At 45.9% G+C, this 72,089-nt stretch overlaps 1 protein-coding gene and 1 long non-coding RNA gene across 2 annotated transcripts; one reads left to right on the forward strand and one right to left on the reverse strand.

The window, feature by feature from the left end:
* Positions 1-13,687: 13,687 nt before the first annotated feature.
* On the reverse strand, positions 13,688-16,942 carry LOC142497422 (uncharacterized). Its single transcript, XR_012802251.1, has 3 exons — positions 16,818-16,942; positions 15,727-15,782; positions 13,688-14,346 (listed from the first exon to the last, which is right to left on the reverse strand). It is a non-coding gene; the product is annotated as an uncharacterized LOC142497422 (long non-coding RNA).
* Positions 16,943-26,708: 9,766 nt separating this feature from the next.
* Positions 26,709-29,566, forward strand: LOC142498125 (vomeronasal type-2 receptor 26-like). The gene is made up of 3 exons (XM_075606632.1): positions 26,709-26,954; positions 27,816-27,939; positions 28,641-29,566. Exons 1-3 carry the CDS (start codon positions 26,709-26,711, stop codon positions 29,564-29,566), a joined length of 1,296 nt encoding a protein of 431 aa, XP_075462747.1.
* Positions 29,567-72,089: the final 42,523 nt, after the last annotated feature.

Raw genomic sequence — 72,089 nt, forward strand, 5'->3', positions numbered from 1 at the left:
TCAACAAATTATCCGGCCGCTCCTCCTTCTCTTACCGTGCCACACAAAACTGGAACAACCTACCAGAGTCTCTTACATCCACCAGCAGTCTAAGTTCTTTCAAATCTAAGGCTGTCACACATTATAATCTGGTCTGTAACTGTTTCATATGCCCATAATATAAATGATCTTTAACTGTGCATGCAATGTGTTTTATATAATGTATACCCTGCTCATTATGTAACTGGATTTGGAAACATGTATTATTTGTCTTAACTCTGTGCCCAAGATATTCTTGAAAACGAGAGGTAACTCTCAATGTATTATTTCCTGGTAAAATATTTTATAAATAGATAAATAAATTTATCAGCCCTCAGCCCCGTCTGGGAAGGACATGCACTTACCCCCCAACTACCGCCACCAACGGGTCTATTTAACTCCCCATTAAACTAGGCTGTACCGCCAGACTCACGATGACCCTCTCCACACCCTCCCGTAGCTCATTATGAAACATATTGGAACCAATTTCTGACAAGTGTACGCCGTCCGATCTAAATAAACAATGAATCCTGTAACTGAAGTCCGGGTGTTTAATGATCAATCCCCCGCATTGTGTTATAAAGTTCCCCACCATCTTTAATGCATGTTCGATTGACTGCACCTGGGACCCGTGTAGCCCTCCCCACTATCCTTTCGATTACTTCTGACCAAATAAATTGAATTCCCCCACTAGCGTCGCAGCCTGGTCGAAATTTGCATAAGTTACGCAACAGAAGTCCAGGTTGATGTCATTATTAATTGACAACCCTTCTGTGTAGAATAGGTGCTGAATTAACCTGAAGGCCCCACCTCTGTTTTGGAAATCAGGAGATTAGTAAAAAAAGGGGGGGGGAGAGCAAAGGTGCCTGCCATCTTCCCCAATTCGACTTCCTTTTCCACTTTTTCCCTAGCGACATTACCGTTTATCCTTACCGATTTCAAATTTTGTTCGCAATTTGATCCCGTTTCATACTCAAATGGAATCCTGAACCCCTCCTTAAACCCAGCCATAAGTAGTCGGGCTGCCACCCTATTCGGTACCTTGCCAGTCATGGTGCCATTGTCCCGACTGTCATCGGAGAAGTCGTCCTTATGGTCAACCTTTTCACCCTGTACCCTTAAATCCATGCTTGTCCTTCTCAAAACATTTTGTCCTTATATGCTGGCCCCCACACGAGAAGCAGGTGTGCCGGAAACGGTAGTTGTCATAATAACACTTGGACTCATTAAATGCCCAACATACGCCTGGCCGTTTACAGGTGTGGGTACATACACGGTGTGTGTGTATGGCAGCTAACTCGCCGTGCACTGTCTGTTGCTGTTCGCCCCGTGAAAGGGCGTAGCCCACCCTCTAGAAATATGCACTAAATTGAGGTCTACGTTCTTAACGTTCCATTATATTTTTCCCTGGTTAGCTTCCATACCCTGTCTGAATTCCTCATCATATTTCCACCAACCCATGCCCCCGTGTTGTCAGTATGCATTGCAAATGATGTCTTGGTACTTAAAAAGTGCTGAACACAAATGTGGTTCCTTTTCCCCCATTACGGCTGCCAGGATTCCGAAAGCTTTAAACCAGTTTAACCACGTCCTCTCTCTTCGTGTCTCCTTTTTTGGTTGACCTTGCCAACGTTTCCCTATAGCTTGGAAGCAATGATAAAATCTCCACGTATTCCGCCACCCAAATCTTATACTTTACTTCCTTCAGCAAATGTGTGCCCAATGACCTAGCAATGGTTGTGTATGTATCTTTGTATACCACATCAGACATCATCCTAACCTCCGGTGTTGTTGATGACAGGGATGCACAAGTGTTCACAACTAAGGTTTGGGTGGGCAAAGATGAAGATAGTGTCATTGCTGACGTGGATGTACCTGAATTCTCAACTAAGACTTGGCTGGACAATGATAGAGGCAGTGTTGTGACTGTTTCTGACGCTGTTGTCCCTTGAGTATTGCTTGCAACTCCCGTGTTTTCTATCTGTCGTGTAGTTAAAAGTGTCGCTAATGGTGTCAGCACATGCCTTACACCCCTTATTATTGATTCCAACATTTGTGACCCCACATCACCTGCTGACTCAGTTTCCCTGACCTCTGTTGCCAGGGTGGTGGCAAGTCTCTTGGAGGTTACGCTCCCCCCCTCCCTATGCCTGTATCGGACATTGTCTTCCGCTTACCCTTTGTCATTTTCTTGTTGGAATTTGCAATATTCCGGGCGACGTCGCGATCTGCCTTTCGGTCTCCGTCCCAGAAAACTCCTCCCCACCCTCTGACAGAAGGTCTCCCCCGGCATCCGGAGCATCTCTGAGCTGTTGATGACATACCACCAACGCTGGGTGGCGATGCGACTGCATCTCAGATGTTTCCAGCCCAACCAGAAATTACAGAATGAAGCCGAACACCCACCGGCTTGTCTGCGACAGCCGATGGCCTATGCGTTGACATGCCCCCTTTCAAAGCTAAAGCGTGTGTCATCCCCTGGCTCTGTCCGCCCTCATCACTTGATAAGGGCCACGTGTCTCGCACATGTTGTGGCGTAACCACCTTGTCCGCTCACTCTCCCTTGTCCGCCCATCCGGCTTTGTCGTCTCGCCTGGCCTGGCCTTGTCCGCTCCATTCATGAGTGTATATATCTGCTGCCTCTGCAAGTAGTTGAATAGTTCTATTTTCAAAGACCTTGCTGCTGGTAATATATGAGAGATGGTGGCTTGTGTTTATATTGCTATTGAAGATGAGCACTGTATGTACTGGATGTATGTATGTGTGATAATTGTTATTTTATTGTCGTGCGTGTGTAGTGATTATTGTGCCGTCGATAGAGATGGTCATGAATCCAGGGAAAATTGAATTGATCTTGAACAATGTAAAATTCCAACTGCAATAAACACAACATATTATGTTATCATTGGTCCACCATCTATCTCAAACCCCAACATATCAGAAAACCTCTGTAAAGCAATATCACCACCAGTTATGTTATTGCTGGCCTATATTGAAATGAAAACCCTTGCAGTAAACAACACTATTGTGTTTGCAGATAAAGGTTTAAAAAAAAAATTATTATATATATATATAGATGTAGCCAGGTCCCCCTTGACATGCTAGCCCCCCCTTGCGCACTCACCCCCTCCTTCTGGTATGCGAGCGCGCGTTGTTAGTTGTTGCTGAGTTGTTAGAGTGAGTTCCTGTTGCTGTGCTGCCTCTGTCAGTAAGAGGCACCTGGAGGTCTGCAACATTGTTGCGGTAGTCTGATGCAGAGCTGTGAGTCTGGCAGCACAAAGCAGACAGAGAAAAGCAGTTGGTGACTGGAGCATCTAGAGGAAGGAGGTAGGGTGCAGGGGTCTGTGACTCTCTGCACTAGGCCAGCAAATCCCCTAGGCCCCATATAGCCCTGAGTCATCTTAGCTGAGTATTGTAGGGACAGGCCCTAGGTTAGGGACCCTGCCCCATTATATATTTGCTAGGAGTGTATCACGGACATTGCTCGGATTGCTAAGAGGGAGCTGGACTATCTCCACGGAGGCCCAGCTAGCGTGACTGCGGCCTACTGGCAGCAGACAGACCCTAACTAAGGTAGAGACGGTGCGGAGCTGTACGGTGATATTATCCGCGCTGGAATTCACCCCACGCGTAGGAGGATATCCCGGTGGATCCAACCCCAGTGATATAGCGGCACCCGTGGCTGGAGCCCGGGCAGGTAACCCACAACTCACGTGCACCAACAAGGCCTATCACCAGACATAGTGGCTGCGCAGTCACACACACACATTGGTATATGACTTGGGAGTGCGAGACATTGGGTTGGGGTTACTGGACACAGGGTGGGATCACTCTTTGGGAGGTAGCGTCCGCCGTGACGCCTAGAGGTGGTAGCGTCCGCCGTGACGCCTAGAGGTGGTAGCGTCCGCCGTGACGCCTAGAGGTGGTAGCGTCCGCCGTGACGCCTAGAAGTGTTAGCGCCCGCCGTGGTGCAAATTAGCGTAAGCGTCCTGCATGGCGCAGTAAGTGTCTCCTCCAGGAAGGGACACAGGTTATGCAAACTGTTGTGGTTATATGTTGTGTTGCGGAATAAGTAAAGTCCCATATATATATATTTTGTGTGTGAGTATTGATTGTCCTGCGAGGAACTACTCCCCCTCTGGTGGGAGCCATCGCAGGTGGAGGCGCTGCATCGTTATACGTAAGTTGTCCACAGTAATATTACCCCAGGTTCCCCGTGGCGGAAGCTCAGCCCTCCTGTGAGCCAACAGGTTATGCACCACAATTAGTAACCATGTATGTTTCCTGCCCCCACACCGTGTGATCTGCGATTGGGTGGGTGAAACCCCGTTACATTTTGGAGGCGCTGCTGAGAGCTTAGACCTGGGGTGCCCTATTCATGGTAATTCCCTCCCGTCAAGAGGTCCACGCGTGGGCCACCACCGTCCGTGAACCACCTAGACACGTTGTTGCCGTAGGGAACGTCCCGGCGTTAGTAGCGGAAACTGACATCCGGAACTCTCTGAGCAAGCTCTTAGGGCAAGATAGAGTATGGTACCGTGGCAGGGTGTTCGACTCTACTTATGATTTGAGTGCCCTACTATTCACCGTCGGGCGGGACATAAGCCCTGAAGCGGCCCCGAATATTCTAGTAGCCCCCGAGTGCCCACCAGAAGGATACCCCCTTATATACTCGGACTTGCCAGTAATACGGGAAATGTTCTCGCTCAGAGCCCCTCCTCAAGATCCAGATGAACCGTCCACCAGTACCTGGACACCCTGTACCCCCGTATCCAGTACCCCAAACCAGGTTGACCGTCCCCAACCCAAAGTCTCCTTTACCCCAAGCGCCCTCCTGGAAGCCAGTAGTTGGGCTGATTGCCCCCCCTCTCCACCTGACACCGTACCCCACGAGGTAAACTCCCGGCCTATCAGGGAGAGAGCAACGAACGAAGGTTCCATAATGGGGGTGACGTTACCCCAATTCGTAGAAGCCCTCACTGTGGCCTCCCAATCTCAAAGCTACCGGAAGCTTAAGGCCTTCTCTGGAATACTTCCAATACCCCAGGGAGAGGAAGGGATAGACCTTTGGAGGGAGAATGCCGTAAAAGTAGTAGAGGAATGGTCGTGCACTGACACGGTTAAGCGGCAGCGCATCATGGAATGCCTCAGACCCCCTGCGTCTACTATGTTGACCATCCACAGGGACCAACACCCAGAGTTGACAGCATTGGAAATGGTGGCGTTTCTGTTAGAAGCATACGGGCTAGCTGAAGACGAAGGAGCGCTCTGGACAAAGTACTTCCATCTTTATCAGAAGGAAGGGGAAGACTTGTCGGCTTTTATCCACCGCCTACAGCTGGTCCTCGGGATCCTACTCAATCGTAAGCTGGTCTCCGCCTCGGGGATGGATGAAGCTCTCCATAAGCAGTATCTGCGGGGATCAAGCCCCACTCACCCCATAGCCAACATGCTCCGCAGCAAGATAATGGACGGGGGCCCCTACAAGTTCACCGAGTTGCTGCGGCAAGTGAAACTACAGGAGGCTCATGTTATGCTACACTCCACCGCTACACCTAAGAGCCCCTCTGCATCCAAAGGAAAGGGCTCTACGGAAAAGAAGGAAGAGTCTGCTGCCTTGTCCAAGGGGTACAAACCAAGACCCCCCGACCGACCACCTTCCCCGTCCACGAGTCGCCCGGAAAGCCGCCTGGTTGTATGCTATAACTGCGGTAAGAAGGGTCACGTACTCCGTAACTGCCCAGAAAAAGAAGGTCATCCTGAGGAACACCCTTCCGATAGAGGGAAATCAGCCAGATCAATGGTCTGCAGTGTACCGATGGCAGAAGCTGACCCCGAACTCCCTCATTCTGGAACCCCGGATGCCCCTTCTGACGCTGGCCCCAGTGATGACGCCTCACCCGGTGAAGCTTGCAGTCAAGTGGGCCCTGCGGCCATCGTGCCCGTGGTACTAGAAGGGATATACGCCTCGGCCCTATTGGACACAGGGTCACAAGTAACCATAATATATCGCAAGTTCTATGATCAGCACCTTCAACACTGTCCACTAAGGCCGGCCGAACATATGAAGGTTAGGGGGTTAAGTAATGAAGACTACCCCATCGATGGGATTGTAAGGGTCCAGCTGGACATACTCCAACTGAACACCGGCAAGAAGCACCCCATGCAGGTAGCGGCCATGGTATGCCCGGAGCCCCAAGACCATTGCAAGTACCCAATCATCTTGGGAACCAATGCGGACATAGTACAAGCTATAATCCGAGCCCACTTGAAAGAGACCAACGAGTTGCCGCTGGCCGATTCGCTCCTAGCCCCCATCTTACGAGAAGAGTGCCACCGGGTATATGCCTTGGAGCGTCATGGGGACCTCTACAATCGTCAACGAGGACTGACGACCATATTACCAGGGGGAGTGCAAAAGATGGCTGTCTGGTGTTGTTATCCCGACCGAGACAAGAGCGACCAACTGTTCTCGCTGGAGAGTGAGCCTGAAGAAGAAGAGGTTCAGCGAGGGTATAGAGTACTTCCCAAAGTGAGGGAATGGACGGCTAAGATCCCCATTCGAACCCACGTGTATGTGCAGAATCTCTCCCCCTTTCCGATGGAGTTTGATGTCGACCAGAAGTTGGGATGCATATACCCGGTCAGCCCGGTGGGAGCCACGCCTCAGGTGAAGGCGGCGGCCGCGCATGAGCGGGTAGTCGATCTGGACTTCAACTTCGGCGAGTCAACACTGTCCACAGAGTGGAAGGAACGGTTGACCACCCAGCTGCTGCAACGACGACATGTGTTCTCCACGAGCGAGATGGATGTGGGGTGCAGCCGCAGTGCCCAACATACCATTCGGATGAGTGATGCCACTCTGTTCCGGGAACGTTCTCGTCGCATCGCCCCTCGGGATGTGGACGATGTGAGGAATGCCATACAAGACATGGAAACCGCTGGGATTGTGACGGAATCACGAGGACCTTACGCGTCGCCCATAGTGGTGGTGCGGAAAAAGAACGGGTCCGTACGACTCTGTATCGACTATCGAACACTGAACAATCGCACGATCCCGGATCAATACAACCTTCCGCGCATCGAAGAGATCCTGAATGCGCTGAATGGAAGTCACTGGTTTAGCGTGCTCGATCTCCGATCAGGGTACTATCAGGTGCCCATGACTGCGGAAGACCAGGAGAAAACAGCTTTCGTCTGCCCCCTGGGATTCTATCAATTCACCCGTATGCCCCAAGGTATATGTGGGGCGCCTGCTACGTTCCAAAGGTTGATGGAAAAGACTATCGGGGACATGATTCCCCGGGAGTGTCTGGTGTACCTGGATGATATCATCGTCTTCGGAAGGACTCTGGAAGAGCACGAAGAGCGATTGTTTAAGGTGATCGACCGTCTGGGGAACGAAGGTTTGAAATTATCCCTAGACAAGTGCCGATTTTGCCATACCTCGTTGACCTACGTGGGGCACATAGTGTCCGCCAAAGGGATCGCCACCGACCCTGCCAAGGTAGAGGCCGTAGTGAACTGGCCTCGCCCAGAGAACGTCACAGAGCTGCGATCCTTCCTGGGGTTCTGTGGATATTACCGCCGCTTCGTGGAAGGGTACTCGAGCAAGGCTAAACCCCTGAACAATCTGTTGAAAATATACCCTTCAGAGACCGGGAAGAAGGCTGTATCGGCCCGCCAACCGTTCGGTGACAAATGAGTGTGAGCAGGCCTTCCTGAACTGAAGAAGTGTCTGACCGAAGCGCCCGTACTTGCTTATGCGGATCCTGAACAGCCATACGTCCTGCATGTGGATGCCAGTCTAAATGGACTAGGCGCCGTCCTGCACCAGAAGCACCCGGAGGGTCTGCGGCCTGTAGCTTACATCAGCCGCAGCTTGACACCCAGTGAGCAGAGATACCCCGTCCACAAGTTGGAGTTTCTGGCTCTCAAGTGGGATATCACCGAGAAGCTCCACGATTACCTGTACGGTGTCACCTTCGAGGTAAGGACGGATAACAATCCCCTCACGTACATCAATACGTCGGCCAAATTAGATGCAGCAGGCCACCGATGGCAGGCTGCCCTCAGTAACTACAGCTTCTCCTTGAAGTATAAGCCGGGACCATTGAATATTGGGGCGGACGCCCTCTCCCGAAGGCCAGGACTACTCGCTACCCCAGATGATGAGGAATGGGAAGAACTTCCCGGCCCCGGAGTGCGGGCTATGTGTAAAACTGCCGCCATAGTTAATGACCAAGTGGCCTTCTCCGAATTACGAGTGGCCGATTCCTTGGGATGCCAGTCGCAGGCTGTCCCCGCCGCCTACTGCGACCCAAAAGGGATGCACCTCACGCACGACAAGGTGTTCCGGTGGAAAGATCTGGTAGACTACCAAATACGAGATCCGGTTGCTAGTATCATCCGGCACGCCGTTGAAAAGAGGAACCCAGCCCTTCTGAAACGCGCGCCCAATGACTTGGTGGCCTTGCTCATGCGAGAATGGGACAAATTTGAAATAGACAATTGCTTGCTCTATCGGGTGGTGCAATACCACAACCACCCGGATAGGAGACAACTAGTCCTCCCTAAGAACTTACAATACCTGGTGTTGAAGTCCCTACATGATGATCATGGACATCTTGGTATAGACAAGACTTTTGGGTTAGTCAGAGATCGCTTTTTCTGGCCCAAGATGCGAGAAGCCGTTGAACACCACTGTCGCCGCTGTACTCGGTGTATTCAGCGCAAGACCCTGCCTACTCGAGCCGCCCCCATGGGTCATCTAAAAAGTTCTGGTCCTATGGACCTCGTGTGTATGGACTTTCTGTGTATTGTGCCTGATAGCCGGGGAATATGCAACGTGCTTGTCATCACCGACCATTACACTCGGTATGCTCAAGCCTTCCCTACTAAAGACCAGAAAGCCATCACCGTGGCGAAGATATTATGGGAAAAGTACTTTGTACATTATGGCCTTCCTAACCGCCTTCACTCTGACCAAGGAAGGGATTTCGAGAGTAAATTGATCAGGGAACTGCTCAAAATGCTGAACATTGCCAAATCCCGAACGACCCCGTATCACCCCGAAGGGGATGCGCTACCCGAGCGTTTTAATCGGACCTTACTAGATATGCTCGGAACACTACAGAGTGCTCAGAAATCGGAGTGGAGTCGACACGTGGAAGCCTTGGTGCATGCATATAATTGCACCAGACACGAGTCAACTGGGTTCTCCCCATACTTCCTCATGTTTGGGAGAGAGGCGAGGTTACCAGTGGATGTGCGTCTTAGAGTCTCAACGGATGGGGTACATAATGCTACCCACTTCAAATATGTGCAACGACTCAAAGACAGCTTGCAGCAGGCCTATCAACAAGCGGAAAAGTCCACCGCTAAGCTGAATGCGGGTAACAAACGGCGATATGATCATAAGGTCAAATATCGGGAACTCCGTCCTGGGGATGCGGTGTTGCTTCGCAATCTCGGGGTCCCGGGAAAACACAAATTGGCTGACCGATGGAGAGATGGAGTGTATGAAATTGAATCCCAGATGCCTGGCCTCCCGGTCTATCATATCAAAGACACTGATGGCCGGGTAAAGGTATGGCACCGTAATCATCTCCTTCCCATCCCACAGGTGGAAGATGAACAGACAGAGATATTGGCCACACCGCTCAACGGTGAGCCCGATGTACACTGGCGACACACTTTATCGCAGTGCGGCCAGATCCGCAAGCCAGGAGATTTCCCGGCTTGCTAGTGGCCGCCCCTCGGCGGATGACGCGCGGTCACGCGTCATCGGGAGCCTGCGCCCCCTGCACGCGTGTCCAAGGGCTCCCCGAGGGAGCCCTGGTGTCCCGCGATCGCGGGACAGCGGCAGGGGGTTCCGGGGGACCCGGCGGACCTGGCAGCGGTAGGGAGAGCGCCCCGATCGGAGGGCGCTCTTCCGCTGCTTCGGCGCGCGCCCGTCACACTCGGGCGCGCGCCAGGCTACTGCTGCGGCACAGAACGGGCAAATGCTCGAATAAACTGTGCCGCAGCAGTATCAGGGTTGGGTCAAGAGACTGTCGATAACGAGACCAACCCTGAAACTTTGCAAGATCCTATGGAAGGACCCTCTCAAAGGGACTTCCCCGCAATGGGGGCATCTCCCGGAGGAGCTACGGGTAAAGGGCCCCGTAGGCCAACGCCTACTAAGGTGGCACCCACAGGCCAGCCTTTGGACCCACAGAGCCCGAGCTTTGTGCCTACAGAGACAATTCTCCCCTCAAGGGAAGAGGCCGAGCCTCAGGACTATGGGCCTCATGCAGTAAGCGACGATTATGTGAAATCGGCAAACTTATCGATTAGTCATGTTATTGGCGTTTTTCCCTCTCCGTATGCAGTAAGTGCCGAATACATTCAAAATCAACCAGAAAACAAATCCGCCCACTCTCACGATGATGAGCCGATCACACACAGGTGTATCGGCGTGCGTGGCGGGGTGCTGTTAGGTTGCACAATCACAAATCTTGCTGAATCAGGCGAAACAAGCATGTTTTTGATTGCGCGCCATATTTAAAGGCAACGTGTACTGCTAATCATTCTCTGTGTTGTTGGGAGTGAGAGAGAGAGAGACGCACAGAGCTGGACGATTGAAGATTTGCATATTGACTGAGAGACTTGTTGTGTATTGGGTGAGCTTTGTCCTTTGTTGTTTTGTTTACATCTTTGTCTTGTTTTATATGTGGAAGTGTTTCGTGTGATTGCCTGTATATTTCTTGTCTGTTTTTTGTGAGTGCTGGAAGTATGCCCGCAAAGCGTGGGAAGAGTGATGCCGGTGGGAGTGGGAGTGCTACTCGTGCGAGTACGCGTCGGAGTGAACGTACTGTTCAGGGGAGTGATGTTGCTGAGAGTGAGAGTGGTGTTGCAGGGAGTGGGAGTGCTGGTGCTGCGAGTGGTGTTGCTGGGAGTGGGAGTGCTGTTGCTGGGAGTGGGAGTGCTGTTGCTGGGAGTGGGAGTGCTGTTGCTGGGAGTGGGAGTGCTGGGAGTGCTGGTGCTAGGAGTGGGAGTGCTGGTGCTGGGAGTGCTGCTGGTGGCGCAGTTGCTGATGGGGTGTCTGGTGGTGGCGTGCTTGCTGGTGGCCAGCTTTTGGAGGCTCTTGCATTGGAAGAAGGAGAGTCCAGTCAGCACCAGCCAAGCTCTGACCCTAAACCTGCTCGGAAAAAACGTGTGGAGAAGCCACGTAATCCTCGCTTCAATGACCAGGAAAATAGGGCTCTTGTCACTGGCATTCTGGAGCACTATGACAGTCTCTATGGACATTTAGTAGGTAAGTGTAACTTTACATTTATTATTCAAATACATGTGATCCTAGGTCATCTGAGTTTTGTTCATATGCAAATATGGGTACACAATATCTTTCTATGTTCATTAGTGTGGAAACACAGCTTTTTATCATGCCTTACAAGGACAAATAAACACAGGCGGTCAATTTGCCAGAACTGCATACAATATGAATGCAACCTTGCTTACATGTATAGGTTTAGTAGTGAATGCTCATGTGCTGCACATATTACACATAAAACAGCATGTTTGCTATCTCTTGGAACAGCTAGCAGTGTAGGAAACTGGTGCTTATATTATTATTAATTTACCTCATATCTTTTATATGTTTTTCAAGGGCGGACAAGTGCAGCAAGCAAAAAAGAAATGTGGGACACAATAGTCATTGGTGTCAATGCCTGTGGGAATAGTGTCAGGGACAAGTATCATTGTCGGAAAAGATTTGATGATATTAGGTCCAAATTGAAAAAGAAAATACAAGACCAACGCGTGCATGCTACTGGCACTGGAGGTGGGCCCACACCACAACGTCTCATATTGACTCCATTGGAGGAGCTGCTTCGGCCAAAATTACTTACCGTCGTCGTGGAAGGCTTGGCTGGTGACCGTGACATTGGAATTTATCCGTCACAATTTCCAGCAGGTGATAAATATTACTGTACTAGGCGTGTCGTTGCTTACAGTTATTTTGCATATTTACACTGCTTTTTATACTGTCTTCACAATATAAGCATACCTGCATCTATATATGTATATGTCTGATTCTGTATATATATATCTCAAAATAGACATATATGTAGTAGTCCTACTAAAAGCAGTAACTAATATAGCACGTGCCATTGCGTGCTCATTTACATGTGAATTCCCAAAATGCATAGCTGCAGTGGAAGCAATTGATGGTGGGCGAAGATGGGGAACAACAGGGTAGTACACATGTGTAACACATGTTCATGAGAAATTATTAGTAGCTACAGGTACAGAACAGAAATATGTATCATATTATTGTGTATTTTATTGATTTTACTCCGACAAACATGACATTACTGCCTATTTTAAGCATGCATCAAAGAAATTGCATGTAACGGCCTACAAACATCACTGGCACTAACACATCTATAGTTGCTTATGAAAAGGTCCATTTTTGCTTTATGTCATATACAGACAGCATAATGAGGCACACGTATCATATGTTATGTCATTGTTTTCATAACTTAAACACTGCAGATGACTACTTAGCTCATCTACCATTGTGTTAAAGCAGCTGCAATTAATATCTCATCACAGCATACACTTCAACAGAGGGGGTGGGGTTCAGCACACACACTAATTACAGCCTCATTTCACGGTCAACTTAGTTCACACCATTTGCACCTGTTTCAAGTCATTGAAAGGTGTGGCTGATTAGGCTTTTTGGGGAAGGGAATACCTTTCTTACAACCTGAATAGCACAACTGAAGTTAATCACACTCATTTGAAAGCTTAACTCTAGCTACTAAATGCCCCAACAACTCATTACTTATCAAAGCGTACGTCACACATTAGTTCACTCATATCTATAGTTGAACTACTATGAAAGACACATTATCACACACTGCATGTGTTGTCTTGTTGAGTCACAGCCACATTCAGGTGTGCCACATCTTCGATTAATGTACCACACATATCCTCTACCAAAAACAACACTTTTTGCAATATGACCACCTTCATGATAACCATTGTGAATGGTCATCTCATGATAGTTATGTACATTATGATACTGATATCACTACACAACATATGATTTTTAGATACAAATTTAATCTATTTATCCTCACGCATTACTGCAGAAACATAGTATGTTGTATGTTAGGGAACTCAAAAATTCTAAGTACACAGGCATGTACAGTGTTATTAAAACTATTTATGTTCACTTTCACACACATTTTCGGTTAAGGAACTGATGTTGTTAGTTAATCATAAATACAGAACATACAATAAGTGTTTGTTCAATATTTACACATGTAAATGTAAAACTTATGTTATTGTTATATATAGTTGCCCCTGGAGGACATGTGTCACCTGAGATGGAACAAGTGTCTTCACCTGGGTCAGCCAGCTCAACACTACTAGAAGGTGAGTGTATCATTTGCTGGCCATATAATATGTGCTCTTCTATATGTTATGTTGTCATGTGCATTATTTGTTTTGCACATCTTCTTTAAATAGGATTACTTAGTGTCAGTGAAAATTAAGTGTAAGGCAACATGTATTGTGTTAGTGATGTTAATTATCATGTAGGACTTCTGAGTTTAGAGCAACTTTTCATTCATTCATATTTCATACTGAGTCCAAACATTATTCGTAAGTCAAGGTAGTTTTTAATGAGGTTATAAAACGTATGCTAACATGTTAGGTGTTACTTAGGACACAGTACAATTACATAGTAACACAGCATACATTAACATGCCATTTAATAATGTGTACATTTCTTTTTAGAACATCATGGTGATGAGGATGATGAGTATGATGAGGATGACGCCACAGAAGAGACTGAAATACAATCATGTGACCATGAAGAGGTGCCAATAGAAACTGTTGTACCGCCAAATCGTCCATCAACTTCCACATACGATGCAATTGTAGCTTCAGAGGGAAAAATAGTGGACGCAGAAAATCGTCGCCATTCAGACATGATGACAGTGCTGGAAAGGATGATTGGACTGCAGGAAGAAACAGTATCACAATTGGCACATCTCCACAGAGTCTTCATTGAAGTGCCTAAACAGTTGCAAAAAATCAACACCTCATTCGAAGCATTAGTTGTTCAGCAAACACAAGCTAATTACTGGAGAATGACTAATGTACCACAATTCAACACCTCCCAGCCAGGATCTGTTCATGCAGGTCAGTTTTCACCACATTCATCTGATATTCATTCACCAGGCCCAAATGTTACCGGTCAAGTAGCAGACATTGCTGTGCATGTTCCTGATGACATCCTACAGCTGCCATCTGTACAAATTCAGCAGCAGACACCTACAAAGGAGGCGACAAAAACAAAACAAGACACACATGAAACAGACCAACCATCACTTGTGCAGTGTCTACCAACTTGCTCACATGTGTCACTGGGCACAAGCCCTGTCCGTGAACAGTCACTACCCAAAAGCCCTGTAGGTGAGTCGCTGCCCAAAAGCCCTGTAGGTGAATCGCTGCCCAAAAGCCCTGTAGGTGAATCGCTGCCCAAAAGCCCTGTAGGTGAATCACTGCCCAAAAGCCCTGTAGGTGAGTCACTGGCCACAAGCCCTGTAGGTGAGTCACTGGCCACAAGCCCCGTAGGTGAACAGTCACTGGCCACAAGCCCTGCCCGTGAAGTGCCAGAGGCCACTCAAAGTGGCTCTGTTGTGCCTAAAGTTGGTGGCAAAAGAAAAAGGAAAATTCAAGAGACAACAAGCAGGCCTGTTACTCGCTCGCAAAAGGAACAAAAAAAATAAATGTTATAATTCAGAAAATATGTCTTTGGCCTTGTTTTGTTGACTTCAGATTATCTAATTACTATTGTATGTATGCTGAAGACTGTGTTGTTTCCAAACTTTCAACTATGTTCTTGTACACGTGAAGTTTTGGAAATGTTAACACTCATAATTAATTGTGTTATAAATATTTATGTTGTAATCGTCTGTTCAGTAATGGTCCACCAGGAGCCAGTTGCTAAGTTTAGAGAAGCTGCCATTGACTTTGCAGCAAAACATTGCATTTGGGTGTGTTAATTGATGTAAGAATTGCATATGCATATTAGTCACATGCAATTATTAAAACACCTAAGTAAGTGCAAACATCTTTCTTGTACGTGTACAGCAGGATTATGTGTAAATTATTACTTACCTTTGCCTTGCTTGGCCATTGTAATTTTGTCCTTTAATCAGTTGTGTGTTCGTTTCTATAACATCTCAGAATGTATAATAATATATATATACACACACACACACACACACACACACACACACACTGAGTGAGTGTGAGTGTGAGTGTGTGAGTGTGTATATATATATGTATATGTGTGTATATATATATGTATATGTGTGTATATATATATGTATATGTGTGTATATATATATGTATATGTGTGTATATATATATGTATATGTGTGTATATATATATGTATATGTGTGTATATATATATGTATATGTGTGTATATATATATATATATATATATATATATATATATATATATATATATATATATATAGTACTATATAAACTGGTATACACAAACTAATACACTTCATGCTTCCTTGTGAAAACACTATTTTAATAATACAGGCCTAATGTTTGAGAAATATCCTAAGTATGAGACTCTAACAGTATTGTGCTTAAACAAATGTTTATTACTTAATTCAATCATGTTTCTCACCATTTAAATAGGTTTCATACAAGGTATACTTAATGCCATCAATGTTGTGTGTACTCCTGCAATATAAAAAAAAATAAAATATTATATATAAATATATATATATTTTTATAAGAGATATATTTATATATATATATATATATATATATATATATATATATATATACACACGTATTTAAACTCATGCAGACAGGGAGTTAACCAGACTTTCACATACACACAGAAATGTAAGCGGGGAAAAAACATTTCTTTTTGCAGGTGTGTTTTTACTGATATGCCTGGCTAAGAAATATTTTCACACACTGGTCTTTGTTAGTTTTCAAAAAAACACTATGTGAACGCATTCACAGTCTAGGGATGTTTTTCACAAACGAGATAAAAGAAGGAGAAATGTTTCTCCCACAGTCCCATATCACGAACCACAACTGTTAACCCAATTAGACAAACAAATCCAATTGGCGTTTGAAATAAGGAGTCAAAGTAGTTACTTTTGTTGACCTTGACAAGGAAAAACAGGAGTTTGTTAGCCATTCAGCACATTCATTTTGATGAGCAAATAACACAGACCTGCACACAGCTTTTGTGCTACTCAGACATGGCTGATGAATTCGTTAACAATATTAATCCCCTTTTAGGGTATAAGTACATGATCTGTGAAGCCATCTTGAACAGTCGCGGACAGAAAGCAAGCACACGCCAAATCGATGATTTCATTCGAGCAAAATATCCTTATTACCAAGACCGTAAGCATGCACGGAATTTTAATTCCTCAATAAGATTCACTTTATCAAGTAATGACTTTTTTGAACGTGACCAGGATAAGCTACAACACACCTATGGTTTCTGGAAGATTGCCCCGGAAAAACAATTTATCCTGAAAGACGGCACTTATATTGTCGTGAAAGGCATATTTATTCCTAATGGCAATAGCAATGTATCCGCTACTACTGATCCGTTTGAATCGATACGTGCTGCAATATCTGCAGCCTCCATTCCTGAAACCCACATTGTACAAGAACAAAAGTACTATGATTATGTACCAAGCCTTTCAGCTGAAATTGCATTGGAATGGGAACCGGAAGAAATGAACCTACCTCCCGACCAATTATTTGAAGAAAGCAGTGGCGATTCCTATGAGCGCATCCTGGAGGAGATATGTGCCATACTGGATTCAGCGGTTGGGTTAAGCGTGGATGAAAATGGCTTGCATTTCTGGAGCGACCAGTTGCAGCCAGGCGAAGAGTTAATTCTAGAAGAATGGTAAATATAACAATCGTTATGCGTTGACTCTGCGTTTAAATTTTTTTTTTTTTTGTAACCACCATTTTCACTTTCAATGCGTGGATACAGCGTAACATTGCAGACTGCATAACATGTAGCGATCACAAACAAATTGTTTCCTAATACAATATAGTAGGACCTGAAAGAGTAGTACACATTGCTGACGGAATAAATATACGTACTTTCCTATCCCTTTAAACATATTAGCAACATTTTACCATTACTCTAACACATACCTGTTTTGTTATCATGCAACATCTACAACATTGAAAACCGGGTCCACCACGTATGACGTGGGACCCTTGTCATGGGCCAAGGCGTCCTTAAAAAGGATTAGTGATGTAAGTCCCGCCCCCAAGCGACGTGCGCGCCTCAAAGCCTATTGGCTGTCATGTTTTGTTATAGTAACGGTAACTGCAGTGTGTGATGCGTGCGGCTCAGTGTTTGTAGGCGTACCCTGGGCGTTAGCCGAATGTTAATTGAGTGGGAGGAGTGTTAGCGTGCGTTTCACGCTGGCTTAACATGACGTCACACGTATTGCATTTGCGCATTGTGTTATCGGCCGTGCTTTCTGTTCAAACACGTCTGTTTAAAAAGAATACAGATGTACTCGTTTAGAACGAATGTAGTTTCGTCTTCATTGTATTTGAAATAAAGATGTTATGTTTACTGGTATTTTCAACATGTATTGAACGCACAACGTACGCTTTGTTTTGCGCATGCGCTAACAGTTAGTGGAGCCAAGCGTGAAGTGCGTGCGCACACAAAGATGTGCGCGCACATCTTTCAGTATACAGGCAACGTTCACTTCTTATACATAGTTATGCCTGCTACAAATTTAAAGAAACATTACATACTGATGAACAGTTTTACTTCTAACATATAAGTGAGTGACGTGTGTATCTACACAATCATATAGAGCTGCGTAACGCGTTGTCACGGATGCATATCTAGTAAGGTGCCATCTTTGACCATCATGTGTTTGCTGTATTTCAGAGATGTCGGGGAAGATACAATCGGATCAATGTATGATTTCAGAAGAGTCTACCTTTATATGAGATGATTGTGAGGAGGAGCCACCGACTACTATACTACATATGGAACTAATTTTATATTGCTTGCAGCGCTTATTAACAAACAATTAAAAATGTGATACCCTTATGCCTATATTGCATAAGCACTTAATTAACATAATGATGTTGCAAAAGAGTGCCTCATGAATTTTTATTGAGTGTTCTTTAATGACTACTAACATTTTATGACATGGTGTGTTTTATATATAACAACCATTCCCACTCTGCTAACACATTTGTGTATTCTAATATGTAATGGAACGTATGACTGTCGAAACTATGTAACAATAATAATAATAATATGAGCATGTTCATGTATAGGGCTGCTAGTTGTACGCAGCGATTTACAGACACATGTTTCAGCCTGAGGTCCCTGGCCCGTGGAACGTACAAATGTTTTTTTGCCGCATGAGGCACAGGGAGATAAAGTGACTTGGCCAAGGTCACAAGGAGCCCACACCGGGAATTGAACCAGACTCCCCTGCTTCAAACTATCAGTGCCAGTGTGTGTCTTTACTCAGTGAGCCACTCCTTCTCCCAATGTAAAGGACACTTACAACCAAGTAGCCATTTATTTTTAAAATCTCTTGTTACATGGGTATGTAGATAAAATGGTTTGGGACTGTAGCAAATAATGTTAGTGGCCAGATGTTATGGTCCCCTCCAATGCATGATGTTCTGAATATGACATCACCATCATGTTATGAAGTACGTTTCTGTGTATATTTCATTAACCTAACTAACTATAGTTTACTGTGTTTATTAATCGTTTAGAAATACATAGTATAGTCAATATGATGATATAAGCTACCATAATAAAGCTGGTGTTATCATTTGTCGGTGTTATACATGGATCCTACACCAATTGATAGAGACACAAACAGTTGTCTTAAAAAGTGTGTCTATGCTAGTGATGAATGTGCTCCCGTAAGTAAACAAATAAGTACAGTTATCCCCTTTTCTCCAACCACCTCTATATTACATTAATGGAAATTATAAGGAAACATACATAAAATGTGATGAAATGTGAGTAATCATTTTGTAATACAATGCACATGAAAGCTCAAGAGTAGCTAAATGCATATACATGATACAGAAAGTACATATATGTAACATTTGTGTTTAAACCAATATGTTGGGTTTTTAGTTCCAATAATTATAGGAAGATTGAGGTAGCCACATCTTATGAGAGATGTCAGCAAATATACATACCATGATCAGTCATACTGGAGATATACCTATAATGCAAAGGAACAATATATAAATTGCAAACATTGACATGCCATCTTCAGTACCGTAAACAACACAGCAAAGTGTGTATTTGGTGTTAAATGTACAACACCATGTATATTTCATGACATTCAAAATGTAAATCAGCCTGGTGTACACATCATCTGGATGTACATGTTACACTGCACCAATAACATTGTATGTAAGCATACTAGAAGCATGAATGATTATGGGCATAATATGTGTTTTGTCTTAGCATAAGGAATAACACAATGCTAAAATATTATTGCTTTGTTACCCAAGTTGTATTCACATACACACAACTAAAGTACAATTGAAGAGGGATTATATAACCTGTGCAACAATAACATACCGGTGCCACATCCCTTTGTGCACACAGCAGAGAAAAGAAAGGTGTGCAACCCATATTCATCTGTGTCCTAACAGAAGGTTATATAAAGAAACATTATTGTTAATATAACATAATTAAACTATAAAAGTAGTACTAGGAACATATGAGTTTGTACTTACAAGAAAAAAATGAATTGATGAGATTCTGTCGTGTCTGGCCACCACTGGCTGTTTGTTCATTTTCAGCAGCTACATGGGTGGGATGCTCGTCTACCAAAGCCTCAGCTAGGTCTGACTGTACATTGTGCCTGAGTGCAACATTGTGCAAAATGCAACAGGCAAGGATAATATCAGACACTTTTTGAGGCTTGTATAGAAGAGCCCCACCAGTTCTGTCCAGACACCTAAACCTGGTCTTGAGTAGGCCAAATGTCCTCTCTATAACAGATCTTGTAGATATATGGGCTGCATTGTACCTGTCCTCTGCTTCAGTTTGAGGGTTTAGCACCGGAGTCAAGAGCCACGGCCTAATTCCGTATCCTGAGTCACCTATAATGAATGGAGCACACATAAGCTGACATTAGTGATCAAATTGTACAATGCCAACATTCCTAAATCAACATGTGTTTTGTGTTAGAACATGTAAATATGTACTCACCCAGCAGCCAACCAGGTTCAAAATGTCCCTCTTCGAACGCATGGAAGACTGAAGAGTTCCTCAGGATAGAGGAATCGTGACTGGAACCAGGGAACTTGGGTACCACATGCATTATCCTCATCGTGGCATCACATACCACCTGTACATTGAGTGAATGGTAGTGCTTCCGATTGCGGTACACATGCTCACTCTGACTAGGTGCAATCAAAGCAACATGTGTGCAATCGATTGCACCCAGCACACATGGTATCCCTGCTATATTATAAAAGCCAGTCCTGACTTCCAGCCACTCTGTCGCCTCTGTAGGAAAATGAATATAATTCCTAGCGCGTCTATTGAGTGCATAGAGAAACTGGGTCAAGGCCCGCGAGAATGTAGATTGCGAGACCCCGCCCACTATGCCCACAGTTGTCTGGTATGACGCGGAAGCAAGATAATGTAATGAGCACAGCATTTTAACAAGCCCAGGGACTGCACGACCTCTGGCTGTGAAAAAATCTAAATCCCCCCTTATCTCCTCATAAAGAGCTAAGATTGCTGCTGAACTCAAACGATAGCGACTTACAATCTCCTCCTCACTCATCCCATCTAACAGGGTTCTCTCCCTGTACAGACGCGGACGAGGCACAAGTTGTCTCCTCTGTCTTCTCCTCTGATCTCCTGTCCCTCTACCTGTCCCTCGGCCTGTCCCTCTCCCTGTCCCTGTCGTATCCGCGTCACTGTCACTGTCCCTCGGTGTGTCCCTCCCTTGCCCTATATGATTGTCTTCATCATCAAGCATGTCATAGAAAAGAATGTTCCTCCGTCTCCTAAACAATCTCAACATTTTGAAATGAGTAGCTGTGAATGAGCAGGTAATGTGCGTCCTTTAAATAGGTATGTGATGATGTCAGGTGACATAGTAAAATGCAAGGTGTTACATTAACATAATAAAGTACTTCTGTGGCAAGCTGTGTGCACTTGTTGTTCTAAGTATTTGTTGTGTGTATTCTGCAGGGAATGATGATATTTGGCAATGATGTGACGTGAAGCTTTGTACAAAGATTGCTTGCAAATAAATAGTTGCATGTGCAATGCATGTAACACTTGTGAACGCAAGAGTCAGTCATGTAATGAGACAAAAAGGCTGAGATTGACGTGGGAAAAGTTTTGTGTAACATGTGTAATTATCCATGTTATTGTGACATGTTGGCAACAATGAATAGTCGTGTGCATATGCATGCATTTGTGTAAGGAGGATAGTTGGTATAGAATGAGTTTACAAGGTGTCCCAATGATGAATTACTGTACATGTGTGTATAAGTTAGGTTGAAGTGCTTGTAATGCAACGGTTACAATGTAAACATGCAATGTGATTGAGCGTCCAATAAGTGACGTCATGAAAATAGGGAGGACCCAAAAGTATATGTAAACATGAGAAGACAGATGTACATGAACGTTTAAAGATGCGTGTCACATTACAAGCATTGTGTAATGTAAAGGAAGATGAATATACTGTGTATGTGTGACATGTGTGACATGTGTGACATCATGTAAATAATTGTCGCTGAGTTGAGTAAAATGTGTGATATGATGTGAGGTTCTCCTTTAAGAGTGTAGTATAGTATTTTCCCTTGCCACATCATCACATGATGAGTAATGTGACCCGCAAATGCTGAAAACATGTAAAAGTCGAATGTTATGCAAATAAGACACATCAGCTGTGACACAATGCAGGGAATGCCCCCACACTGTAATGCAAATCCCCCTTGTATTGTGAGCAATGAAACGTAAACAGTACTATACTGTTATACGTCCCCGCTCCATTGACTTCCATTGATGTACAGAAGATGTTTTTTTTCTAAGTGCCGTTCCGGCAGCCTTAGCGATCGTTCTCCCGTCCAAACTGCCAACTTTAGTTGGCGGGAGAAATCGGCCATAACATCTCAATTTCGTAGTGCCGATCAGCCCCGATAAGCTGTTTTTTTTTGTTGAATCCAGCCGATTTAAAAAAGTGGCGATCAGTGTCGAAAACAGGCTTATCGGCAGGCGACTGGCCATAACCAAATTATCGGCTCCGAAACCTGGCGATATGAAGCACTTATCGGCGCTTACTGAATCTCAAACCCAATTTTGGCTATAACATGGCCATATTTCCCTTATCAACGCTTACTGCATGAGGCCCAATGTGTACTACTCCCCTGAGGGAGTCGCAGAAGAACAACTCCGACGGAGCCAACGCATCCGGTACCCTCCAACTCGGGTCACCTACGATCAAATTGGGGCACCCCATTATGAGGCTCAGCAGTGTTCTCGGAGCAGGATCCAATCTGTGATTGTGATGCTCACGGAATTGTGCAATATTGTTTAGAGTTGGGCATGTGCTAAGTTATATGATCTGATGCATTTTTATTATATAATTTATGTATGGGTTGAGTTATTTATCCCAAGCGAGGTCGTTGGGGTTTTTCACCAGGGGGAGGATGTAGCCAGGTCCCCCTTGACATGCTAGCCCCCCCTTGCGCACTCACCCCCTCCTTCTGGTATGCGAGCGCGCGTTGTTAGTTGTTGCTGAGTTGTTAGAGTGAGTTCCTGTTGCTGTGCTGCCTCTGTCAGTAAGAGGCACCTGGAGGTCTGCAACATTGTTGCGGTAGTCTGATGCAGAGCTGTGAGTCTGGCAGCACAAAGCAGACAGAGAAAAGCAGTTGGTGACTGGAGCAGCTAGGGGAAGGAGGTAGGGTGCAGGGGTCTGTGACTCTCTGCACTAGGCCAGCAAATCCCCTAGGCCCCAGATAGCCCTGAGTCATCTTAGCTGAGTATTGTAGGGACAGGCCCTAGGTTAGGGACCCTGCCCCATTATATATTTGCTAGGAGTGTATCACGGACATTGCTCGGATTGCTAAGAGGGAGCTGGACTATCTCCACGGAGGCCCAGCTAGCGTGACTGCGGCCTACTGGCAGCAGACAGACCCTAACTAAGGTAGAGACGGTGCGGAGCTGTACGGTGATATTATCCGCGCTGGAATTCACCCCACGCGTAGGAGGATATCCCGGTGGATCCAACCCCAGTGATATAGCGGCACCCGTGGCTGGAGCCCGGGCAGGTAACCCACAACTCACGTGCACCAACAAGGCCTATCACCAGACATAGTGGCTGCGCAGTCACACACACACATTGGTATATGACTTGGGAGTGCGAGACATTGGGTTGGGGTTACTGGACACAGGGTGGGATCACTCTTTGGGAGGTAGCGTCCGCCGTGACGCCTAGAGGTGGTAGCGTCCGCCGTGACGCCTAGAGGTGGTAGCGTCTGCCGTGACGCCTAGAGGTGGTAGCGTCCGCCGTGACGCCTAGAAGTGTTAGCGCCCGCCGTGGTGCAAATTAGCGTAAGCGTCCTGCATGGCGCAGTAAGTGTCTCCTCCAGGAAGGGACACAGGTTATGCAAACTGTTGTGGTTATATGTTGTGTTGCGGAATAAGTAAAGTCCCATATATATATATTTTGTGTGTGAGTATTGATTGTCCTGCGAGGAACTACTCCCCCTCTGGTGGGAGCCATCGCAGGTGGAGGCGCTGCATCGTTATACGTAAGTTGTCCACAGTAATATTACCCCAGGTTCCCCATGGCGGAAGCTCAGCCCTCCTGTGAGCCAACAGGTTATGCACCACAATTAGTAACCATGTATGTTTCCTGCCCCCACACCGTGTGATCTGCGATTGGGTGGGGGAAACCCCGTTACATATATATATATATATATATATATATATATATATATATATATATATATATATATATATATATATATATATATATATATATATATATATACATACTGTATATACAGCCTGGACATGTCCTTCATTGTATGCGTGTCAAGCCATGTAAAATTAACAATGAAATAGTGATAATTTGTAGAAATATATAAGGGGGGTGGGTTGCCAAGCGGCCGTTGACTCCTCCCCTTTTTATCACGTTGTACACAATAGGCACATGGAGTGGACGGGGGAAGGGTGGCCGCATGGAACACATGTTGTCTGATATATATATATATATATATATATATATATATATTAACCCTCTGTGCAGTAACAGCTGAATTTGTTAACACAACTTTCTCCCTTTCATATTGGCAGGCAAGCTGCCCTTGTCCAGCAGCCAGAATGTTCCTTTAAGTTAACCAAAAAGAAACACACCAAAAACAAACACAAGTCTCTAGGGAATCAGAGGGAAGTATCGCTTCAAAGCATTAGTCCCACACCATATTATTATTTCAAAGCATCAGTCACAGTTTTGAGGCCCATTCTAAGTTATAATTTATTTGCACCTCTGCAACCCATTACTTTAAACTAACCACATAACAAACACAAGTCTCTACGTGGAACACCAACAAAAAGATCAATCCTCCTTTCTCTTAAGCTACACAGGCAAGTCCCTGAGCTCAACAGATTCCCTAGAGAAACACTCCACAGTACAAGTTAATGCACATACCCCCTGCTATATGTGGGAAAGGTGGGGGGAGGGGGGGGGGGAAGTGGGGGAGTCTGTGCACCCACCTTATTTATTCCCTGAACAAATGCATTGCTTCCAAGAGGGGGGTTGGGGGGATACTTAATGCCCCATCCGCCAGTTTTTTTTCCTCATTCAGTAATGATAAAGAATACTTATGAGTACAGTTGATTCACATTTCAGACAGGTTCACAAACCGTCTTTACCCCATAATCACACAGCATCGTGCGTCTACTGCAGTCAGGGATTCTGGCTGCAGTACATTACACGCATAACAGAGCATGAACAGTGTCACATTTCTTACCCATATTAACATGGATCCCTATATGTTTATTCCTGCAGTTTAACACAGTTGTTACAATAAAATGCATGGCCAGAAAACCTAATGTACAGTCCAAAAGGACAAAACAGCTGTTACATCCCTTTGGGGGTTATTCTAAATCAGTTAAAACGGCTGATAGAATAAGAATCAGCTAAGAGTGTGATGGTTTATTGGGATCCATGTTAAAGTGGATAAACTGGGACAAAATTATGCACTATGGGTCAGATCCACAAAGCTCCATTTACTCAGGGCTCATATATACTGTTATGAAAATCAGTGATGAACGTTATGTGCCAGGAGTTTAACGTGAATCCACAAAGCTAATTGTGTGCAAAAATCCCAGATGTTAGTTACAGTATCTCATTAGCACAGGTTTAACAGCTGTTAAATTAGCTTTAAATATCACTCAGTGGAATACCTGAGATACGTGGGATTTATTCTAATTTAACTAATTACAATATATTTGGCATATCCATATCAGTTATTAGCATATATCCCAGATATCTGAGGTGTGCTCCTTTTTGTGCAAAGGTGTCTCTCCACATGTTGTATTAAGGTGTGTTGGGGGGAGGGGGATGTCTATAGGACTTGGGATAGTATAAGTATAAGACTTTCCTTCCTTCCCTTTGTCCCCTAAAACCAAGAGAGCTAATGCCACCTTTAAGTATACTCTAAGTAACACTAAGTAAATCATTACATCCTTGTGTTAACTATAGTGGAGCTCTGGGGATAGCGGTTGTTAGAGGGAGCACCTCTTTTGCATATTATTAGCACTAATGTATTTTTATAGTTAATGCACTGTTATGGCTGAAAGCAACATTTAATATTTTATTACCGAGCTTTGAAGATATCAGTTGTCCAGTGGCATAATTACAGCATAAAGGGCCCCCAGGTATTTCACTTACCTGCTGGTCCTCCTCCCGTGGTGTCATGATGTCGCTCGTCATGTGACACACAGTGTTTTTGGAGGAGGGATGCTCTCTTACTGAGGTCCTGTACTGAGGTCCTGCTCTCTCTCCCGGCATGAAGTTTAATTGCGCTGTGGAAGAGTGCAGGGCCTCTGTAACCGCTTGGGGGTTCATCACAAGTCACGAGGGAGGATCTTGACTCTCTTCGGCTCCCCTTAGCTGGGGTCCCCGGGACATGCCTGGGCATCCCAGGCGGTAGTTACGCCGCTGTCGTAGGTACTTTATGATGTGTTAACTTACGCTAAGGCTGCGTTATGTCAATCAAGAAACTCTGTAGATCTGGGCCTATGACTACTATTTTATGCCATTACCCAGAATCCCTGGCTGCTGTGGAACAACTGTATGCTGTGTGATTATGGGTAAGGCGGGTTTCTGGACTTATCTGAGACATGGAAAATGCTCATAAGTGTTATTTATTATTCCTGTATGTTGGAGGGTTTGTGTCATGTTTTACAATCCCTAACTTTCTTTCTCATTCAATTGCATTACTGCTTTATAAACCCATGAAGATCATTAACTAGCTACATGAAATATGGGAGACCTGACAACTTTAACATCTCATATTGATAACATAACTGAAACGTTAACATTCTAACTATTACAACAGTGAAAAAAAATGCATTTCTTATCCTCTTTTCAGCTATTACACTACATAAAGCAGGTCCGGTTTAACAATACTGCTGGACAGGAAGTGTTCTTTAATGAGTTTGGAGAACAGTCATTACGCTTTGAATATGTAAACTGGCAAGCTCTCCCTAACGGCACAAGTAGATATGTCAATCTTGGCATTTCCATGGAAGGATCTGAGTGGGGTGTTACTAGAAGCAATAACACTATTTTCTGGAGTGGAGGCTACACAGAGGTCAGCAAAATAACTTCTGTACTGTATATACATTATCATTGTGGTATATATATATATATATATATATATGAGTATATATATATATATATATATATATATATATATATATATATATATATATATATATTGATCTACAATATTTAGTAACAATCAATACCTCAAAAAGTGTTTCCGGTGACATATTGTGTTGCATTTGTTACCTTTTCTAGGCCACCTACCTAAAGCAGATGGTAAACGCTGAAGCCAATATAGTGTGTGAAAAAAACAAATAGTAATTAATCCCTGAACCACAAATTCTCCTCAATATTTGCGTCCATTTCAATATATTTAATTTATTGCAACTGATAATGTGTTAAATGTCCTAATGAAACTGAATGTTTCAAGAAAATAACACATAATTACTTATGCCAAGTGACCAATAGACAATATGAGACATGACATGTTCATCTGTTAGTGATAATGGTTAGTAGGAAGTTGATAATATCAATATACTGTCTTTAAATTTGCTTCTCAACATTTTTTGTGATTTTCTCCTAGATTAACCTACATTTTTGCAAAGTTCACATTGCTCGGGAATACCTGAAAATAGTTGGGTACAGTACAACATTTGTATCTGATGACATTGTGAACTTCACTAGAATTTAAAATAAATGGCAATATATACAGAGCAATGTGACTTTATGTTTTTTTGCTTCCATGTTGGAATTTGCAATGTACAATGACCGTTAATGCTGGGCATAAAATTTGCGAACTTTGCCATTTTCGTGAAACAAAATTGGCAAATTTCACCTGATTTGAGAAAGTTGGTGAAAAAAATACATATCTCTACATATCATACTGTATCTCTCATACTAACTGTAGGTTCCTACATCCATATGCAGTGAGAGATGCCCTCCAGGATACAGAAAAGCTCATCAGAAAGGGCAGCCAGTCTGCTGCTTTGACTGTATGTTATGTTCAGGAGAAGAGTTTAGCAATGAAACAGGTAAATAACAGTAAAATGTGTAGTACTTTTTTTCTCTCACACCTGCTGTATCTTACACATACAGTATGTCTGTGCTGCTAACCTTCTGAACTAATACTTTAGATAATTTAATACAGAACTACACAGCATGAAGCATCACATTTGTAGTGGAGTCAAAAAGACACTGACATTAACAATCTACACATCTCATTACACACTTTCAGAAATTCATCATCGCCTTCAGGATCATTTACCGTGTTGACTTAAGGTTCCCAATAGCAGCAATTGCATGGATTTCCATACTGTTTTAATCTCACATTGTCAGGCAGTGTTGAGTAGCTCAATACAACATATGCCTACAAGCAGACACTCTCATTCCAAGAGAGTTGTGCTGACTTAAGTTATCAAAAGCACAAAGGCTCAGTGAAGAAGAAACTTCTGCTCCAACACCTCAACATAATCAATGTAAAATACTTACAATTCTCTTGTGTTAACCATTGTATACCATGGAATCTTCATTCAGGATTCAATAATTCAGGATGATTCTTCAAAAGGACATTAAACCTCAGTTCTAATTAAAAATGATCTTCCTTTAAGAAAATATCGCCATTTAAAAACACCTTCCCTGGCCATCCCTTGACTAGTTTCAGAGTGACATTAGATGTAGATTGCCATATTCATGAATACAATGCTTATAATCTATGACATTTCTCTGCCTTTAGATTCAACACGTTGTATAAAATGTCCCGATGGAATGTGGCCAAATGAAAGGCATGATGGCTGCAGGCTTAAATCCCTGGAGTTTCTGTCCTATGAAGACCCGTTAGGTGGCACTTTGGCCTCTCTCTCAATCGTGGGTGCTCTCCTCCCTCTGAGCATCCTAGTGATTTTCTTGAAAAACTCTGAAACTCCAATTGTCAAAGCTAATAATCGGGGCCTTAGTTACCTCCTCCTTATGGCCCTAATTCTTTGCTACCTCTGCTCTTTGTTGTTCATCGGTCATCCTCTTAACATAACCTGTATCCTCCGACAAATTACTTTTGGGGTCAGTTTTGCACTGTGCATTTCATGTGTTTTGGGGAAGACCATCATGGTGGTGATCGCCTTCAACTCCACTCAGCCAAAGAGCAACAGACCTGTGTGGCTAAATTCTAGAGTGCCAAACACACTGGTACTTGTGTGCACAGCTACACAAGTGATTATATGTATTAGTTGGATTGCACACTCTCCCCCTTTTCAGAATAATGACAGAACAGCTAAGCTAGGAACAATAAGTGTCGAGTGCAATGAGGGAGCACTAGTGGCTTTCTGGTGCATGCTGGGATATATGGGACTTTTAGCCACTTTGAGTTTTGTACTAGCTTATTTAGCAAGAAAATTACCAGGCAGTTTCAATGAGGCCAAACTAATCACCTTTAGCATGTTGATATTTGGGGTGGTTTGGGTCTCTTTCATCCCTGCTTACCTCAGCACCCGTGGGAAATACATGGTGGCTGTGGAAATATTTGCCATCTTGTCTTCGAGTAGTGGATTATTGGTATGTATATTTATACCAAAGTGTTACATTATCATCCTGAGACCAGAGATGAACAACAAAGAATTCCTTACAGGAAAGAGAACGGCTCCGATTTATAAACTAAAAAGATGATCCACCTCGGTGGTTTACATTGTAACATGTAAATTATATTGTTGTTTCATTTTTCTAAACTAATTTATATATGATAAAATGGAGAATGTATAATGGACTGTGATTTTTGTGTATGTCAATAAAGTTACTACAGTATGTGTATATTTAAAACAACTAAACAACACCTCTCGACCTCTAGTATCTATCTAGTATTATTTACTGTAGGTGCACTAGGGAAATTGTGAGTCAACAAGAAAAAAACCCCTCAAGGTAGAGAAAAATCCACTTATTGCATGCACACGAAACATGGGTTTCATAATAATATTTTTTTATACAATAACTTCATATTCATCAATGTCAAAGGAATATCATCCTAAATACATAGTTAACGAACATAACATTAAAATACATCTGTCACGGGAGACCAGTACTTTTAACACATTTTACCTTCCGGGATCAATTCACTAGGCAGGACAACAATGTTGAATAAAATGGGATTTATTTGGGCAAGCCCCGCAGATACACAAAAAATGCACAAATACAAGGGAATACTTACCAATCAGGGGTCTGGGGGACCGCTGGACACGGAAGCAGGGATCCCAACTGTAGCAGACGCGGATTCCATTGGTACCGTCGCGTTTTTTGAGATGTAAGTGCGTATATATTATTTTTTATGTAATAAAGTGTTGACCATCTTCTGAAACCTGGTTTTATCTGCACCCATCTGCATTGAGGGAGGCTGCTCACCACCCACCGGGACGCGGTCACGTAGGGGAAACCCCGCCCTGATATACCACACAGAAGAGTAAAGAAACCTGTGTTACACCCATGCTCACATAGGGCCGTGCGAGTGACGTTCATATATTTACATATATCTGTTCATCACCTCCCCCCCTCACCCCTCTCGCCCACCCTTGTGATCTGGGACTGCAGCATATAGAGGGGAGGAACATCACTTAATTACACCTACGTCCACACAGGTATTTGTCTACACAGAAGGGGAAAATATACCTTTCATACATCTACGCTCACACAGGGTCGTGTGAGTGAGACTTTTATATATTTACTAATTTATCTGCCCCCTTTTTCTGTTGGTCTGGGATTTGGGTACTGGCGTTGGTGCTTTGACTGGGTTATTTTACCTCCTGAGCACCAAACCAAGTACATAGCCCCTCACTTCGCAGATTTTTATTTCACCGGGCACTTTTAGTGTTGAACTCCTAAACAGGAGACATACATATTACTGTTCATCCTGTGCTCCACTATTTTTTTGTGTTTTTGTCTCTGTCAAGGATCCTGGATTGGTCCTGATGGGGTTGAGCCTCAGGAGAAAACTTCAATCTTAGGGGTATTTGCAAACCCCTCAAGAAGGTAGTATCACCTAAATTTGTACCTTTTTTATCATATCCTACACTACTGGATGAGAGCGCCCAGGTATTTTTGGTTCCACATTTCCCATAAGGGGTCTAACACACACAGGACATACCCTGTTTTCGAGTTTACAGAGATGGCTAGGGAAATATGATTTACGGGGGATACCGTAAAAACACTTTACCGGCCCTGTGGGCTTAGATAAACAGTCCATTACACACGTTTTTTAGGGGCAGCAAGCCGGTCTTCACCTTTATTATGAAGGCCAGCTATCCCTACCATGACAACATCTAAAGAAAAACACCCACGGTCAGAATAGAGGGTGAAAAAAACAGAAAAATGGGTTTGGATAATCTGTAATATGTATTATAGCTGCACACAAGATGACAAATCTTATCATTATTTTATGGAGTTGATATGACATTCAACATCCCCTAATGAGTAAGGAATAAGATACAATTACAATTCAACCTTTTTTACAATCAAATATAAAAACTGGAAATTATGGAGTAGGTCCACAGAAATCCACAAATTTTGCGCTAATAATGCGCGTTGCTGAGATTGGGAATGGACTTTATAGTACCCGTGCTCGGTGCTTAGATAAACAAAACAATTATACTTTCCCGCGTGCTCAACTACCCGCAATGCCCTCCCCCCGCGTGCGTGTAAATGCAGGACACCCGGCACTCATGTTTGGAGCACTCTCCAAGCATGAGTGCGCTCAGCACCGCGGGAACTAAGCCTTACTGTCCTCAGCGCTGCGGACAAACAAACAAAAGTCTGAATGTGACACCCGCAGCGTTAATCTTTCAGTGCCGCGGTCACATGACTGCGAGTGATGGCGACACTGAAGACAGTTAGACTTACTACATCTGTACATTAATTTTAAAGATTTTCTTTAAAACTTCTCCTGTAAATGTAATAGCTTTATCATAACAATTCTGGCTCTGTTCTGTTTTTACTTTCAACTCTTTGAGATCATTTAATAGTCAGAGTTTTGTTCCAGGATGGTGGGGTCAATTGTATGCTTGGAAGGGTAGGTTGTATGCCAGTGGTTGTGTGCTGAGGGGTGGGGGGGAAGTGTAAGCTGTTGTGTGTCTGTGGTTAAGTTTTGTGTCTGGAGGAGGTAGTTGTGTACATGGGGGTAAGTTGTGTTCCCAGTATGTGCTAGTGGCAGGAGGTTTTTTGTAACCTGTGCAGGGGGGGAAAGTTAATAAACTGTGCAGGGGAAAGTTGGTGTGCATGGAATGTGCAACGTATATTAGTGTGCTTGGCTGGGAAAGCTTTGCATGGGGGCTAAATTGCTGTGCTTGGAGGTATATTGGTGTGCAGGGGGTAAATGTGCATTTTTTGGGGGGTAAACTGTGCAGGGAAGTGTAGCTTGGTGTACTATGGGGGTGGGGGGAAATTTGTGTGTTTGGGGGTGAGTTGGTGTGCTGGGCGGGTGAGTTGGTGTGCTTTTGGGGATGAGTTGGTATGCTTGGGGGGTTAGTTGGTATGCTAGGGGGGTGAGTTGGTGTGCTTGGGGGGGTGAATTGGTGGGTAGGGGGAGTAAATTGGTGCACTTGGGGGAGTAAGCTGTGTGGAGGAGGCTCTACCTTGGTGCGCTTGGGGGAGTAAGCTGTGTGGAGGAGGCTCTACCTTGGTGCGCTTGGGGGAGTAAGCTGTGCAGGGGAGGATCTACATTGGTGCACTTGGTGAAATAACCTTTGCTGGGGAGAGTCTACGTAGTTGCGCTTGGTGGAGTAAGCTGTGTGGGGGAAAGTCTACGTTGGTGCGCTTGGAGGAGTAAGCTGTGTTGGGGCGGTCCTACCTTGGTGTGCTTTGGGGAGTAAGTTGTGTGGGGAGGGTCTACGTTGGTGTGCTTGTTGTAGTGAGCTGTGCAGGGGAGGGTCTACATTGGTGCACTTGGGGGAGTAAGCTGTGCAGGGTGCTCTATATTGGGATGCTTGGGGAAGAATGCTGTGTGAGGGAGGGTCTACATAGGGGCGTTTCGGTGAGTAAAGTGTTCAGGGTAGGGTCTATGTTCGTGCACTTGGGGAAGTAAGTTGTGTGAGGGAGGGTCTTTGGTGGGGCACTTTCGGGGAGTAAGGTTTGCGGGGGAGGGTCTACGTTGGTGTGCTTGGGGGAGTAAGCTGTGCAGGGGGCTTAATTGCGTTTGTGGGGGGTAAGCTATGCAGGAAAGCTGTGGGGGAGGCTAAATTGGTGCACATGGCGAGTAAGGTTGCAGGGGCCAAATTGGTGCTTAGGGGATAAGCTACATGGGGGACAAAGTGCTTTGGGGTTAAGCTCTGTGGGGGGCTAAATTAGTGTTGTTGGTGGGGGTAAGCTGTAAGGATGATTAACTGGTGTGCTTGAAGTTGTGAGCTTTGGGGTTGGTAAGCTTTGCTGGTGTCTGAACTGTTGTGTTTTGTGGGTTAGCTGTGTGGGGGGATAAGTTAATGTGCTGGGGGTAATCTGTGTGGGGGGCAAAATTGGTGTGCTAGGAGTGTAAACTGTGCGAGGGAAATAATTTGGTTTGCTTGGGGGAGCCATCTGTTATTGGGGCTAAAATTATGTGCTTTGGGAGTAAATTGGTTATTTTGGGGGGTAAGTTTGCACTGGAGAATGATGGTGTGCTTGTGGGGGTAATTTTTAATTTACCATTTTATGATTCAAATTGCCCATACCCCAGTCATGAGGTCCATGACCATTTCAGTATCTATTTACCTTTAATATCGTTTATATTTAACAGCCTCTATTATTGTTTCACGTGTTTCTATGTATAAATTCTATAAAATGTTATCCTTGTTTCTTACAAGTGTAATCATGGCTGGTTTTTGGCTATCATTCTGCCCTCACTGGCATACAAGTCCTGGTAAGATAGGCGTTGCCAGTACTAATCATGGGTTTTCCCCAACACAGACAGTCCCTTGATTGACAGGGGAGGAGGCGTGACTAGGTCTGTGTTCAGCCCAATCCTGGGTTCAGACCTAGTACCTTACCCCTACTGTACTTAAGAGAGGTGCAACCCCAAATTCAGTAGTGTGTCTCTACTGTTGAGAAAGACAAGGTACTGTATTATGCAGGACTGCTGGGCACTGGCATGTCCTGGTCCTCTTCCTTAAGGGGGAGAGTGAGTGATTATCTATTTCCCTTGTCCTGTTAGAGGGCTGGGGAAGAGCAGGGACTGCTGTGGGGGCTCTTGACCAATAGTGAAGGGGCTCTTGACCCAAAGTGAAGGTCCAGGGACCATCCCAAGTTTGGAGACCATCACAGAGACTGAATTGGGCAGAGGACTGCCGTGTTACTGTGAGTGTACAGGAATAAATCTGTTCCAGTTGAATATACCTCCAGCCTGGTGTGTGATCTTACTGGGGGGAGAGGTAACCGTTTCTACCGTAGGAGATATCCTCCATACTGCACCGACACACTTTATTCGAGCAAATACCCAGTATGTACCTGGCAGATACCTGGAATGCGCCGCTCCTCACCTCTGACAAGCCCCGTTGCGTTTGCCTTCCCAGCCTGGGTTCATGTCTGGCTGACGGGCGGCTGATCTGTTAAATGATAATGATTAGGATTTAATAGGCTGCAATGCTTCGCGTGTCTACCAGATGGCATAAATTCATGAATTGTAATGCAGTATATATATATATATATATATATATACTGTGCAGTATTGCAGCCAGCGGGAATAAAATGCTTCAATCCCTGCCTGGAAAATACCTCAATGCACTCGGGCAGAAAACAGTCACAAACCTCAATACACCCGGGTATACCCGAATTCGTGGGACTAGCCGAGCTCGAATAAAGTGTGTCGCCAGTGTACATCTGGAGCTTACGGCAGATGAAAGCGCTGTGTACCATGGAGTAAATGTCGGGTGTATACTCCAGAAGCCGGTCCTGCAGTCCCCACAACCATTGACGAACAACTCAGCCTTTTGTGAACCGACAGGTAGCATGCACCATACACCGGTAACAGGGTTATCTCCCAGAGGGTGGAGAAAACACCGTTACACAAGATTCTTTATGCCCATAGACATTATTTTACAATTGGATTCAGTCTCTAGACAAAGGCTCAGCCTGTGCCCTAGTGATTGATCTATTGGTATTTCCTGGACCTATTTAAATGAACTTGATGAAGTGACGCTGTAGTCACGAAACATGTTAGACAGACGTGTTTTTCCCCTTACAAGGTTCCATAGCTCATACTTACTGTACGCCGGAAGGAACAAATACCCCCAGCACCGCTGATGGCTCTGCATGAATCCAGACGTATATGAAGCAACATAGGAGGTTCTTCAACAGTCTCCCAAAAAAGGAGATATTGAACTTGTCTCAGATAAGCTGTTTTAACTTTCCTAAATTGCGGGTGTGATTCTTCTTCTTGCACTTTGCTGTTAAACGCTGTATTAAATATACTGCACCATGTAGAGGAATTGTGCTGCGCTTCTTTTCTAGATGCCATGCGGTTTGCAGAAAGTAATTTTTCTCTTAAGCTGCACATCCCCTTCACCATATCGCAGCAGCATCTGAGTTGGTACTGAAACTTCGACCATTTTTAATAAGAAATACACCTTTATAAAAGTCCATGCGAGCGCACTCAACCTTCCTTACTGACTATAGTAGTGGAGCTCAGTCACAATGGACTCACCGCTGGACAAAGTAGCGCAGTAGAGCAACTACCTGTTAAATACATGTACTTATTGAGCAGAAGATTAGAAGACTATTGATGCACAGGTCTTGTTCTTTAGTACATTTAAACAAGGGAAGAAACCCTATTAGACAAGCAGTATAAAGAACAGAACCAGTACGGTACTTAGGGCTGCAGTAGAAAAGCAAGCTACTAAATTGCCACAACAGGATGTCATTGAAAAGTGCCAAAGCCCTTGATCTTCCCCAGGTGGGATGGTCTGAAAAAGAGATGCTATTTAGTGTTTCTGAACATACTAACTACAAGAAAATGTATCAACATTTCTGTTATCTATGATACCTTTATGATAGTCTACAGAGAAAAGAAAGAATTGCCAGCGCCAAATCAGTCCTTTAAATAATAATAATAAATCCGAATAAATACCAAACACTTGTTTGCTCAAGGACACTTTTGGGACTTTGCAAGAGACGGTTTGGTCTTTATTCGGATTTATTATTATTATTTAAAGGACTGATTTGGCGCCGGCAATTCTTTCTTTTCTCTGTGGTTCCTTTTCTGACTGTACAGTCAGTATTTGCCAGGCTGCCTGCAATATTTATTTCAAGTATTGTCATTATTTATATTTTTTTTAGCGCTGTTTTGCACCGTCTTTTTTCCTTAAGTTTCTGATAGAATAACAACATTTTACATGGACAAACATTCGAGAAAAAAACAACCTTTATCATGTCAAAAATAATCTGCTCCTGAAAACATGTCTATGTACAGTTACTGTATGTTACTCCTTTAAAATGTATTACAAACAACAAAGGGGTTGACAGTACTTTTTTTAACGACTTTGATTGGACAAGTACTGTATGACTACAACGTTATCTTGTTGTATGGAATACTCCTCGAAAGTGGATGATACTCTGGTCTTGATGCTCCTGTGTGTCAGATTGAAATGTCATGAGAATATAGAAAAAATATATATATATTTCTACCACATGAAGTGGGTTATACCAATTTAAAGATATGCCCATGATGAGAACTAATGCTCCATGTACATTTAAAAATCTAGTGGAGCCTGTTTTTTTTTTAAAAACGTGTCTAATTTAATTAGATGATGTCATCATCAACCTTTCAAATCCATTTAGCTAATCCAGAGGCAGATTATCCCCTGAGGAAGACTATTAAGTAGAAACGCGCGTTGGGTGGAGTCGTGGATTACAGAGTGGAACTTTGTTGGCGACATTCAGAGTGGAAGACTATTACCAATCAGCCCAGTGCAAGCTGTGACGGCCGTGGAGCAGATGCTGTTGCTGTGAAGAGTATTGTCTGTCCATATGACCCAGGGTGGTGTGAATGCCTACCACAAAGACACTTATGTAAGTGGAATACTTTGTGTTTTTAATATTAAAAGCAATATTATACTATTTTGCTTTTTCTCCTTTGTATGTGGATTTCCCTTCCTTTCTTATGGAATAATATTGGTGTTGATCTGGAGCATGTATCTGGATAAATAAAGTTGGTAACTTCTAACAACCACAACATCCTAATATCATGTTGAACAAGTGAGTGCAAACTTTATAGTACCTTCAACATTGACCACATTGTTGTAATTGACAAAATTGCACTATTTGGTGTCTTCATTTCTTTCTTCTATGTGCTGTTCAGCTCTGGAGACCCCCTGCTCATGTACACTATTATTCAAATGTATTTATTTAGTGTATGATCGCCTGTAACAGCCTTGCATGGAGATGGCAAATCTCCATGCAAATGTTACATGCGGCTTTTTTTTCTATCAGCTAGTGTACGGGAAGTTTCAGTGCGCTAGCAGAGGGAAAAAACATTGCATGCACGATAAGCCAGTTTTTGGCACGTCCGATAGAAAATGGAATGAGGGCCTTAGTGAATCGTGCCGCCGGCTTCATTTTTTTATCGGACGTGATCATTTTTTTCAGGCCTGCACGAAAGCACAGAGCTTAGTGCATAGCTCCCTATGTCACCAAAGAGGTTAAATGAGGATATCGATGTGTGGGCCCTGTATTGAGCTTTGTTATATATATTGTCTCTAATCATGATCCTTGTATCGTTTCAGATTTGTTCTGTTTTCAGATCTATTTTATTAGCTTCGTTGTATTAAAATTTTTATTGTTCATGTATAAACTCTGTGTATTTGGAATATATTCACTATTGTGAGCAATGTGTGTTTTAATTGCTAAAAATGTCTCACCTGATGTAACTGCCCCAGGTACCTGTGTGATTGGTCAAGTTTGTCCTTTTTCTGACCAATGCTTAAGCCCCGTGGGGTATTTAACATCCGGTGTGTTACTGAGTGACTTAGCCTTGTTGCTATGAAATGCGTTGGACTGTCACCCTTTTATCTACCATTCCTAGAGAGAGTTGATAGAGCGACGCTCAATAACCGTGTGTGCACACATACATCTTGATAGTTGAGAGAAATAATCCAAAAGTAGGAACACATTATTTAATCCATAGGCTCATATATATAGCATCATCATATAAGGGGGGGGGGAGGCAAAAATAAAGACCTAGCGGTCAGTCTGCCTGACTACCGCAAAGATGATCAATAATGTACATCCCACACTTAGAGCATAAACATCCCCATAAGGGTATCAGGTAATAAGATAAGGGCTAATGCCCATTACCTGCCCTGGGGGTATACTGGAATCTGGAGCGCCGAAGCCGGATGATGGTTCCTCTGTGTGCAATCCTGTAGTATTGAAGCAATGGAGATGAAGGGGAGCAAAGGATGCACTGCAACTGGAAATGTACTGAGAAAAAATATTGGGCAAACGCCAAAATAAAATAGAGGGTATTTAATGAATACCCTCTATTTTATTTTGGAGTTTGCCCAATATTTTTTCTCAGTACATTTCCAGTTGCAGATTCCAGTATACCCCCAGGGCAGGTAATGGGCATTAGCCTTTATCTTATTACCTGAAACCCTTATGGGGATGTTTATGCTGTAAGTGTGGGATGTGCATTATTGATCATCTTTGCGGTAGTCAGGCAGACTGACCGCTAGGTCTTTATTTTTGCCCCCCCCTTATATGATGATGCTATATATATGAGCCTATGGATTAAATAATGTGTTCCTACTTTTGGATTATTTCTCTCAACTATCAAGATGTATGTGTGCACACACGGTTATTGAGCGTCGCTCTATCAACTCTCTCTCTGTATACTCCCACAGACGACTGCTCTACAGTGTGGCTCGTTATCTATTTTTGAAAGGACGGGCAACTCCATATATATTTTTGAGGTGTTTGGACATTTAATTATATTTTTTCTAAGGATTTATCTACTGGTACTTATATTTATATTACTGGTTTATACTGTGATACAACCAGTACATTCCCTTACTCACAATGGATGTAGAAGATGTTGCAGATGAGATTGGACAGGAATCTACGACTACAGATTTTGCTTTTAATTACTTTGATCAGGGTGCTAGAGCCAAAAAGGCGCAACGAGTTTTTGATGATGATGCAGAGGTAGAATGCGAAGATATCTCTGACCTGCATGACTATTTTCTTAAATTAGAGAAATTGATGACAACTGACACTAGACTTTGGTGGGATATTATCTCATTAGAGAATTATGCAAGGGTTAAACGCATACCTCGTGGCTTAAAGATGAAAATGTCCCCTACGTTCGTTTTTTCTAGTGCAGAATTTGAAAGGGACTGGAAGAACATTTTGAATGAATGTTCATTCAAATTAATTGATCTAATCTTGGCACTTAAGAACAAAGAGAAGCTGATTATATGTAAGGAAGTTAAATCCTTGCAAACAAAACTGTTTCAATTTTCTAAGATGGAAGGTTTTAAGGAAAATGATTGAAAGCTTGCAGTGGCCATTAAAAATCTTGAAAAGGAAATAATGGGAAAGAAAGAGATTAAATTCTCACGTGACAAAATGGACTATGAGAAAAAACAGGGTTACTCATGGGAAAAAATCCAGCAACCTAGAAGGGGGAGTAAAGATCAACAATCTGCTTATTTCACACCTAGTAGATCCAGGAGTAACTCTTGGTCTCAGAAGTCCATTTTGAAGAAAACATCTTCACCCAATGATGTCCAAAATATAGAATCTGATGCTTCATATTCGGACAATCCAAGTCACTCAGTCTCATTCTTTTCAGAACAAGGGGGAAATGATCAATATCAGGATAAACCTAAAGAACAGCGCCAACAAGGTGCGAGACCTTGTTATGATCAACCTCCAAGAACCACGGAGGGTTTTTATGAGGGGCCCTCCACTAGCTATTCGTCAAAAAACGAAAGGCGACGAGAAGGGGGAAGAGGAAATCAAGGAAAAGGGGCTCCACAGAAACGGAAAAAGAACTTTTGAGTGGGGTTATCAATATATCTAATATTGAACTTTCTTCAGACGAACGTTCTCTCCTTAACAAAGGACTAAAGTTTGCTCCAGAATGTACTGTGGCGACAATCTTTATTGCAATTTTTGCCCGTTTTGTCCCGCGGGTCTTTTCGGGCTGGCGCCGAACGTGGCCGTGCGCCAGCCCATCCTAGCCGCATCTTCCCCTCCCCCTTCCTTTCCCCTTGTGACCCCCTGGTTGTTCCGCCCCGCTCCACGCTCCAAAAAATAAAATACCCCCTTACCTGCAGCCTCCTTCGGGGATGCCTGGCTTTTTCGGGATGCCTGGCGTCTTCGGGGATGCCTGGCGTCCTCGGGATGCCTGGCGCACGTGACCGGCGCCCGGCTGACGTGTGGCATGCTGCAAAAAAAAAAAAAGATAGCCGCGTCTGCCCGCACATTGCGGAGGCGGCCAAGTTAGAATAAACTCTGCCGCCACTGTAAATTTGATATTTTTGGTACAGTAATTGATCTGCATAAATTTATACGTAAATGTACCCTAAAAAAGTTTTATGATGTTAAGAATCCCATATCCATAGAGTCTAGTATTCCCTCATTGAATTCAGATTCTTTGAGTGTTGACCCCAATAACCCTTACTTCTCTTTCAGAGTGCATTGTACTATCCATGACCTGGAGGAGTTAGGGGGCACAATGGTGGAAGATTATGATGCTGATAACTTCTTGGGTAGAAAGGAGTCAGGTCTTAAGAGAAGATCAGTGTTCTTTCCTAAATTTGTGAAGGGTAAATTCCTCTCCACATTCGAGAGTTTAGTGGAGAGGGACCTTGCCCTACTTGACAGAGGTTTTACCTTTGATTCCCCACATCGTGCCCACTACAAAAATAATCTCACTGATGGTGAAATTAAAGCACTTGATGATTTAAAAAGGAATAAGAATCTTATAATCAAGAATGCTGACAAAGGGGGAGCTGTGGTAGTGCAGCATAGGGATGACTATCACAGGGAGGCCCTTAGACAACTCTGTGATACTTCCTCCTATGCTGTACTGCGCGCGGACCCCACAAGACAGTTCCAGTCAGAACTTAAGTCACTTCTTGATGATGGCACTATGCTTTGTGTCTTAAATGATAATGACAAGGAATATTTGTTTAATGCTACTCCCATCACGGCAGTGTTTCACCATCTCCCAAAGATTCATAAATCACTTGTCTCCCCTCCTGGGAGACCCATAATATCGAGTATTGGATCTTTGGGGGATGGTGTGTCACGTTACGTAGATCGGTTTTTACAACCCTTAGTGAGAGCTTTACCGTCCTTCATATTGGATAGTGGGGACCTCCTGAAACATATCAATCAAATTTCGTGGAAACGTAACAGGATATGGGTCACAATGGATGTGACATCCTTGTACACCATGATACAACATGAGCATGGGTTGACAGCTGTTCGCTATTTTCTTTCACGCACTGACATTTCACCAGCACAAATCACCTTTTTATTGGATTCTATTCATTTTCTTCTTACTCACAATTTCTTTCTTTTTGAAGGGGTTCACTATCTCCAAACGCGTGGAATAGCAATGGGAACAAGCTTTTCCCCTTCCTATGCCAACCTTTTCATGGGTTGGTGGGAGTCGTTCCACGTGTTTGGAGAGGGGAACAGTTTTAGGGAGCACATTTTCTTCTATAAACGTTTTATAGATGATCTAATTTTGATTTGGGAGGGTGATGTTACTACACTCTTATCTTTTATTCACACTTTAAATATTAATGAGTATAATCTTCACTTCAATTTTTTGTACAATAATCATCACATTCACTATTTAGATCTTCATTTATACATTGATATCAATATGGTTATTCAATCGGATATATTTCGTAAAATTAATTCTCGTAACACTTTTTTACGTGCCAACAGCTGTCATCCCTGTACTCTCATTAAAGGAATACCTAAAGGACAACTCATTCGTCTGCGACGTAATTGTTCGAATGACGATGATTTTGATATTCAAGTCAAAGATCTTTATGATCGGTTTGTGCAACGTGGTTATAACCCAGAAGATTTACATAAATCTACAGGAGGTTTCCACTGTCGATAGAGCGGATTTGTTTCACCGCACTAAAAGGGATATTTCGATGAACAATTCACCACTATTTGTCACTTCATTCAGTGCTCAGGCCAAACAGATTCTAATAAAAAAGATTCTAATAAAACATTGGCCAGTACTCTCTCTGGGCCCAGTCTTGAAGCCATATATAGCCTCTGGCCCAAATGTTGTATACAAGAAAGCTAAGACGATAGCTAGTTTCTTATCCCCCAGCCTTTTTTCCTCAATACCATCTCAAATTAACACACTTCCTAATGGTTCTTTCCCATGTAGTTCTTGTAAAATTTGCATTAATATGTTTCAATCAGATAGTTTTCTTTCCAGTCAAACTGGAAGGACTCACAAAATTAAATCGTTTATTAATTGCAAATCCTCATTTGTTGTCTACCTCATCACTTGTGGATGTGGTAGTCAATATGTGGGAAGAACCATTAGGAACTTGAAAATCCGCATCATGGAACATTTGCGGTTAATATCTAAGGGGGATCTTAATCATCCTGTTCCCAAACATTTTACCCATTGTCCCCATGGTGGTCCACATAATTTTAGATTTCAAGGTATAGAACTGATCTCTCCAATGCCTAGGGGGGGGGGGGAGGTAATAGAGTCCAAAGGTTGGACCAACGTGAGGCATTCTGGATCTTTACATTGAGGACCAGGATGCCTTTTTGTATGAACATTGAATGGGACCTTTCCCATTTTCTGTAAATATATACTTAATATTTGCTCATCATCATTGCTCGTTGTCACTCTGTCCTTGTAAAGATTGATTACATTTATTACTATTCATATTAAATGTTTAGATTATTCTATCTTAATAACACATTCTTGTTGTATGCTAAATATTATATCTTATGCCTGCTGCAATCTATAATAATTTTCTGCATGTATCTTTGGTTTATAGAAATTATACAAGGTTATACATAATAATATTTAATTATTGATTTATATATATATATATATATATATGTATTAATATTTGTTATTATATATATGTATTTATTTTCTATACTTCATTCTTGTATTTTTTGTTTCTATAATCATGTAATATGACTATATGACAATCACGGTCACTACACTTGTGTCACTATTCATGTATTACACATTTAGGGGCCTATGCAGAGAGCAGCGCTTTTTAAAATTGGAGAGGGGAATAAAAGTAGGTTTAATGGAGAGTTTTATTCTCCATATGCAGAAATGGGCGAAATCCGCTATTTTTAGCATTACTGCATGTGGAGAATTGTAAATGGGGAGATGCGCGCAGCTGAAAGGGAAAAAAAAAAATCGCGCATTTTTTTCCCCCCCTATAGCCGGCGAGCTCCTGCTTCTTGCCAACTTTAGTTGGCGGAGAAAATTGAAGAAAATCGCGCCAAAAACAGCCGCTAGATGGCGAGCGCGCCTTTCTGAATTCGGATATTTTTTAGACTGGCGAGATGTAGTTTCTCGCCAGCCGCGCGGCGAGATTTTCAAATAGAAAAAAAAATGGCGCGTTTTTCCTACCTCGCCATTTTCAGCTGTTTTTTGCGTGCTTTTCTCCGGAAAATGGCGAGATTTTAAATAGTGCTGCTCTCTGCATGAGGCCCTAAGTGTGTTTTTATTCTGTTATGACCAGTTGTGACTGTGATTGTCAACATGTTTCTTTTGCATTCATTTTTCCTTATTTATCATTAGGTTAATATTCTTAATCTTTTTCTTCACATTTTTCCTTCCCCCTCCCTTTTTTTGCTTTTTTGCTTTCTTTCTTTATTCTCCCTTTCAGGCATTTATATATATATATATTTTTTAATTAGTTTTTATTACATAGTGTTCTTTGCAATTTGTTATTGTTAATAAAGTTCTTGTTGTTTTTATTTTTCTTCCGTCAATAGCCATGCATTGACTGCTCTGGCATGCGTTTCAGTTTGGATGCGGATGCTCACTTAGGACTTCACTCCGTGTGCGGGCTCCATTGGTGGGGCATGGTGTTGCGTCGTGACTGTGCGACGCGGCACTGACGCGCATGCGCGGCGCGTTACTGCAGACTTTTGGCGCGAATTGTGGGCTATATCTGGCAGAAGGTACGTGTTTGATTATACAACTTGATAAAGTCCTGCGGGACGTAACACATTGGTGCGGCTGTCATATACACCCATTTGTGAGTCCATTCATTAAATACCCTCTATTTTATTTTGGATTTTGCTCATTTTTTGTTCTCAGTACATTTCCAGTTGCAGTGCATCCTTTGCTCCCCTTCATCTCTATCTACCATTCCTAGCCTGTGATTCTCCGGTGCACATCTAGTGTATTCCTGCACTGAACCTGACGCCCTGTATACGCGACGCTCCGTGGAGGAGATTGCGCGATTAGCAGTGACGTCACGGACTGGTGCATCGCACACCAAACTGCTGCCGGAGTTCCGCACTGCGCTGTGGTCTTTAGATCGTTACCCTACACAGACATCACGAACTACCTCCCAGGAGTTGAGGACTTCAATACCGTGAGGATTTCCAATCCACCATCCCCCAATTTACACGCAATCTGTGTGATACCATCTTGAGGGGGGAGGCGCAAGTATACAGATGGATTTCTGGTGCAAGGATTGAGAGAAGTTGCTGCCTCTGATGAGCTGTATTGATCCATTGCCACTATCACCTCTACTGGTCGATCGGTAACTTCTGTGTATACAACAATCAAATAAATAACTAATGATAAACCGCTCACCAATATATTAGTAATTAAAACAACCGGTGCAAAGGAATGGTAATGACAGAAACAGACAGACAAGGAGACAAAGATAGTCTCCCAGAGATCCCTATTAACTGCATAACAAAGCTGCTAAATTCAATAGGGGTACAATACTCCCTGACATATAGTCAAATAAACTATATGGGGTTCAAAGAAGTAACCGCTCCCAGCACTGTGGGAGGACAGTTACCAATAAAAGCCTAATACAGGCCAAAATAATAAAGTTTTATTTGTACAAGAAACAACGACGCATACTCTATTGACATAAAAACAATTAAAACGACAGGGTGATAGGTAACACCAGAGGGAAATAAGGTGGACAATCCAAAGGGTAGTTAATATAATATTCCCTAATGGTGGTAGCTAAATCTAGGTGTGGGGTTGGATAAGGAGGTATTTATCTATGGCAGGATGAACAGGTATATGGAATGTATCAAATACCTGTATGCCTAATAAACTCTGGGACACCAGTGTATTGTGTACCCTTACAATATATATCCTTAGGAAGAACCTCCTCTCAATAGTAGTGGCACGGGTGTGTGGCTATGGTAAATATCAGCATACAGTAGTCACAGAGATTCAATAGTAGTGATGAATAAATAACGATAGAATACAGATGACACAGCAGAGTAGGTGATCTGATGGCCAATCTCCAAATATAGCCTATGTGTCAGAATGGCCAAAATTAACCGTGGTGCAAGTATAATTGCTCGATGTCTACTCACAGTTAAATATACGCATGCTGTATACCGGCTGCAGTGTCTGCCACTAGTCAAAACACACCCGTCCCCCCAATACACCAGAATGGTCTCACCCGTGACCTCCGACGTCAACGCGGTGACGTCATCCCCATGTACGTTTTGCGCTCGGGGCTGGCGCTTTCTCAAGGTGGGAGGTAACACATAGAGTAGTGCTGTCTCCTTATATACCCACGCGCCGGGCGGTTACTTAAGAATACTCCAATCAAACACCAGATAGGGTGAATGACAGCTTATGAAATCATACATATACAGTAAAATAATGAGGGGAACAAAAGGGTTAAATAGCAAACCCAAATATGTTCTACTATTGTTGGCGCAGGGATACTGGTGCCTGTGACTTGTACTATATGGTTATCTACCTGTAAGTGAGCCTCTGTTTTAAACGTTTGTGTCAACCTGAAGATCTGAGACCAGTTGACAATTTATTTTGGTTCCTATGGAAGACATGCAGATTAACTCCTGTGTTCTTTGTCTTTGAAAAAACTTTGAGATTAATTCTCATGAGAAATATAATATGGGACATTTTCCTGTCCTATATAATAGCTGTGAAATACCTTAGCTTGTGATGGCCTGTAGCTCTGACATTAGCATTAAAACAGCCTAAAGAATTAGTCTTGCTCTATCTAATAGTTTCGGTTGTTGAAAGGATAAAAGAAAGGAAACAAGAAACATTGATGAGACCGAGAATCAAACCAATTAACAAAAAAACATGATCATAAAGAAATATCCTTAACACACACATTCCCAGCAAGCTCAAACCCCAACACCTCAGGAAAAAAGAAAGAATTTGAAGGGCGCAAATGTCAAATTTTAAATGCTTTATATGACATTTTAAATGATTATACACATAGCAATGCAATGGTATACACTCAGACAGACAAATAATATTTTTTTTTAAAACTGAATGAATTAAAAACATGATAAAAGGTATAATTGCCTGAAAAGAGTCTCAGTGTTTTCACTTCTCCTGCATCAGCTGTGGACTGGATCTCCAAAAATGTGAGGGCAACACCTTCCCTAGGTGTCTGTGCTGGGCTGTTCAGTCTCATTAGTACTTCTGGCAGGAGGTCCAAACCCCAACACCCACCACTTCATATATATGTATATATATATATATATAAAAAAAAATTATGTCAAAAGGAGTGCTACTTAGCGTGGCAAATGTATATGTAGCCCTGCTTACTATCGCTAGCAAGCCGCTACTCTGTGCTGTGTTACCTGTAGGCTCACAGGGCCTAAGTCTCCGCCACGGAGAGCCTGGGGTGTGCGCAATATCTATAACGGGTGCAGCGCCTCCACCTGCGACAGCTCCCACCAAAGGGGAGTGGGTCTTCGCAGGACATATATGCAAGAATCACACTCACACAGCCAAGTACTATAACCAACCGTCTTTACTTGCAGACAACATTCACATTTAGATATATACCATAACATCCCAGTTGATACACTTTAACACGCCATGGTGGACACCAACACTATCTTGCGCCACGGCGGACGCCAACACAATCATCCCACACCCTCCACCGGCTGATCCCACCCCGTGTCCAACAATCCCCCCAAAAGGTCCCGCACTCTTACAGAGAGAAAATAGGTGTGACTGCGCAGTCACTAATGAAACTAATGGGCCCGTTGGTGCACTTGTAGATCTAGAGTACCTGCCGAGCACTCCAGTGCTCAGATCTGCAACTGCTTCGCAAAGGATCCGTCGAGTTCCTGCATGACAGCCAGGATCCACCATCCGGGGAGGTCCCACAAGGATAGCCTCTGCTGTCGCGACGAAGACCTACGCCCACCTCGCTGCACGGATGCGCAGCGTCCGCTGAGTCCCTAACTGCTTCTTATGAACTACGGTGACACTCGCTGTACTAAAGGCCGTCCCTACAGCTCAGCAACCTTGAATGGCTGTAGGGGAAAACTCCTAGGGGCCTATGGGGTCGCCTATCCTATGCAGGTGGGTCCCTGACCCCTACACCCACACTACCTCTCCCGTACCCACCCGGGTCCCATCTGACTCATTCCTACCTAACCTCTCCTAATCCCGGCAGCAACGCACTACAACCTGACACGATGCCCTCTTGTCCGCCCTCACAGCACTGACCGCTGTGACCGGACAATAAGGCACCTCACGAACCTAAGGACAGCGTCCCTAACCTAGGGCCGTCCCTTATCAATTACCCACTAGCCTGGTCATGAATTGGGGCCTCCCTGGGATATGGGGGACCTACCTGGTGTAGGAGCTTCACTTGCTCCCTACACCCTTCCTGCTCCCTCCTAGCTCCCAGCTCCAACTCCCCTCGCGTGGGCCCAGCGCGCAAACTGTATCTCTCCCCAGGGAGATCCTAATCCCTATTGGCTCCCTGGCATCACGTGGGGCGTGCAGAGGCTCATGGGACTCGAAGTCCCTGCCTAGAGCCTTCCCTGGTAGGCTAGGGTTTCGTGGGCTCTCCTCGCGCTGTCCTGCGCATGCGCGATCTCTGCAGGGCCGCCGGGGGCTTACTGCGCATGCGCGACCTGCATGAAGATGGCGGCGCCCTGCTCGTGAACCGCCGGGGACCGCCGGAACGGCAAAGCGCTCCCTGCACTGGCCCCCACCCTCCAGAAGTGCCTGCGGGTCCAGCGAGTGATCCCCGGCAGCGGAGGAAACAGGTGAGGGGTCGCGGGACAGCAGACACCCACGGGGGACCTGGATACATCCTCCCCCTGGTGAAAAATCCAAAGTCCCCGCTTGGGGAACGACATTACTTGACATAAGTTTACACAATAAAAAATTGCATTGCATAAACGGTACACTTAGCAGGTTGACTTTAACATCACTGATACATGACATATCACACCCAGTAATACCCGAGGCCAATGGAGACCATTTGTGGGGTGCCCCTTAATGATCAGGTGGGGGTACCGCACATTTGCGTCCGTGAGCCTCCCCCAGAAAAATCTCTTGACGATCATGCTCAGGGGTAACAGTCACTGGCTCCTTTATACTTCCTCCCCCTGGTGGAAGGAATAGTGCAATGTCTCTTGGCCTGACCCTTACCCAGCCATCCGCCTTGCACTTGCGGTATACTGGGAGGTCCTGACCTTTTCCTCTGTCCACGACATGCTGAACAACCCGCTCCGTGTGACGCATGAAGAAGGCAAAGATTGCCCTAGCTGGCACGGCACATGCTTTGTTGGCCCATTAGCCACTTCTGAGGTGATGCCTTGTGGATACATCACGAGCTCAGGCTCTTGAGACAGATGACCTTGGTGATCCTTTGCGAAGAAGTAAGCACCGGGCAGGGCCTTTCACCGGATATCTCCATCACATCCTGCAGGGAGTAAAGGGTTGGAGCCTCACCACTGCATTGACTCTCGGTGGCCAACAGGTCCTCGGGGACGCTGCCAGTTTCCACCCGGGCTGTCGTGGGACCTGTCCCCGGCACTCCTGGGGCAGTCCATTCACCTTCTGCAAACTTGGGAGCGTGGAATCCCAGTCCTGGGACCATTTGGGTTGGGGCGCACGGCCTCACACTCAGGTCACTGGCCTTTTCTACAGCCGCCTCCATCGGAGCCTGCGGGAAGGAAGGAGGTTCCACACCACTCTGCTGGCTTGCGACGTGTTCCTTGTCCTCCGGATGTCTCTCCGACACACTGGGAGTCACCACGGCCATGGGATTCTTCCTTGGCACCGGCCGCACCAGCACTTGCTGTCGGAAGGTGTCCGGACTAGTCTGCTCCTCTTTGTTACCGCTGGGGTGGTTCGCCGGTAGGCACATCGCCACCGATGTCACGCCAACCTCTTCCTCTGAGGATATCACGATCGGATCCTCCGCACGGGAGTCACCGGGTTCTTCTGCGATACAACCAATGGGTATAGGTACGAAGCTGGGGTGCTCCGATACCTCCACTGCGGTCGCGCTCTTCTCCGCCGACGGTTCACTCAGCTCTGTAGCTGTCTGGGCCTTGGTCCTTCCCGCTTGATTGCAACTGGGAACTAGGGCAGCCTCATCCTTTATCGCCGCCACCTCCATGGTTGAGGTAGAGAGGTTAACGGCATCTGCCTCTCTGGTTTCTGGAATCTGCTGGTCTGGGACCAACATCTGTAGTTCGGCCTTCGGCGGTTCCAGCTTCATCACTAGGACGTCCCCTTTGAGAGGGTCTGGGGCCGTGTCTGTGACATGGTTTTGGACACAAGGGTCCCCGGAGGCCTTTGGAATTAGAAAAAAGTTAATATCAGCATAACTCATGGGAACCGAGAGGTCAGGCTCCTCCTCTTCTTCCTCGGCTAGTTCCGTAGGCTGGGGTATAATAGGCTTCAAGAACTAGGCACCGCAGCATTCACATTTGGCCTCCCACTCCAGTGCACCTCTAGAACAGTCACAGGTGGGGCTAAAACACTGTATACCCGTGTCACGAGAGACTCCTGTGGCGGGTAGGATCTCGGTGGCCGGAACAGCAGGAAGCGTTGTAGGGGTCACAAGCAGGGGTCCGAGGCAGGCGGCAGGTAGCAAAGTCAAGTAACAAGCAGGGGTCCGAGGCAGGCGGCAGTTAGCGAAGTCAGGTAACAAGCAGGGGTCCGAGGCAGGCGCCAGGTAGCGAAGTCAGGTAACAAGCAGAGGTCGGCAATGAGGAGACTGGAACAGGACAGGCGGGGCAGGACAGGTCCGGGAGCAGGGACTGAGAACAGGGAGCAGGGACTGAGACCGGGGAGCAGGGACTGAGACCGGGGAGCAAGGAACAAACAGGGACAAGCCAGATAACCAGCAAGTGCTTTTACTGTGAACAGACTTCTATAAAACAGGTACAGGAACAGATCAGGAATCAGAGGCATGTGCAAGGAGTCTGACTTCAAGCAAAGGCAATTGAACAACCAGGAAGCAGAAGCTATACAGGACAGAGACAGGAGCAACAAGAAGACAGACAGGCAGATAGAGGAACCCAGAGCAAACAGAAGGCAGCAGCACACCCGGTGGAAAAAGAAGCTATAGCTAGGCAATAGGTCTAGGAGACCCTGACATTACTCTCCCCTCTCGAGAGCGTTCTCCGGACGATCCTCCAGGCTCTTCAGGGAAACCTTGATGGAAGGCCAACTTAGTGTGTACGTCAAGTGCTGATGGGAAATCTGTGAGAGGTGCATTTATCCTTATTACAGGAGCGTAGGCATCAGCGTCAGGTACATTAGGCATAGCAAGAAACTTCGCAAGGAATCCGTCTAACGTCATAGCAGGGGCATCAGGAACAGATACAACAGGCTCTTCACATGCACCAGTGGGGACATATAGTTCACTTTCCATGGTCTCTTTTTGTGACCAACATATCTCTTTTAGTTTTGGAATCAGGAACTTCCCAATGGGTACATACAACTCAATCACAGGGGCATGGACATCAGGAACATGGGCCTTAGGAACGGGTGCATCAGACTCTCCATACAAGTCAATGGGGACATTAAGTTCACTTTTCGTGGTCTCTTTTTGTGACTGCCATCTTGTGGTATCACCCAATGAAAGACCAGCTATTTGTGTTTTCAGCTCTTGAAGCTGTCCTTCTGCACTTCTTTTCCCACTCAAAGTAGTTGTCAGTTCAGCTTCTTTGGAGTTGAGTCGTGACTCCATATCTCCCAGCTGACTTAGAACAAGGCTTAAATGTGTTTCTTTTTCTTTATTTCTGACCTGTAGCTGCCGGTACTCCTCATAGACATTGTCCAGCTGCAGCCGGGCCTTCTCATGGGCTGTGTGATTCATCACTTTGCAGGCATCAGTCACCTTGCCCCCACAGCGCAGTGTCAGGCCAGCCACTTGACGGACGGACACCTCCTCCCTCTCTTTTTTGGCAAGCTGTGTCTTGAGCTCAGCGATCTGCGCCTGTTGCGCTGTGAGATACTGTGATGTGTGTTCAGCTGTCAGCTTTAGCTCTTTCATTTGTAGTTGTTGTTGCAATTTCCACTCCTCAGTGAGAGATCCCTGCTTAAGTGCATCCTGCAATTCTCTTATCAGGGCTTCATCTCTTCACTGTGATCATGTTGAGCTTGCTTCCGTGCATCCCTCATCACGTCTTGGAGCTCTGCAAATTCCTTTGCTATGGTCTCAGCAGCTTGTCTTTTCCAAGTCTCTTTCTCTTGGGTGTACTGGCTGTTAAGGATGGAGCAGTGTTTCTGCTCCTCTAAGTCTTGCTTCAGATCCTGGACCGCCTTGTGTTCCCTCTCATACAGGGTTACTTGGGCTCTAAGCTCCACCTCAAGTGAGGCAATGGTTATGCTCAGTGTGGCCTTCAGCTCCTCATGCTGCTCTTTAGGAACACACTGGGTACTCAGATACTCTTGCAGCATTTTTACCTTGTAGGCAGTCTGGAAACTTTCTTCCTGCAGAACTCGCTGCTTTTCTTCAGCATTCACCCATTTCTCCTTCGTGTCCTGCAGATGTGAACGCAGTTCTTGCAGCTGACTCTGCAGCATATTTTCTGATTGTGTGCGCTGCTCCAGGGAGACACATTCTTCTTGCAGCATTCTCTCTGCATTCTGCAGTGCTGTCTGTATGTCTAAATTTTCCTGGGCCAACTGTTTCTTCTCCTCTCCTAATTCATGGAGTTTCTTATCTCCTTCACTGACTTGGACATAGAGATTCTTGCACTCCTGGGTTACCATTTCAAAACTGCTTTTTAACCCTTCGAAGATCTCTCTCAAAGAACGTAGTTCTGTGTTGAAGTGGCAATTCTTCTCCTCAGAGGCTTCCAGTTTTGTGCCAACTTGAGCCATGAAACTCTGGTACTGGGCATTATCAGCATAGGCCTTCTCCAGCTTGCTTGACAGGATCACCCTGTCCCTCTCCAACTGCTCTTTTTCTTTCTCCTGGAGAACACACTTAGCAATTGCGGAGGATAGACAGCTTTGTAGTGCAGCCTTGGCTTCTTGCTCCTTATCTAAACGTCCATAAAGACAATCAATCGCTTTCTGTGCAGCTTGAAGCGTCTGAGTAGGGGCAACTTTCTTTTCTTCCACTATTCTTGGGATACGTCTGTGAGTTGCCTTAAGCTGCAGCATATCTCTTTCATCAAATGCAGACTCTGAGGTTAAATTTTCATTCTTAATTCCTTCTGCAACTTCCACAGTAATGCCTCCCTTCTTTTTCTTCTTCCTTGCTTTGAGAAGTTCTGAAGAATCAGTGGTACTGTGTTCACATTTACTGCTCAAGACTGTTTGAGTGGGAGCCATAATTTCAGACATGGGGAAACCACACTTCCCAAGAAACCAGTAAAGAGGAAATGTGTTTTTAAAGCAGAAGCATTAGAATGAACAACAGGAATTTTAGACACATAGAGATACAAGATAGGAGAGCTGACCTTTTGAGACTTTAGCATCAGTCACGGAGATTAATAAATGCAAGGAAAAAACATAGACAGAGAAACCCTGCAGTTTAAATCTGAAACTTTAGAAATCAGGCATATAAATATCATAGAAAGCAGGAAATTACTACAGAGAAAACTTGTAGTTAGATCTGAAACTTTTGACATCAGACATAGGAATATCAGACAGAACCTTGCAGTTAATTCTGAAACCTTAGTTATCAGGCATAGAAATATCATAGACAGCAGGAAAAATCACAGTATGCAGTAATAAAATAATGGAAGCACTCTTGTCTTTTGAAATGGGAACCCTGTGAACAGCAGTGGTCCAACCAGGGATGCAGAGACAAGCCTTGTCCAGGGAATGAAAAGTCAGAGTCTAAAAGGTGGCAACAGGTACTGCAAGGGTTAACCCAGGCACTGCACAAAAGAAAAATCTCAAAGAAAGGTGCACTAGTCTCTGCAGCAACAGTTCTAGCCTCAGCAAAAACGTTTTTTCGTTATGAACGCAATAATTCTTGCAGAACACTTAGCAGTAAAAAAAAAACCTTCCCAACTGGGATTTCCAAAAAAGAAACGAAAGTACTTATCTTCAACCATGCGGATGTGGTCTGCTGCAGCAGGCAGGAAAGGGTGCAGGCAGAAGAAGAATCTGTTCCAGCGAGGTCCAGAAGTGGCCTTTGCTTTCTGTCACGAGAGACTCCTGTGGCGGGTAGGATCTCGGTGGCCGGAACAGCAGGAAGCGTTGTAGGAGTCACAAGCAGGGGTCCGAGGCAGGCGGCAGGTAGCGAAGTCAGGTAACAAGCAGGGGTCCGAGGCAGGCGGCAAGTAGCAAAGTCAGGTAACAAGCAGGGGTCCGAGGCAGGCGGCAGGTAGCGAAGTCAGGTAACAAGCAGAGGTCGGCAACGAGGAGACTGGAACAGGACAGGCGGGGCAGGACAGGTCAGGAAGCAGGGACTGAGAACAGGGAGCAGGGACTTAGACCGGGGAGCAGGGACTGAGACCGGGGAGCAAGGAACAAACAGGGACAAGCCAGATAACCAGCAAGGGCTTTTACTGTGAACAGAGTTCTATAAAACAGGTACAGGAACAGATCAGGAATCAGAGGCATGTGCAAGGAGTCTGACTTCAAGCAAAGGCAATTGAACAACCAGGAAGCAGACGCTATAAAGGACAGAGACAGGAGCAACAAGAAGACAGAAAGGCAAACAGAGGAACCCAGAGCAAACAGAAGGCAGCAGCACACCCGGTGGACAAAGAAGCTATGGCTAGGCAGGAGGTCTAGGAGACCCTGACAACCCGGTTCTCCGCCCACCTCGGTGGTCTTGCAGTCTAGCGGTAACTGGGACATGTCGGTTCCCTGGTAATAGGCTTCAAGCAGGCAGGAGCACAGTAGCGTAAAGACATCTATTCCTGGTGCTCGCTAGGGCACATACGCATTAGGGTGTACCCCCTGACAGTCTATCTCATCCTCAGAGGGGAACAAATCTGTTACGGCAACAGGGTCTGGTTGAAACTCACTGTGCTTGCTCCCCCTAGTGGAATCTAGAGGAGGGGCACGCTCTTTCAAGGGGCGGTTCTGTCTTGGCGCTGCGTCACTCACATTGCGGGGGCAGGGCTTTCGCGCCAAACCTGGACAGGTTGTTGCAACACATTTCGGTTCTGGCTGAAGAAAAGCAACACATGCGCTCTCCTGCTTTGGCGGGAGACACCATTTTACTGGGTCGGCGTAGACTAAGGGGTAACCCTCAGACGGGGCCCCTGGCAGAAACAGTGTGGATGGTGCTTCTGACAAGCATATATCCTCAGTGTGGGTTGCCACAAAAAGTATTGTTTTCCATGGGGATGTGGGGTCATGTTCTTCCGCTAAGACACAGGCGTGCGGCCACCCAGGAATTTTACGCACATAATACTTGGCCCTGACCGCAGGTATAGTTGCGGGAAGGCCTCTTATCGCCACCACCTGGCCGGGTTCCATACATTGCCTCAAAGCCCAGGCAAGGACCTCGTGTCCAGACTTTACAACCATGATGGACAAATTTGAAAAAAATGAAATAGAGCACCCCAGGTCTGATCTCAGCAGCACCTCCAAATGTAGCCCTGCTTCCTATCACTAGCAAGCCGCTACTCTGTGCTGTGTTACCTGTAGGCTCACAGGGCCTAAGTCTCCGCCACGGAGAGCCTGGGGTGTGCGCAATATCTATAACAGGTGCAGCGCCTCCACCTGCGACAGCTCCCGCCAAAGGGGGAGTGGGTCTTCGCAGGACGTATATGCAAGAATTACACTCACACAGCCAAGTACTATAACCAACCGTCTTTACTTGCAGACAACATTCACATTTAGATATATACCATAACATCCCAATTGATACACTTTAACATGCCACAGCGGACGCCAACACTATCTTGCGACACGGCAGACGCCAACACAATCATCCCACACCTTCCACCGGGTGATCCCACCCCGTGTCCAACAATCCCCCCTCAAGGTCCCGCACTCTTACAGAGAGAAAATAGGTGTGACTGCGCAGTCACTAATGAAACTAATGGGCCCGTCGAGTTCCTGCATGACAGCCAGGATCCACCGTCCGGGAGAGATCCCACCAGGATAGCCTCTGCAGCCGCAACGAAGACCTACGCCCACCTCGCTGCAGGGATGCGCAGCATCCGCTGAGTCCCTAACTGCCTCTTATGAACTATGGCGACACTCGCTGTACTATAGGCCGTCCCTACAGCTCAGCAACCTTGAATGGCTGTAGGAGAAAACTCCTAGGGGCCTACGGGGTTGCCTATCTTATGCAGATGGGTCCCTGACCCCCTACACCCACACTACCTCTCCCGTACCCACCCGGGTCCCCTCTGACTCATTCCTACTTAACCTCTCCTAATCCCGGCAGCAACGCACTACAACCTGACACGATGCCCTCTTGTCCGCCCTCACAGCACTGACCGCTGTGACCGGACAATAAGGCACCTCACAAACCTAAGGGCATTGTCACTAACCTAGGGCCGTCCCTTATCAATTACCCACTAGCCTGGTCGTGAATTGGGGCCTCCCTGGGATATGGGGGTATATCTGGTGCAGGAGCTTCACTTGCTCCCTACACCCTTCCTGCTCCCTCCTAGCTCCCAGCTCCAACTCCCCTTGCGTGGGCTCAGCGCGTGAACTGTATCTCTCCCCAGGGAGATCCTAAGCCCTATTGGCTCCCTGGCATCACATGGGGCGCGCAGAGGCTCATGGGACTCGAAGTCCCTGCCTAGAGCCGTCCCTGGTAGGCTAGGGTTTCGCGGGCTCTCCTCGCGCTGTCCTGCGCATGCGCGATCTCTGCAAGGCCACCGGGGGCTTACTGCGCATGCGCGACCTGCATCAAGATGGCAGCGCCCTGCTCGTGAACCGCCGGGGACCGCCGGAACGGCAAAGCGCTCCCTGCACTGGCCCCCACCCTCCAGAAGTGCCGGCGGGTCCAGTGAGTGACCCGCGGCAGCGGAGGAAACAGGTGAGGGGTCGCGGGACAGCAGACACCCACGGGGGACCTTGCTACATCTATAACAAAAGACAGGGAAGCCCAATGCTACAGTACATCCAATTTGACAATATATATATGGTAATAAGTATAAAGTTTAAATTCTTCAATAATAATATTTTCTTGGTCATTTAGTTAAACCCTTTGGTCAAAGCGCTATAAGCCTGCATGTCAACGTCAAGGCATAACCAAATATAAAGGTCCTAACACTACACTGTGAACCTTCCCTTTTACCTCTGTATGAGGGGGAACAACCCGTGAGGAATCAGGGCACACTCTGCCCTTGGCGCTGCCCCCCTCTGCCTACCCGACCAGGTGCTCTCTCATCCGCTTCTACCTCGCATCGCGATCCGCCATCCCCCGCTCCCCTGCGACTCTCCTGCACGCCACCGTCTCTGCCTCTGGGCGCGCGCCCGCTCCGTTTACAAAGTGCGTGCAGCCCAGCTTAATATATTCACTTCACCCGGTGCTTGGCTCCCCCCACCGGCCGGCCCAGGATCCACACTCACGCCCCTCAGCCCTCCAGCTACAGCTAGACAGCTCATCACCATCTGTCTTTCCACAGGAGGTCCCTCAGCTTACCCCTGCCATGCCTCTTCCTCTGATTGGCCCTCTGTGCTTTATTACCCTTGTAGCTCCAATGTTGTTTGGATCCTATGCCCAGCTTCCTCTTACGTTTCCGATCTCGTTACTGGACCAGCTTGTCTCCTTACCCTTTCTGCTTCCTCGACCCAGCTTCCTCTTGACCTTGCTTACACTACCGACACACTTTATTGAAGTGTGGTCGGTACCGCAAGCCGGGAAATCTCCCGGCTTGCTAGTGGCCGCCCCTCGGCGTGCCGCGCGTCATAGACGCGCGGTCACGCGTCATCGGGAGCGTGCGCCCGCTGCACGCGTGTCCAGGGGCTCCCCGAGGGAGCCCTGGTGTCCCGCGATCGCGGGACAGCGGCAGGGGGTTCCGGGGGACCCGGCGGACCCGGCAGCGGTAGGGAGAGCGCCCCGATCGGAGGGCGCTCTTCCGCTGCTTCGGCGTGCGCCCGTCACACTCGGGCGCGCGCCAGGCTACTGCTGCGGCACAGAACGGGCAAATGCTCGAATAAACTGTGCCGCAGCAGTACCTCTTGGACCCCACGGACACGGTTCACGGACCTCTACGACTCGGACCTCTGCTGCCCTCGACTCTTGTCTACGGTCATCACTACGCTTCACTCTCTACACCCGGATCTGGCAAGTACTACTGCTAATCCCTTGTACCCTGGCCTTGGCCACACTACCAAATCCAACTCCGGGCATGCTCTCACTACTGCGGGTGCGTGGTCTACTCACTCTCCACCTTAGTACTGGGGGTTAGTCTGGTCTGCGGGCAGCACAGCGTGACATTATGCAGAGCCCAACCAACGCAGACACCCGTGATGGACCAAATATTAATGCCCTTGCACAAGACTGCCAAACTCTTGGGAATCAAGTAGACACCCTCACGCAACAACTTGCTATCCTTTCCCTCCAGAAAAATCCACCCGGGGTACCACGCACCCCGCGCCTCTCCTCGCCCACCCGAGAGGGAGCCGCCGCCTCGAAACCTAAGATCCCTGCACCCAAACCATATTCCGGAGACCCACACGCCTGTTGTGACTTCCTGACCCAGTGCGAGATTCAATTTGAGCTGGCCCCTAGCCACTTCACTTCCGACCGCGCCAAGGTGGGCTACATTTTCTCTCTTCTTACAGGGAGCGCCTTGGCCTGGGCCTCTCCCATCTGGAACGTGCGGCTGGATCTTACCAGGGACTACCCCCGCTTCAAAAGGGAGTTTCAACAGGTGTTTGATACCCCATCCCGCCAGGACACAGCGGCCTCATCTTTGATGTATCTTACCCAAGGGCGTAAGTCTGTAGTGAAATACGCATTAGAATTCTGGATCATCGCGGCGGAGACTCGGTGGAATGAAGAAGCCCTCGTAGCAGTATTCTGGCAGAGTCTGGCCGAGCCAGTGAAGGACGAGCTCGCGACCCAACAACGGCCTGATACCTTGGAGGATCTTATTGCCCAGTGTATTCGGGTGGACCAGCGCCTACAAGAGAGACGTCACGAACGCCAGCGTCCAAGGTTCGTCATGCGTGTCTCCTCTCTGCTTCCTTCTAGGCCTTTCAGGGGCCCTCCGGCTATCCTACCACCCCGAGATACTTCTTAACCTATGCAGATTGGCAGCCAGCAAATTCGGGCTACAGACAGGTTCCGCCGAAGAAACGAGGGTCTTTGCTTTTACTGCGGCTCTCCTGAACACCCGGTGTGTTTCTGCCCCCTGAGGCCGGGAAACAAGCACACCCAGTGAGTTATGCAGGGCTCTCCCTGGGTACCATCTCTTCTCGCCCACTTTCCAAGGAAGAACTTCCAAAGAGGATCATGTTACCTATCCTTCTCGAGGGTCCGGATTTCCGTATACCGACCTCCGCCTTTGTCGACATTGGATCGGGAGGAAACTTCATAGACCATAATTTCGCCATCCAAAACAAGATTCCACTCATCGAGAAAAGGTTTCCAATAGGTCTAGAGGCCATTGATGGACGTCCCCTGCAACCAGCCTTTATCTCATTAGAGACCTCCCTGCTTACCTTGTCCACAAAGGATTGTGATAGCGAGACCATCTCATTCGATGTGTTCCACTTTCCCACGGTTCAAGTTATCCTCGGTTTGCGTTGGCTACACTTGCACAACCTGCCCATTGATTGGAGGGATCAGGTACCCATTCAGTGGCAGGCTTCTCCAGAATTGTTCTTTCCCACCACACTTCTCGCCAGGGTAGAGTCATCCTCCCCTAAACCTTCTTCTCTTCCGGAGGCATATGCTGACTTTCTGGACATCTTCAGTAAGACCCACCAATCTGACCTTCTACCGCCGCATCGCCCGTATGACTGCACCATCGATTTGGTTCCTGGCGCGACTCGCCCTAAATCCAAGTCTTACCCTCTCTCTGTACCAGAGATCACAGCCATCGCGGACTATATTCAGGAAAATCTCCAAAAGGGATTCATTCGACACCACATCCCCAGCTGACACAGGTTTTTTTTTCGAAGAAGAAAGACGGTATGCTTAGACCTTGCATTGATTATAGAGGTCTCAACCGCATAACCATCAAAAATCGCTATCCTCTTCCCCTCATCTCTGAGTTATTTGACAGGCTACAAGGGGCCACCATTTTTGCCAAGCTCGATTTCAGAGGGGATTACAACCTTATCCACATCCGAGAGGGGACGAGTGGAAAACCGCCTTCAACACCCGTAGCGGCCACTACGAGTACCTGGTGATGCCCTTTGGCCTTTGCAGCGCCCCGGTTGTCTTTCAGGACTTTATGAATGAGGTCTTCCGCGACGTACTGAACGTTTTCGTAATCATCTACCTAGATGACATACTCATCTCCTCCAAGACTCTCCAAGACCACGTACTACACACCAGGCTCGTTCTCACCCGTCTCCGCTTTAACCATCTCTACGCCAAACTGGAGAAGTGCCTCTTTCACCAGACTTCCACAGCCTTACTTGGCTATATTATCTCTGACCAGGGGTTTAGTATGGGCCCCGAAAAGCTGAAAGCCATATTGGAGTGGCCTCAGCCCAAGACGTTAAAGGCTATTCAACGCTTTCTCGGATTCTCGAATTATTACAGGAAGTTTATTCGCAACTTCTCCACTACCGTGACTCCCATCACGGTCCTTACCAAGAAAGGAGCCGACCCCTCCTCCTGGCCCCCTGCATCCACTGCTGCCTTCGAAACCCTCAAGAAAATCTTTGTTTCAGCACCCATCCTCCACCATCCGGATACCTCTCTCCCTTTCACTCTGGAGGTGGACGTCTCAGACTCTGGAGCAGGTGCAGTGCTGTCCCAAAGAGCTGGGCCCCAAGACAAGCTACATCCATGTGGGTTCTTCACTAAAAAAAATTCTTCGGCTGAGAGGAATTACGATGTCGGTAACAGGGAACTACTGGCCATCAAGATGGCTCTTCTTGAATGGCGACACCTACTGAACGGTACCCAGGAACCCATTTCCATTCTTACAGATCATAACAACCTCTTATATATTGAAGGAGCACGACGGCTGTGGTCCTGACAGGCTCAGTGGGCATTGTTTTTCTCAAGATTCAATTATGTTTTATCTTACATACCTGGTACCAAGAACGGTAAGGCCGATGCTTTATCCCAGCAATTCTCGACGGAAGAGAGGTCAGACGAATCCTCTGAGAACATTCTACCTTCTAAATTTATCATCTCAGCTACCTCATTTGACGTATTGGACAAGATCATTAAAGCCCAATCTCTATATTTAATTATGTATTTTGTTGGCTACTGGTTTAAATTGGGGTTGTCTAGTGGTTGTATTAATTAATTGTTGTGTTGGTTAGTTCTTTTAGCTTTTAAATGTATTTTTTGGGCTAGTGGTGTGATTTATTTAATTGTTTGGCTAGGGTTGTGATTTATTTAATTGATTGGTTGGCTAGTGGTTTTATTTACTGTAGGTAATTGTGGCTTTATTTCTTTAATTGATTGGTTGGCTAGTGGTTTTATTGAGGTAATTGATTGATTGCCTGTTGCTTTTAATTTTACATTTTGGGTGTTTAGGTACTTGTTGTATAGGTTTTATTATGGTGTATTTTTGAAAGGCTTTTGTCAGGCTTTTGTATTAGGGTGACCATTGACTGCTATAGTAGCTTATGCCCATATTATATGGTATGATGTACTACTATAAAAATCAATGGGTACAGGGTGGGTATAGTAGGTCCGGGGTGGGTGGTTAAACCTCCCCGATGGGTAGGGGCAGGGGTTAACCCTTAATTAGTATAACTGTTATTAACCTCTATGGTACTTAAGGGGCTAGGGGCCATTAGATTGTATTTATTATGTATGTTTTCTGGCAACGCAGGACATGGCCCTGCAGTATGCTGACGAGGACGCCCTTCACATTGGCAGGGGTAAGTAGAACGATTTTTATTTACTTTATTTATGCTGCCTGGCTAATGTTGTGTTTAATAATGGGCAAATGATGCATTATCCATATCTGCATAATAGTTATTTTGCCCATTACTGTACTGTATGTGTTTGGTGGTGGTGGTGGGGGGGTAGGTGTATTAATTTAAATGTAGGCCATGTTTATTTTTTTAAAATACAGGAATGGTTCCGCAGACTAGCTGGGACTCACGGGGACCACCTGAGGACCCATGGATGCCACAGGGACCACCTGAGGACCCACGGACACCTGCAGGGAGGAACCACAGGCCCCAAAGCTGTGGGGGCCCTGGGGACCCGCAGGGACCACCCAAGAGCCTCCAGACACCCATGGGAACCACTTGAGGGACCCCAGACAAAAGTGTGGGCCATCTGAGGACCCACGGATGCCAACGGGGACCACCTGAGGACCCACGGACACCTGCGGGGAGGAACCGAGGGCCCCACAGCTGCGGGGGCCCCAGGAACCTGCTGAGATCACCCAAGGGCCCCCAGACACCCCTGGGGATGACTCGGGGCCCCCAGCATCCCCAGAGATGACCTGTGTACCCAATTGGGGCCCACAGACACCCGCTGGGACCACCTGGAGGCCCACGGAGCCTAGCGGGTCAACTCGAGAGCCCGCAGACACCCGTGAGAACCCCCCGGGGTGCACTGTGGGGCCTGCAGACACCTGGTGGGGACCACCCAGAGACCCCACCAGCCTGTGGTTTTATTCCTGTGTCTATAAAAATACATATTGGCTTTTATGTGGGGGCACAGGGGGTGTGTTGTGTGTTGGTGCTTACTACATATTTTAATTTAAATTTATGACTAGTGCAGATGAGCAGGGGGTCTCAGGAGAAGAACAGTGTTGGTTTCAGGCCCGGGGACTTTCTGCTTCCCGAGGTACAGGTCCCGTTATTGGGTGCTGGTATCTTCTATGCATGGAAATGTCCCGATCACATGACGCAAGGCATTTCCATGCATAGGAGATACCGGCACCCCGTAACAGGGTCTGTATCTCGGGAAGTTGCTTGTTCCTGGACCTGAAATCAATACGTTCAGCTCCGGAGACCCCCTGCTAAATTACTGTAATGTTTCAAATTAAATAAAACCCCTGCGATCGCCTGTGAGAGGCGCGCAGTTAGAGTGATTGATTCAGCCCTCTTACAGCGCGTCTCTTACAGACAGCCAGACCCCGGTAGGACTCACACAGCAAGGACCCCTGCTGTGTTCATCCGATGGGCATTATGTCTGTAATGGAACATCTCGCAACACCACGCGGCATAACCCAACATTTACACAGGTAAAAGTTTGAATAACGGCCGCTGCATCTGTAGCATTGGTCTTCCCTGTCTTTTGTTATATGAAGAAATATCCTAAGGAAATCTAGAAAGTACATTGAAATAACTATAACATGAGTTGAGGGAAGAGGGCAGCTTTGCCTGAAAAAAATATATGCAGCATTAGCAAAGCGATTGTTACAGAATGTAAGACAAAATATAAAAGAACACAGGGGCATAAAGAAACAGGGACATAGAGAAAGGGTTACATTTTAGCCACATGCAGTATATTTTTGTGCCCAAACCTGAAACTAAACCTATTATTATCCGTCACTTCCATAAAGAATGACTATAATTACCTATGCTCATAGGACAAAAAGTATATGTTATCGCATAATTTTAATTATACAGTTATAATTATAGTCTAGCGATATTATCAGTACAATGTCATAATGCAACTGTAAATTCATTGTATTATAACATTTCTTTATAAGATCTGATTCTGAATGGTATTATATTGTAGAAGGAGCATCAAACCAAGATTCAACATGAAACTATTAAAACTCCTCTGATGCTAGTGTATTAAGATTTTATTTTTAGAGATTTACATCCTTAAACTAAAAAGTAACTTTGGGACTACAGCTTTGAATTATAAAAAGTGACAATATTCTTAGGCCCAGATACATCCAGCTGTGGTAACCTAAAAATGCGGTATTATTGCCGTAACCCCCTAATTTTTAGCCCTCAGACTTATTACTATTACTGAGGTTGGGGCCTGAATCCCGATCGATAACTTAATGGGCCGTGCACTACGGTCAGACGGCAGGAAGAATGCACACAGTATACGGATGGTACATCGGGTTTACTGTACACTTATTAACTAGGAACCTGTGATCCTCAGCAGAGGATCCCCACATACAACATACAGCAATAATACAATTCCCAATAACACTGTGAAGGTGTAAGTACACGTCGGTAGTGCTTTAGCCACTCAATCCTGAGTATATTGGCTTTTGTGAAGGTGCCGGCACAGTGGGAGCTCTTTTGTGTACTAACTGTTGCAGGCCTGTACTTTGAAAAGGGTGCTTAGATACCGCTGTGCTGTGTAGGGTCCCATTCAATGGTGCTTGCTCTCTTGATCACATCCTGACTGTAACCTGCTCTCCTGCTGCCATGTGCACATGTGAACACTCTGAAATTCTTGACTGAACCTGATAGCACTCAGGTCTGTGCAGCTCTCTTATCAACATAGCCGCCCCCATTTTAAAGTCCCTCTTAGACCTTTCTCTTCCACAGCCAGTATTATAAGCTGATCTCATGTCCATTACAGTGACATGTCCAGAGCACATTAGAGAGGAACCTGCCAGGGGGCAGTGTGAGTGCGGGAAACTCATTACACAGGTGGTTACATCCAAAAAAAAAAGTTCTGTATTTTTGGTGGTGCACATTGATGTATTGCACGAAAAATAAAGCACTTTTTTTTTTAATCAGATCGGTTAAAAATATCGGTATTGGTAAAAATGGACCCATTATCATATTTTTTGTCAAAATATGCTATCAGACAAATTTCGATATTAATCGGAATCGGATGGAAGGCAGAAAAACCGCAAATAATTTATCACCTACTCCATGCCGGCGTTACAGCCGCGGCCCCTTTTATTCTCCAACATCTCCGAATTTTTTCCGAATGCCACGCGCTTCACCGCACTTCACCGCGTTCATGCCGCATTCACACAGAGACAGCGCTAATAAAATGCATTAGGAAAAGGCAGCCGCGGCTAAAATACCGAAACGTACTGCATCAAATACTGCATCTGCCCGCGGTTTTCAGAGTTGCGCCGATACGGCCGCACTAGGATAAAGGCGGCCGCCACTGTAGCCCTATCTTTTCTATGTATATATGATTGTCCATATATTGTCCATTATATATATAGGCAAGATAAGTTACCACACTTAAATAGATGATAAAATATTTCTTTAAAACTATTTCAGTCAATATTAACCCTATAGTAGCCTACAGGTCAACTAGTCATAGGTTTCCATGACTAGCTGACAACAAAGTGCTACAAAGGGATTAATATAAATATTAAACTTCACTACCTATCCTCTTGGTTTCCTTAGTCGCTGGTAAAGCATTGCCATGCACGGTTTTACTAGCCGTTAAGGGGAGGCCTAACCACCCCAACTGGGTAATAATCCTCTCCCAATAGTCTTAGTAGCCAAATGTGGGTAATAGGACTTTTACCCCTTGAAAAGCATACAAAAATACAGTCAATAAAAAAATACATTCCAATAAATAATAACATAATAAAAACGTAGCCATTAAAGGAATTGATTGTCACTGTGGCTACCTAGGTCCTCAAGTACCATTGATCCAGTTTTGTCTGTATTTAAAAACAGTATGTTTTAAGAAATTCGGTATTCAATTCTTGAAAAGTTAGATTGAGTATGTGTCCAAGGTCAGTGAGGCTATTGCTGTGTGCATGTCAACCACGTAGATGTGAAATTTAAGCTGCTTTACAAGCTGTTACTAGATCATTAATGAAGACTGAAAAGGGTAGGGGTTCCAGAACAATGCCTTGCGGAAACTCACAGGTGATATCAATGGTGTTGGAGTTAGAATCTGAGATAGATAACATGATCACAGTATCAAAAGCCTTTGCAAAATCTAGAAATATTGCACCAGTTAGTTTTCCCAGTTCCATTCCACATTGAAGTCATTACAAACTTATAAGAGGGTAGTTACCATTGAGTGGTTTGGTTGAAAGCTAGATTGGAGTTGGCTAAGGAAATTTGTCTTGGTATAGCAATCACTTAATTGGGAGTGGAGTAGTGGACACATTTTTCTATGACTTTGGATAGTATTGGGAGAAGAGAGATTGGTCTGTAGTTGGAGACACTGTTTTTGTCCTAACTTTTGTAGACTGTGACAACTCTAGCAGTTGTCCAGGTCTGTGGGATATGGCCTGAAGACAAAATAGAGTTGATTAAGGAGGCAAGTGACATTGCAATGGCTGGGGCACCAAGTCATGGGAACATTGATTTCAGTAGGTTAGGCCCACATTGGCTGTTAAGCTTTAGTTTTAAGAGCGCCTGTATAATCTCTTCAGATACTGCCTGGCACAAATTTAAAATTGTAAGCACTATTGGGTGGGGCCGGGGCTATAGGCGTCCTCCCAGGTAGAGCTTCATGATTGTAGTTAGGCTTGCGCTTTGATAATAGAGAAGTAGCACACCCCACAAAGCATTAATTTAATGAATTTGCAATATCAGTGTGATTTGTCAGTGAAGTATCATCTGTGTTGATATTAGATGGTTGTTTATGCTAGAAGGCTGGAATATATTGCTGATGACCTTCCAGAAGTTTGCTGGGTCTGCTGTATTTTGATAAAGACAGTCAGATAATATTGGGCTTTTGCTAGTCTTGTTTGCCTTGTGGATGTATTCCGTAGGTATCATTAGCTATTAGGATCCTTGGCAGGGCCACCAACAGGGGGGGACATCCGGGACAAGTGTTCCAGGCCACCGGCTTTGGTGGGCCCGGTGGCTGGGCAAAGCAGTTGGGCCCGACATCTCATGTCCGCTGGGCCCTGGCTCTCCTCAAGCTGCGGGCTTCCCTACTCAATAACTTCCATGCGTGGAACTCTGACATCAGTGTGTGCTGGGACGCTGACGGCAGGTGGGAAGCTTGGTGCACACTGGAAGAGTGGCAATGAGGGGCTTGAGGTTAGCAAAATTCAAAAGGAGCACTCACAAGCCTTCAATAACTGCCATGTGTGCTCTGCATAGCAGTGGGGTAAAGTAGAGATCCAGCAGACAAGCAGGAGAACGTGGTATCAGGTTACACGTGAGTGCCGGTCTGCTGGTTTTCTGATGAAGAGATAAGTCTGACCACTTATCATGTCTGTTTCTTTGGCTCTGTTGTGTTTCTCTCTATCTAAATGATGGAATTTGCAGAGTTTGCAGGCACACAATGGAATCTGAGGGGAACCTCTGGGATAGGGTATGATCAATCAAAACATACAGTATATAAGTGTGATTACCTATATTAACCCCTTGTGATCAGGTGGGACTGCAGCAGGTCTCCAGTGAATCCTCCAACGTGTTGCTGACTTCTGGCAGCCAAGGTTTTAATAAAATAGCATTATAGAAGCGTATGGCTGTGCATTACTAGACTAAGATCTCCCTCCCCCTTTTCTCCTCATTATAAGAATATCTTAACATCACATAACTGCTAACTTTCAAAATGCTATTCTTTAGTAGTATAGCAGGGGGCTGGAGTGGCAAGCTGGTCGCTGGTGGTTCCCTTTCTATGCATGGTTTTTTTTCTATGTTTTGGGAGGTTGATATGTATAGATTTTTTAAACAATATTTTGTATTATATAAATATATATGTAACCCTTATTCCCCCCTCCCTAGACTCAACTGATGTAGCTAGGGTGCGTGAGGGACGATTACATGGTGGTGAGTGGTGCATACCTGTTTGGAACAAGAGGGCCTGAGCTTCCCGCGATGTTATTGGGGAGACAGGACCAGGCTTCTGAGGTATTGGCCTCCATGGTGTCTTAGTGGTGCAGCGCCTCCATCTACTATAATTCCCAGGGATATGGGAAGAGACCCTTATAGAAGAACCCCCTTGGTCCCGGGGTGAATACTCCAGAATCACACGGTACAAGTGATGAATGCAACAGAGTCTTTATTGTACTCACTCTCGGCAGGGCAGTACTAGCAGCACGGTAATACAGGTACACAATATGCCTCCTCCTCCTCTCCCACCAGCTCGTTCTCCTCAGGATGGTCTGAAGGGTATCTTTCTCCCTGTCTCCACCGGCAACCAAGGGCACTATGGGTGGGGCTAGCTCTTCCCTCACCCCCTAAGCAGGGTGAGAGGCATGGATCCACCTATAACTCACTAGGCCCTACTCCTCCGGAACCTAGCTAACTCTCTCTCTCTCGGTCTGACTGTCCAGTCAGACACTCCTGCACTCACGAACTCCAGAGCTAGACTGACTCACTCTCTCGCCAGAGCCCCAACTTCAGACAGTCTCTCAGAGCACACAAGAACCGCACTAAGTTTGGTCAGCCCCGCCCCTCATGACATCAACAAGACCCCCCCTCTGCCCAGGCCGGCAGCAGAGACAGGCTTGTATTAATCAAGCAGGCAGGGCTTTGCAAGGGGGAACACCCATGATTACTACTGGGGCCTGTCTTTAACAGGGCTTACCACAGTAGTAGGAAGATTTAGTAGCCCATGCTGTTTACAGGGGACTACATTCTCCATATGGTGGAATCCAATGGCCCCCACTTGGACCTAGCTTTGGCAGTACCATCCTGCAGTGAACAACCTGGGGAATAAACACAGGTTATACACACACATGGTCATAACATCTTGAGGTAGTAATTATCACACACTGAATCCAGTTACTCCTAACATGGAGAACCTAATAATAATGCTTAGGATCCGGCTTCCTTATCTTCCTGCCGTTGTGATCAGTGACCGTTACAGCAAACGACTGAACTGACCCATGTTCTGGTCGATAACTCACACTCTGCATGTAGATATACATCTCCCTATGCTCCATATGCGCACCAGTTCGCTAATTTTGTCCTCATTGTGATAACCGGCCTTACCAAACTTTGTTCGTAAGTACTCTTGGACCGAAACCCTTAACCAACTTTCTCTATTCTCTTCAATCTCCCGCATGATAGGCTCAGGCACATAAGGATACTCATAACCGTGTGACTGTCGGTATCTAGCCACTATGGCTCTGTCAGCTCTACTCAATTTGGTGAGTGTTCTGCGACCCACCCTGCTTGGCAGTACCCAAACCACAGGCTCTTCCGGCGCTACCTCATCATACAGAATACTAGGGCCTCTTGGCACAATGAGCTTTTGTTCTATCTCTCTGTACCTATGGTCTAACTCATCCTCCACCTCCTGTTGAGTAAAAGAACCAGCCGCCCACCAATGGTCAACAACATTATTCTTTATGAGCAGGAACCGGGTACGGTCCATCCCCTCATGGTAACCGGTGAATGGGGGTGCCCACCACTTGTTACGGTGCTCATACTCTATGGAATTACTTGTGCGTTCTACCTCTGACTCTACCTGAGACGTTACACCGGACGTACCCGCATCAGTAGATTGCGAGCAATCTCTCCTCCCCTTGGCGTTTATGTACACTGTAGGATTCATCTTATGCACCACTGGTTTGGAAGGCCAGCCTCTGCTGGAGTGTGTGACCCACGGGCTCTCCCTCTAGCTGTAGGACAAAACAGTACAGGGCTTGGCACAGGTATTACGTTTGAATACGGTATCTCCCCATCAGACCCCTCATCACTTAGTTCCCAATCCCGCAAGTCCTTGGAGTATTTGGGAAATTTACACAACTTATCCCTGGTAGGTCCCGGTGGCACCACTCGTGACGGGGCAGGGGCAGTGGCCGGGGCAGTGGAGCTAGGGGCTGGGGCAACGTTCAAATCAATGTCCAGCAAGCGGGTAATCCCGTGACCAACAGATGCTTTCTTTGACTCGCGCTCCGCCATGCTTCGCGCCTCTCTTGATGGACCTCGGCTCCGTAGGGTAGCCAGGGCAAGGACCGCATCGATGCTTCGTGAGGAAAACAGCGCTCTCGGCCTTCTCCATCCGGTGGAACCGGAATTGACGTCATCAGGTGTGCCCGCAGAATCGCCATCCGCTCCGTGGTCACGCACCGGAAGTGCGTTGAGGACCGGCAGGGGCGTTGAGGAGCATCCGGTTCACAGCCGAACCAGTAGGCCTTAAGCCTCTCTTTCTCGTCCGCCATGGTTGCGGTCTCCTCCTGTAGGGGATAAGGGGGTGGTGGAGTCTCCTTACCGCTCCGCGGCTTTTTGATGAGTTCAGGCTCCTCGAGGGTCGCATCGATCGCCATCTCCTCTGCACTGGGAGTCACCATGGCCGTGGGACTGCTTCGGGCCTCCGGCCGCACCAGCGCTCGCTGTTGGACGGGGTCCGCGCACGGCTGCTCCTCCTTGATGCCACTAAGGTGGTTCGCCGGTAGGCGCATCACCACCGATGGTACACCAACCTCTTCTTCTGATGAAATTATGATCGGCTCCTCCGCTCGGGAGTCACCAGAATCTTCGGCGATACAGCCAGTGGGTATAGGTACAAAGCTGGCGTGCTCCGGTACCTCCACTGCGGTCGTGCTCTTCTCCTTGGACGGTTCTTTGGGCTCGACAGCCTGTAGGGCCTGAGTTCTTCCCGCTCGCTTGTAATGGGGAACCAGGGCCGTTCTCTCGCTGCTCTCCGCCACCTCCAAAATCGTTCCCGGAGAGGCACCCCATGGGGTATCGGTCATCGGTTCCAGCTCCGTAGGCCACAAATAGTATGTGCCACACAGGGAGCATCGTGCTTTGGTGCTGGGTACCTCGCCGGGTACCCTGCAATGGGCGCACAGGCACCGCAGGTATTCTTGATCCGTGATCTGGATTACCAGCAGCCCGCCTGGTACTTGGACCACGGTAGTGTTCATCTCTGACATAGTTCTCGCAGGATTGGAACAGTTCAATTGCTCAGCTCTGCTCTCTGTGACTGTCAAGCAGAAATGAAGCTCCTCGCTCTCACTTCCTGTCCCTCCCTTCGCTGGGGAGGACTCTCCTGATTGGCTCTCCTTGGGCCTCCTCCCTCTGGTGGAATCCAGAGGTGGGGCTTTCTCTCCTTCAATGTGACGTGGCCTGGCTTTCTAACCAGTCACAGCACAGGTGGGTGGGCTTTTGGCTTTCGCGCCGCTTCTCTTGCAAGGAATCTGGGTTTGGTGCCAGACTCTTGCACATTTCCCACCACAACTGTCTCACAGTCTTTTGCAATTCTCACGTGCTTGCTCCAGGCTGGGCGGGAACTGCCATTTTAGCTCGCCTCTCCTGCTCCGCGGAGCACATGTAGGGATGGCCACCATCTTTGAAACTCCCTCCAAATGTGCCTGTGCCCTACTCTCCATGTCTAACGGGTATCTCGTACCTAGACAATGATTTCCCTCCAAATGTGAACACTGACTTTCCTCCCAATGTAAACTCTGCATCCTCATACTGTCTGTTGCCCACTAAAATTAGGTGGCTTCTACCCCATCATTAGCGGAACTCCTCTCCTCCTATGCACTGTACTCTCGATGTCTACGTGCAAATGCTCTGTAGTGCGTCTGTGTGATAGCTAGGTACCGGCAACTCCATCGGTACGGGCGTCTCCTACTTTTGGCCACTCACGCGGACCCTGGGCCATGGTCCCTGGATTGGTTACCAGGCTAACCCCCCCAGTTGCCTCACGCTATCTGCCTCAAGGGACTATGGCAGCTATAGCTACTCACCCCTCGTAACGCTACCTCCTAGGGGCGCCCAGGGCATACTGTGTGAGAGGCTTTGCTCCCCTGACTACCCCCGGTTTGTGCAATTGCACCCTTCTCTCTCCAGCACCTGCACGGAGAGTGCATCTCACTCTGCCCGTTCCGCTTTGCTATAAGCCTGACATGTCCTGGCATCCATATCTCAGCAGCGCCTCCAAATGTAACCCTTATTTCCCCCCCTAGACTAAACTGATATTTCTAGGGTGCATGAGGGACGATTACATGGTGGTGAGTGGTGCATACCTGTTTGGAACAAGAGGGCCTGAGCTTCCCGCGATGTTATTGGGGAGACAGGACCAGGCTTCTGAGGTATTGGCCTCCATGGTGTCTTAGTGGTGCAGCGCCTCCATCTACTATAATTCCCAGGGATATGGGAAGAGACCCTTATAGAAGAACCCCCTTGATCCCGGGGTGAATACTCCAGAATAACACGGTACAAGTGATGAATGCAACAGAGTCTTTATTGTACTCACTCTCGGCAGGGCAGTACTAGCAGCACGGTAATACAGGTACACAATATGCCTCCTCCTCCTCCTCTCCCACCAGCTCGTTCTCCTCAGGATGGTCTGAAGGGTATCTTTCTCCATGCCTCCACCGGCAACCAAGGGCGCTACGGGTGGGGCTAGCTCTTCCCTCACCCCCTAAGCAGGGTGAGAGGCATGGATCCACCTATAACTCACTAGGCCCTACTCCTCCGGAACCTAGCTAACTCTCTCTCTTGGTCTGACTGTCCAGTCAGACACTACTGCACTCACGAACTCCAGAGCTAGACTGACTGACTCTCTTGCCAGAGCCCCAACTTCAGACAGTCTCTCAGAGCACACAGGAACCACACTAAGTTTGGTCAGCCCCGCCCCTCATGACATCAACAAGACCTCCCCTCTGCCCAAGCCGGCAGCAGAGACAGGCTTGTATTAATCAAGCAGGCAGGGCTTTGCAAGGGGGAAAACCCATGATTACTACTGGGGCCTGTCTTTAACAGGGCTTACCACAGTAGTAGGAAGATTTATTAGCCCATGCTGTTTACAGTGGGCTACATATATATATATATATATATATATATATATATATATATATATATATATATATATATATATATATATATATATATATATATATATAT

The sequence above is a fragment of the Ascaphus truei genome, chromosome 6, assembly GCF_040206685.1.
Source record: "Ascaphus truei isolate aAscTru1 chromosome 6, aAscTru1.hap1, whole genome shotgun sequence".
Taxonomy (NCBI): domain Eukaryota; kingdom Metazoa; phylum Chordata; class Amphibia; order Anura; family Ascaphidae; genus Ascaphus; species Ascaphus truei.

What these genes read in the sequence shown, in the direction of transcription:
- LOC142498125 (XM_075606632.1), top strand. Translation starts at nt 26,709, where the DNA reads ATGCATTTCTTATCCTCTTTTCAGCTATTACACTACATAAAGCAGGTC. An exon ending in GGAGTGGAGGCTACACAGAG is followed by an intron (nt 26,955 to 27,815) that starts GTCAGCAAAATA and finishes TACTAACTGTAG; the next exon opens with GTTCCTACATCCATATGCAG. An exon ending in AGAGTTTAGCAATGAAACAG is followed by an intron (nt 27,940 to 28,640) that starts GTAAATAACAGT and finishes CTCTGCCTTTAG; the next exon opens with ATTCAACACGTTGTATAAAA.